At 44.2% G+C, this 71,061-nt stretch overlaps 1 protein-coding gene and 1 long non-coding RNA gene across 8 annotated transcripts; one reads left to right on the top strand and one right to left on the bottom strand.

Annotated features, from left to right (window-relative positions):
- Positions 1-38,465: 38,465 nt before the first annotated feature.
- On the bottom strand, positions 38,466-41,424 carry LOC111934846 (uncharacterized). The gene is made up of 2 exons (XR_002867442.2): positions 41,357-41,424; positions 38,466-39,914 (listed from the first exon to the last, which is right to left on the bottom strand). It is a non-coding gene; the product is annotated as an uncharacterized LOC111934846 (long non-coding RNA).
- LOC111934845 (uncharacterized) lies at positions 39,910-60,849 on the top strand. 7 transcript variants are annotated; one of them, XM_086848284.1, is made up of 5 exons: positions 39,910-41,464; positions 43,249-43,369; positions 51,061-51,182; positions 57,089-57,244; positions 59,769-60,849. In XM_086848284.1, exons 1-2 carry the CDS (start codon positions 40,534-40,536, stop codon positions 43,296-43,298), a joined length of 981 nt encoding a protein of 326 aa, XP_086704410.1. In that variant the 5' UTR covers positions 39,910-40,533; the 3' UTR covers positions 43,299-43,369; positions 51,061-51,182; positions 57,089-57,244; positions 59,769-60,849. The 7 variants fall into 7 exon arrangements, 5 of the variants coding, with proteins under 5 accessions (XP_086704410.1, XP_086704409.1, XP_086704408.1 ...); XM_086848283.1 differs by lacking the exon at positions 57,089-57,244; XM_086848282.1 differs by lacking the exons at positions 57,089-57,244; positions 59,769-60,849 and adding an exon at positions 52,080-54,092.
- Positions 60,850-71,061: the final 10,212 nt, after the last annotated feature.

Raw genomic sequence — 71,061 nt, 5'->3', positions numbered from 1 at the left:
TTGGGACAGAGTTGGTTCTCCTGGCCCATGACTGAGGCAAAATCACTCCTGTATCAGTTTGAAATTCAGAGTTTGAAATCAGTGCTGTAGGATAATGATGGTTTGGGTACCATGCAAAGGCAATGCTCCTCTCTGTGACACCTCCAACATTAAAGCAAAGATATTCCAAATATATTTGAGTTTCCAAGAGTTTCTGTCATTGTTACATGTTTCCAAACTCTGGTTATGATAAGCCAAGCACTTGGCTTTGATTCCTTGCTTCCAGAGAGAGCCATTCAAACTAGGGTGATGTAGCAGAGATGCAGCAGCTTTGTTGCACCACTCCAAAGCATCTGGGAACATTATTAAAACTGATAAAGTCCTTGGCTTGCCTTTTAAGGGAAATTGAGCCTAACTCAGGCATGATTAACCATGGGCCCAGCCCTGACATCACACCTGGCCCAGCACCACAGGATGCCTCGGGGACTGAGCCACAAGTTTCCTCTATGTCCAACAAACAACTCAGTGATTCTGGGAAGAGTCATACCTGACGGATATAAAGAGATTCTTCCAGATCTTTTTGGTGCATGAGAGGAAAGGACCACTTTTCCTTTTCCTTTGGACTGCAGTATAATTTTGTGTCCTGCCAAATGCATTTCACTGCAGTGCAAACGTGAAGGGCTGGGGCAGGTCTGCAAAGGGGCCATGATTGCTGTGTGAAAGGACAAAGGGAGCTCTGTGCACTGCACATCTCCAGCCCTTCAGAGGCTCCTTTCCAGAGGCTTTGTTTAGAACATTTCATAGAAATGCTGTGGGAAAGGTTTTGTTCTCTGTGTTGCAAAGTAATGCTTTTCCGTTAAATATGGGAAATTCAAAATAAAGCTTGTTTTTGATACTGGAAAATGAGGATCCTGGTGGAGATCCTTCATTTCTAATATATATTGCATACAGTAGCAGCCATGCCATTGTTCCATGCAATGCATTTGCATTTAGTCTGTGATTTATCCAGGAGTGAAGGAGCTGGACAATTTCCCACATCATTCCAGGATTTGTTGGTGCCTTATGCACAGCATCCGACAGACGCTGAACGAGCACCAGGGATTTGCCAGCAGAAGTTTAGCCCAAGTGCATAATCAGACATCTCCCTCTGTACAACAACTACAGGGCATACCCTCATTTGTTCTGTAGCTCTGAGAGGCGGAGGAGTTTGTGCACTAGGCTGGATGCTACTCAATAAAATATTCTCTCAGAAGCACATACTCAGAGGCAGTTATTGTGCAAACTGATTTTTATCTGAATGCCAGGGCACTTCATCTGGCCCCTTTCTCTGCCTGTGTGAAAGTATTCTCTTTTATAAAACTTAAGATGAAATTAAGATCAGGATAACCTTTTGGGGGAATGATAACGAGGTCTCTTTTCTGAAAGATGATGTCACAGAAAAATCTGTAAGGGAGCATTTATTTGAGTGAGTAGATTTACAGCTGTCACTGTTTGAGTCCTGTCTGTTCCAGAGTGTTGCCCTCTCTAAAAAAGATATTACAAGGAGACTGGAGAGGGACTTTTCCCAAGAGCATGTAGTGACAGACAAGGGGGAATGGCTCCCACTGCCGTAGGGCAGGGAGGGATGGCATATTGGGTAGGAATTGTTCCCTGGCAGGGTGGGGAAGCCCTGGAACAGAGTGCCCAGAGAAGCTGTAGCTGCCCCTGGATCCCTGGAAATGTCCAAGCCAGGTTGCACAGGGCTTGGAGCAGCCTGGGACAGTGGAACTGGATGAGCTTTAAGGTCCCTCCCAGCTTAAACCATTCCGTGATTCTCTGGTATCTCTGTGCTGCAAGAGTGTGCACACAGGCAACAGACTCGGCTGAATTAAAGCGATTTCTTTGCCCCTGCCATGGTCTGGTAGTTCAGAAATGCAATCACTGCAAGATGTGCCTGCAGCAGTGCTGCAGCTCAGACCAGAAGTCTAATTTTGGAGGAATCCTTTGAGAGTCCTCCCTGAGACACTCTGGCTTACAAAGCAGAGTGGTCTGTGTGTCAGCATTGGGTACTTAGCAGCAAGTGATTTATTTGCTTGAGACATGGTCCTTTTGAGTCATCCTGATCATCCTGTCGCCGTGGATTTCTGGGTGCTTTTGAGTGGCTTCAGCTGCTCATACCTTGAGACTGTAGGAAACTGTAGTAGTTGCCTCACAATTCAATTTCCTACAGCTGTAAACCCATCCAAAGAAAAATAGTCGTGTTCAGAGGAGCACAGGTCAGTTCAAAGACAAGCTTCAACTTTTTCTTACTTATTCAGAGCTTGGAAAGTCTTTGCATTGCTGTCTCTTGCTTGAAGCATCATGTTCCTTGATCTTTATGTTGTCTCATCTTTACCCGCTCTGTTACAATTTCTCTTGCTTTTATAGTGTCTGTATTTTTCCTTATGATAAGTTTTGTAGCATTATAAAATGTTCTCAAGAATTATTTTATTGCTTCAAGCCCTCAAGACATTTGTCTTTACTCCACAGTCTGTTATTACCTTCATTATTATGCTACCTTCTTTCAGGTCTCTGTTGCAATCTCTGCTGGTCTCTTCATGTTTCTGCACTGTGGCTCCTCTCTTGTCCACACTGACAAATTCATTTTCAGTCCTTCCTTGTGTATACTTTTCTCATTCATTACTTTTGCTGTCTGCTTTGTCCTACATTTCTCAGGTTTTAACACAGAAATTCAGTCAGCTTCCCTGGAAAGAAATCAGATTACTCTTCCCACCTCAGACGGACCCTTACTGGTACTTCAAACAGCCTTCTAAGAAATTCCATGAGTTTTTCTCCACTGTCCTGCAGATTTCAATATGATCATCTATCAAATGAGATCCAAATTTTGTGTCTTTTCAAAGGGCTGGACTGGCTGTGAAGGTTTAGCACACAAAGCAATTCAACCCTGGATTAATGAGCACACACTGAAAGCAGCCGGGGTGCTTTGGTGGGGGAAATGCTGCACGTGGCCAGTGTGTGTTTGTCACACAGCATCCTCCCCTGAGCTGGGGAACCCTTCAGAGTGGTTTGTGCCAGGGAATATTTGCTGCTGAGAGGAGTGAAGGCAGTCTGTGCACGGAGGGGTGATGGCAGTGCTGCTGTGTGCCTGGATTTGTATGGAGAGGAGGAGGCTCAGCCTCACCAGACAATTGCAAACAGGCTCTGAAGGAATATTGCTGCACTCAACTAATAAAGGAATGCACTGCTGTTTGTGCTGCTACCAACAGCAATCAGTTTTACTTGTTTGTGGGGAGCAGATTTGTTTCAAGACCTGTCAGTAAGACTCAAAATCTTGGTTAACATATGTGTATTGTGAACTAGAGCCTGGATTTACTATAGGCATGAATTAATAGGCTCCTAGATTTTAAGAGTTCAATGTGATTTTTTTTTTCCTGCCTATCCCCTTTCAAATGCCTGTGACATCAGTATGCTGAGAATGCTCTGAGTGGATTTAAATCTTTATTTAGCTGGATCTTCTGGTTTGTCCAGGGAATTCTACAATGAAATATGTCAAATTTTTCCCATTAGTGTTTTGCAGATTGAAACACAGATGCTGGCTGTATTCTGTGATCTAAATCTCTATCAGATGGTCTAATCTGGCTCTAGACTTCACAGAGACTTTCAAAAAACCCTTTAGCACTTAGGTTCTGATAGGGCAGCTTTAAGACTTGTTAAATAGGTTACCGAGCTCATGTACCCAGCTCTCACTTTTTGCAAATTAGAACAGAGGCAGCACTGGGGGGAAGAAGCCCCAGTTTGTGTGAAGGAGGGGCAGGGAAGGAAGGTTGGTGAGGGTGATAGCCAATGTAGTGGAAAAATCAGAGCTGCATCCTGAACTCAGCAGATAGCACTGCAGTTTTTCTGCAGTGGTATTGCAAGTGTTTCTTGACAAATCTCTTAATGCTCTGTTTTGAAAACAGGCTCATAAATAGAGCTCTCTTATGGGGAATTCAATGTATTTCTTATAATTCACTCTAAGTCATTAAAATATATTTGGGAGGTGTATACCAAGAATATTACTCATGTGGTATAAATCTGCTGCACCTTTTGGTCAAAACTCTGGCATCTTCAGAAGGGAAAATAAAAATAAATGGTAGCAGAGCAAACAAACCGTGGAATATCATTAGAGTTGTAATTGATGCTGTTGCTGTTCCTGCAGATCTGACAGTGTGATCATTTTGGATAAGTGTTTTATTAAGACTGAGAGCCTGAATCTCCTGTTTATTTATATTTAGGAACTGAATTGATGCATTTTAAAAATAGACATGGTTAATATTCTGAAATAACAAAGAATATGTGGAGTTCAAGGTGTTCTGAACTGAAATACAAAGAGGTTGCCTCTCTGAAAATTAGAGAGGATCAATGTGTGCATGTACTTTGTTATGTTAATGGATGTTTCGAGCAGCACCACAAATTATTGGATGTCTAGCAGACTCCTGGGATTGCTTTGAGTATTTTTGATGCTCTTCATCAAACTGTTCAGTTATTCCTCTCAGTTTCTGAGGGCAGCTTTCATTGCTGCAATTTAGATATCCTATTTGAAAGGAATCATGTGTTTAAAAAGATAAAGACAACCCCAAAATCTGGCCCAGATTTAAGATTATTTTTCCCTTTCTTTGCATGCCATCCTTGTCATTATTCCAACCTGCATCTGGGAACAGTGCTGCAGATTTCTGAGCTTGGGGTATTCCTCCTTCTCATTCAGAGAACATATGGATTGTACAGTGCTTTTATCTTTCAGTCATGCCTGCTTTACACTCATTTACACTAAAACCTCAGATTAATTCATCCAGGAAAGTAATCGTGGCATTTAAAGACACCATGCACCTTGATGATGCAGTATGATAAACTGTGGTTTTAATTAAAAGTTAGCCAGAATTTTGCTCTTTGGTATTGTTTAAACAATTTTCCTGTCTGTTGTTATGTCAGTTTAGACAAGAACTACAAAAGATGTTCAGTAATACGTGGCAGTGGTCTTCCCAACTTTGATTTGGGAGGAAAGACTGGGATGGCACCTACTGCTGTCTTGACAGATTGCATTATTAGGTCACCTTGCAGAAAAGTAATTTAACTTGTTAATTAGTTGTGAGATATTTCAATTATCCTGGTGTCTGGGAGCCTGGAGCCTGCCTGTGAACGTCTCCACCTTTGTTATTGCAACTTGATTTACCCAAAAGAAAGACAGACTTTTAGATGGTTTAAGGTATTGCTGTAAAGGATTTATTTCATTTGTAATTGGTCCCTTCCTAATGAAGAGCAGAACAAGAAGGAGCACAATGGTGCATCGCAGACCCCACTGGTGCTCCAGCTCTTGAAGAAATTATTTCCTTGGAGCAACACTTTTCAGACAGAGCAGTGTCAAGGTTACAAGGAAGGGCTCCAGTAGGTTAAGCCAGCAGTCACATAGCAGTTGATCTGAGGCTTCCTTTGCTTATGGATTGTTGTGAACAGCAGTAGTGAAAACAAACATTTAACTAATATCCTATAAGAACAGGAAATTTTCCACAAAAGCACCTTTGCAGAAGGTAAACTTCCCATACAAAGCACTGCAATGGCTCCCAGTGCCAGAGGGCAGGGATAGATGGGATATTGGGCAGGAATTGTTCCCTGGCAGGGTGGGCAGGCCCTGGCACAGGGTGCCCAGAGCAGCTGGGGCTGCCCCTGGATCCCTGGCAGTGCCCAAGGCCAGGCTGGACACTGGGGCTGGAGCAGCCTGGGACAGTGGGAGGTGTCTCTGCTGTGGCAAGAATTAGATTTAAGGTCCCTTCCAGCCCAAACCAATTCCAAGAATTTCAAGCCTGTGGCTGATCTATTTGTAGCAGAAGTTAATTTGCTTCACATGAACACAGAGAGAGCCACTGGAGCCTCCTCCGGAGCACGTGCTGCCTGCAGAGCTGCACTGATACTCTGTCAGGAGAGTTTTTCCAACAGCTCAAGGATTATTTAAGCCAGAGATGCACTGGCTGTCTGGGCTTCATCCTGCTAAAAACTTTAACCTCAGTGCTCTGAGATCAGCCAGGTTCACATCCCATTTATTGCAAATGCTCAGAGCTGTGCTGGCTGTGGGGACAGGCTGCTTTCTACAGCGTCCCTGTGCAAGGCTGGAAACGCCCCATGTGTCACACCAGGCTCAGAAGGAGAGGTGTCCCTGTGCTCCTCTCTGCTCAACAGAGAGCAGTGGAGAACAGTGGGGTCAATAGGAAGGAATGAGGCAATAGGCGTAAAATCAGGGCAGGCCTAGAACTGAATGAGGGCTTTGGAGAAGTTAAAGGGAAAAGGGATGAAGCAGGGTAAAGGCAGCATGGATTTTCAGGAAGGTCAGCAGTGTAGTGTAGTAACCTGTGCCTTTGCCTCTTGAAAAAATTGGATTAAAGAGTTCTGTATGATAACACTGTACAACACTGTGGCTTTAGGCAAGAGGGCCCAAGCCCTTGTGAATTATGAATAAAAAAGTAGAATTGTGTCATTGCTAGTTTCTGAGAGTCTCTGAAGGCACTTATTTTGTGTGTGTGTCCTTGGGGCAATTGGAAGGGGCACAGTTTGTTAGGGGAGTGATGCTGAAATGGGTAAGAAGGCACCCAGGAGCTCACACAGGAAATCAATTCAACCCCAGGAAATAATTCAATAAAGTACTATTTTAGTGGTGCTAGAAGTGCTACTTTTTCTTTTGTCCTTCTGAAATTTGGATGAGAGATTTTCTTTTTCTGATTTAATTATTCAGTTTTATTACCTATTTTGCAGACTATCATTCCCTTCTGACAAATGATATTCAGTATAAGGAAACTCCTGCTTGTTATAAAGATTTAGTTCCTGGGAAAGATGATGTAAAAAGCTGAAGCTGAGTGGAGTGTTTATTTCTGAAAAGCAAGGTGTGAAGGGATGCTTTCAATTACTCAGGATATGGGGAGGGTGCTTTTCAAAATGAATCCATATGAAATGGGGATTTCTAGAACAATCTTGAGAAAGTTATTTAACAGGATGTCTGGGCACTCACTGAACTTTAAAAGGTGCTATATGCTTAATCTTTTAAAAGTAATATTTGAGAAAGGAAGAAATATAAAAGAGCAAATCTAGCATATGTTCGGCTGGTTAGCACTTCTTACTGCAAGGCTGTTTTTGCTGTTATGTTCCTTCCTGCCAGACTGTGAAATCTGAGGAGTGAGGACTTTCTCAGAGCCTTTGAGGGCCCTACTCAGCCTTTTCCATACTAGAGAAGTGGAAAGACAGCAAACTGTCTCGTTTTCAAAGAGGAGTCAGAACTGAGCAGTCTGTGGCAGGTATTCTATTCTATGGACTTTGCCACTCTCCCTTTCTTTGCCTACCTGGGCGTGATCCAGACTCTGCTGAGGTCAAGGACAGAGCTTTTCATCTAGGGGGACTTTCCTCTGAGTCTGCCACAGCCTCAGGCTCACCCTCTCAGTTGCCTCAAACTCTCCTGTGCAGCTGCTGAATATGGGAAAGGTGAGATTTCCATGGTGGAAAATCAGACAGGAGGAATTTTTCCTGCTTTTGATTTTACCTTGTGTCTCAGTTTTGGAAGACAGGTGATTGCTAGGGAGGGCAGGAGCCTCCCTTGGAATGAAAATGTAAAACCCTCCCTCTGAATTATTATAATTTTGAAATCAAGGGGCTCTCAGGCAGAGATCTGGGGATAGGAATAACAGTTCTTTACTAGTGTGTATAACGAGGCACACAAACAACAATAACTACAGCATTAACAACAAAACAGAACCAGGGGCCCCGTGACAGCTTTCTCTGCTGAGATGGGAAGGGATGGAGGAGAGGCTTTGCTTCACAAACCCCCTCGGGAGGGCAGTCCCGGTGCTCCTGCAGGGCTCTGAGGAACACTCAGCTGGAACAGCAGGGATGAGCTGAGATCCTGGGCCGGTGGCTGAGGTGGATCAGCAGGGATGAGCTGAGATCCTGGGCCGGTGGCTGAGGTGGATCAGCAGGGATGAGCTGAGATCCTGGGCTGGTGGCTGAGGTGGATCAGCAGCTCCACGGTGGTGGCTGGCACTGCCACGTCCCAGCAGGACAGGGGGTGCGAGGTCACCAATGAAGAAGGAAGAAGGAGAAGAAGAAGAAGCAGCATCTCTGTCTGGGTGATGGCGAAATTCCCTTCTCTCCACAGCAACAGCTCCCAGCGAGTGTCCTGCTCTGAAGCTGAAGAAAGCAGGCAGGCCCCAGCTGCCCCCACCCTCCCTTTTTCCTGCCTCCCTTCCCCGCTGGGCCCAGCCGAGCTCTTTGTGTTTCTCAAGCACCCAACAAGTACCAGCAGTCAGATTTCCTCACAATTAATGGGTAAAAATTCCACAGGTGAGATGGAACAAAAGGATGGACACCCAGCCCCAACACCTTGGTTCACCCATGGTGCAGAGTGAGGTGAAGGTTCCATAATGTGAGCACATTTCTGACAGTGAGCACAGAGCTGATTGTGTGACCCAGACTGTGGCATTATATCTGACCGAATTAATGCAATTCAGGTCTCTCTCTGGGCTGGTTTATTTTGATTTGTTTTTTTCCTCTCCCTCACTTGTATTAACATGAGGATGTAGTTTATTCTGTAGTTAGGTTTTTCCCTCCGCAATATGCTGAGTAGAGATCATTAGGTACCTTGGGTCTTCCATGGCTGAGAACAGTTATGAAAGGGATAAAAAAAAAAAAAAGAAAAAAAAAAAAAGACAATTTCATGTAAGTACTTCATTAAAGTGGAAGAATCCTGTTGGGCTGGAATCCTGAGTAGTAACACAGTACATGTATGACCTTAGCAGCAGCAAGCGTTGAAGTGATGTCTCATTAAAGCAGCATTTGTTAAATCATCTAACCCACCATTAACATTTTCGAAGTGCAAGGAAGAGAACATAATCCCTCTGTTCTCCTTGTTGAAAATATTCCCAAAGGAGATATTCTGGTCTTGGTGTCTCTTAAATCAATTTGTACCCAGCGCAGCTTGAGCTCCAAAACTTGACCACATTCTTGGCATTAAGTTTTATATTAAACTAGGCATGATTCATTTGAATTTTGTAGTGAGAAGTGTGAGTGCTCATTCCTTTTGCCAGTCTCACAGATGTAGACACATTGTGCTGCAAAAATCAGCTAGAGTTCCTTCTTTTTTCTCTGAAATGTGCTCAGGCAATCTCACACATCCCTGACGTTCTTCAGTCAGTTACGAGGAAAATTAAAACTGTCATTCTGAAAGATTTTTTAAATTTAGAAAGATGCTACTGTGAAGATAAGCCCAGTTTTCTAAGAGGTAAAATGTCCAAGTGCATCCAATCTAGTCAAGTCTTAGGTAAGAAGTGTATTTTTTTTCTTTTTTTCCACCTTTTTAAGGAATTGGGTTATTTAAATGTTCCTCTACTAAATAGCTCATCTATAGATTTTTGATGGCCTAAATGTAAGCATTCAGTTTTATTCTTAGACAGATTGGATAAATACTTTGTCCAAATCCTTTGGCCGCATCTCTTTATAGTCTGATCCCTCTGGATCACTTGGGGTGTAAATTCTGATGCTCCACCATCAGCAGTGCCAGTAGGGGTTTGATGGATACAAACTGTGAACTCCAACACACCACAGTTAAAATAAGGAAATAGTATAAAAAATCATAGAATTGATCCTGGAAAGGCACAAGTGTGTACTCCTGTTGTTATTCTGGAACCGTGACTCAGGGAGCTCCCACTGTGAGTAGAGGAGTGCTGCCTTTAACAATTAGTCACCTTAAATCAGACATCTCCGAGCTCCAGCTCTTCTGCAGTTTTTTAAAATAGCATACTAATTAAAAAAAACCTGTTGCCAACTTGTGGAAGTGCAGAGATCAAATAGTTCTCCAGGTCTTTCAAAGACTGGAACAGAGAACAAAGAAAACCACTAAAACTGTTATTTATTCCATGCAAGTACATCTATTTCACCATTAAAACATACCTCTGTTTCCTACAGCAAAATGTGCTGTCACATGCCAAAAGAAAAAAAAAATTAAAAAGAGGAAAAAAAATAAAATTTCTCATCTTTTGAAAGGAGGGGAAGGCTGTATATCACATTTTTGAGATACCTTTGCAACCAAAACAGCCCTGTTTGGGGATAACAAAAGCAGAAAGATCCATTGTAGTGTGTGAAATAAATACAGCTTGTATTCCTAAATGCCATATAAGTAGCCCAGTATAATTTGTACTAATCACATTATCATGTCTGTCTGGAAGAGATGAATGTCTAAATACAAGGAATTAAACTGGTGATAAATTAATTTTGAATTGTTTCTTTGTGTTGTTGTTCTTGTTCCTGGCTGAGAGCAGCTTTGCTGTCCCTGTTTGTGAGCAGAGGTGATGGGTTTGGTGGGAACTAAAGGGAAGCTCTGAAGCTGGGCTCTTTCCCATTTCTGCAGTTTTAGGTGAGCTGGGGCTGACAGAGGAGGTGCAGGGATGAGATGGATGTTTGGGAGAGCTGATCACAGGATTTCCTCTCCTGAGCAGGCAAGCTGTGGATTCCATCTCTCTGCAGACATTCAAAGGAAACCATTCTGGGTTTTCTATTGGAAAGTCAGAGAATCACTGAATATCCTGAGTGGGAAGGGTCCCACAGGGATCATGGGCACAGCTCCTGTCTCTGCCCAGACCCCCCAACAATCCCCCTGGGCGTCCCTGGCAGTGCTGGCCAAGCGCTCCTGGAGCTCTGGCAGCCTCGGGGCCGTGCCCATTCCCTGGGGAGCCTGGGCAGTGCCAGCACCTCTGGGGGAAGCAGAACCTTTCCCTGCTCTGAGCCTGCCCAGCTCCAGCCTCTCCCTGGGTGCTGTCCCTGGCCCAGAGCAGAGCTCAGAGCTGCCCCTCTTTCCTCCTCTAATTGTTACTGTTCTGTAGGACTCGGATTGTGAAGGGATATTGTCCATCCTGTTTAACAACTCTGAGTGTGCTTTAAAATTATTTTAGTATTTCCAAGACCAGCTGCTGTGCTGCTGCAGGCAGTTAAGAGACCTTTCCTGCAGGAAGGGTTCTTACCTATGTGTGGTATCTCACAAATAGGAATACTCAGGTAAATGATTAGACTTCAAAAAGATAATTATCATTCATCATTATGAAAAGCAAGCTTATTAGGAATTCATAAACTCAGAATAAATCTGTTCTGGTGACAAACCAAATTTTTCAGTCTAACCAGTTGTGTGAGTAATAGTGAGTTGAATTATTTACTGGAGAATTAAACTTGTTTTCACCCAAGATGTTGTATCTGATTTTGTCACTAATTTAACAGTAGGTGTGCTTACTGAAGAACTCATCACCCAGCATTATCTTATCAATGTTATGTCATCTCACAAGGAAGATAAAAATAAATCAAATCCATTTTGGTTTTGTTTACAAAGTTTCAAAAGTGAATACATGAATAAAAAATCTCCTGGCAGGAAAGGAATTATAAAAGCTCCTTTCAAGGCGTGCTGGGATTGTATTTCACTGGAGATATCTCAGAGTAGGGAGCGGCAGTGCCCTGTCCCTGACTGCTGCTGCCCTGGCTCTGGGATGTGGCACAGGTGACACTGCTGCCCTGGCACTGGGACGTGGCACAGGTGGCACTGCTGCTGCCCTGGCACTGGGATGTGGCACAGGTGACACTGCTGCCCTGGCACTGGGATGTGGCACAGGTGACACTGCTGCCCTGGCTCTGGGATGTGGCACAGGTGGCACTGCTGCTGCCTGTTCAGGGCCATGTTCAGCCCCCAGCAGGTCTCTGCCCTCTCTGCCATTCGATGTCTGAGGGTGTTCCCTGTGCTGTGCTTTAATTGATTTGCCTGTTGGAAGCTTGCGAGAGGTGATGGCAGGAGAATCTGACTTCTGGTGTCCTCTTTGTGCTGAGCAGGGAATCCCAGAATCACTGACTCTGGAAAATCCCTCCCAGCCCAAGGAGTCCCAGCTGTGCCCAATCCCCACCCTGTCCCCAGCCCAGAGCTCTGAGTGCCACCTCCAGCCCTTCCTGGGACACCTCCAGGGATGGGCACTGCAAACCTCCCTGGGCAGCCCCCGCCAAGGCCTGAGCTCCCTTTCCATGGAGGAATTCTTCCTGGTGTCCAACTTGAGCCTCCCCTGGTGCAATTTGGTGTTAGGCTTTGGAATAAGGAAAAACATAATACAATTTTCATTCATTAGAAGTCCCTGGCCTCAATCACATTAGATCACAACATGAATGTGTTGTAGCTACTGTTGCTGTCAGGGACTGGATGTCATCTGGAATTAGAAGGAAACAGAAACACTTTTGTTGCTTCAACAAGGAAATTATTTTATTTCTGATGGTCCAAAACCAGCCCAGTTAGGCATTTCCAGTTATAACCCAAACACCATGAACTTTGTACGTGCCTTGAACTGGTTTTGTTTTTATTATTAGAGTGATGTAGATATTTCTGGCACATACATGCTAAATGATTAGCTGGACTTAAAATAACCAAAGCTTTGCATATAGGATCTATAAATCCTGAAAGGTTAAGAAAAAAAGAGAGGAATCTGTAAAAATTACTTCTATGTCTGAACAAGCAGTGGAGACAGCATCTAGAACAACTTTCTCCTTGAAGTCAATGTTTTAAAATAGTTTCAGTCAATGCTAAATCCAGTGTCCTTTTCATAAATATAAAAGTACAACCTACATTTAAATTCAAGTGTGCAACCTGCCAAAAAAAAAAAAAACCTAAACCAACAACTCCCCCACCAAAAAATCCCCAAAAAAAGCAAAACAAAAAAAAAAAAAACCCACCACAAAACAAAGAAAGAAACAAAAACAAAAAAAACCCACAGAAAACCTTTGACCATACATTTGTTACATAGATGACAGACAACTTCTTTCCTTATACTCTTGGTCCCCTAAATCATAGAAGCATAGAATGTTGAGGGTTGGGAAGGACCTCAGAGCCCATCCAGTGCCACCCCAGCCATGGCAGGGACACCTCCCACTGTCCCAGGCTGCTCCAAGCCCCAGTGTCCAACCTGGCCTTGGGCACTGCCAGGGATCCAGGGGCAGCCCCAGCTGCTCTGGGCACCCTGTGCCAGGGCCTGCCCACCCTCACAGTAAAGAATCTTTCCCAATATCTAGCCTTGAATTTCCCCCTCTTTCAATTTTCACCCATTCCCTGTGTCCTGTCACTGCAGTTCCTGAGGAAGTGTCTCTCTCTGGGGTCCCTGCAGACCCTGGGAGGAGCTCTGGGGTCTCCACACAACCTTCTCCTCTCCAGGCTCAGCAGCCCCAGCTCTCCCAGCCTGGCTCCACAGGGGAGGAGCAGTTGGGATCTGAGTTCTCTGTTGTTCAGATCTGTAGTCACACAGTGAATTACAGACTAGTAGAGTTATTTGGACTGTAAAACTTCTCCAAGACATTTTGAGTTTTCTAATTATCATACATTTTATAGTGTGAATTTCACAATCTCATTATCTGCTACTAGCTAAATCTATCCAGACATTAAAATTTGGTGTTGTTTTCTTGCTTTTTCCAATTCATAATTTCAAGCTAGATTTTTTTTCCTTTCCTGAAGTGTATGTATGAAATATGTATCCACTACTTGCTTGCATCCTTCAGATTACTGCACTTCTTCTTTTTCCAGTGCTTGGGAAATGACCTCATAGTCAAAGCCAGGGTTGTATTTCAATGTACAAAACAAAGCTATAACTCCCAAGCCCTTGGAATTCCCACCCTGAGGCCTTGTGTAAGGGCTCTGGCTGTGTGTCTCATTTGCACACACAATGCCTCCCCCTGCCCAACAGCAAGGGGGGCACTGCTTGAGCAGGTGAATGTAATTAGTCCTTTGCCTTCATCATAACCTCATTTGCACTTGCAGTTGGAGCAGCTCTGCATTTTAATTGAAGTGTCTGGTGCAGTGCTGCTCCCTCTCTTGTTGTATGTGAGATTGAAAGCAGCTCTGGGAGCTGCGTGGGGATCCCTGACAGGCCAGGGGGATGCAGGACCCCACGGTCCCCATGGCAGAGGGGGAACCTCTGCTGAGGAGATTCTGCTGCTCCTGTGTCTCCTGAGGGGTGTCCCGTGTGGCAGGGATGTGTTTGCTGACAGTGCCAGCATCATCCACGTGCTCAGCACACCTAGAACCTGCTGCCCTCGGCAGCAAGCCCAAAGGCACGCTCACAGAACACGCTGCTCTTTAGCCCGTGGTGGAGCTGAGCAGGGCTCATATTTGTCAAATATCAAATATAGAATTGGGATTCCTGCTCATTTTCCTGTGCTGACAGTGTCTGAAAGGTTATCAGTTTTTGTTAGAGTGAAATAATCCAAAATCTAGGTCAAGTTCATTCTCCAGAAGTCACTTGAGTATTGTTTTTCTACAGGTTGAAATGATATTCAGGCTCTTCTACATTAGTAAAATAGCATGATTAATGGGAATTTAAAATGCAAAGTAGCATCTTCACTCAACTTTCCAGGTCCTTCTCTGCATATCATTGTCTGGAATCCCAAATCCTGCAGGTAAGTACAATATAGTTTCAGAGATTGTAAATCAGTCAAGGGAAGGTGATCATTAAATACATTAAAATGCATGAAAATTACCTAAATGGAAACCATTAGATTAAATGAAGCAGCTACAGTATAATATCCTGATGACTCCAGAAACTTTATTTAGATCATAACTGTACTGATGTTGTGCAAATCCCATGATTAAAGGGAACGTAACATATCTCTCCCTCTGCTTCCCTTTCTTTAAGAATTTGCAATTTCAATTCCTCCACGGCTTAATAAACAGTTACCTCAATAAAGGCTCTTCCTGACGCTCGGCACCAATCTGCATTCTGATGTGGTACAGCATGAAACCTTATCTCACTGAGGCATGTTTGCAGCAATAACAATATTTAAATAAAGACTGAAATGAAGCATGAAACCTTTTGCCAGCTAAAATGGACATAGTGAGAGATCTTAAGCCTCAGCTCCCATTACCACTTTGGGGTTTCTTCTCTGAGGCTGACACTTGTCCATGCTCCCAGGGGCTGCTCCAGATCCCATGCACAGCTGGAATTAGTTCTCTGTTTTATGGTTCTTTATCACCCCACTGAATGGCAATTTCAAGAAGTTTCATTACAAATATATTTTATTCTATTTCTGTTGGAACCTCCTAGTGAAGTATCATTTTCCTTCTCCTCTCAGTGGCATCATATTTGCTGTACATTTTGTGGTTTGTCAGTGCCCTCATGCTTCTTTATGCAGCCCATATATTGTACATTGTACAGTTTTCTCAGGGAATTAAAATTCCTGATCCTTCTCTCATGATTTTAATGGGTTGCTTCCTTTGGGACTTTTCAGTCATGTACATCCTGGTAACACAGAAAGTAGAATTTCAGTATTTGATGTTCCACACTCCGAGCTGCTGTCCCTAACCATAGGTGCCCATCACTGGATGGTGTTCTGGTGTTCCCTCAGGCTGCTGAGCTACTCTGTATTCCCTGGCTCTACCTGCACTGGATCAGAGCTTCTGGGGAACTGGGATGCAACATCAGCATGAGGGAGCAGCTTCCTAATGTGGTCACTAATGGGTATTATTCCACAGCTCATCCCAATTCAAAGGCTAATTCTGGATGATATAAAAATAATGAAATAACACTGACTGGTCTTTTAGCAATATTTACAATTTGTTGTGATAATGTCACCATTTGCAGTGGGCAGGAGTTTAAAGCCCCAAATTTGCCAATGGACTTTGGGGACATGGGTGGCATCAGCATGTGGAGTTTGTGTGCCCTAAAAGCAGGGTACACTGTGTAATTCCAGAGGGAAGATAGAGAGGGAGGAGGAAGATTAGAGATCTGTGGCCTGGGGGTGCCTACAGTTGCAGTGGACTAAATTGACTGCAAACTTGCAATTGCAGTTGACGTCAGTGGAAGCTGCCAGTGTCTAAGAAGTTCTCATCAGCTTAGCAGTATTCATCTGAAGACAGAATTAGAAATGTATTCCACATGGTGCCACTGCACGATTTGTGCTTTACAGGAAGAGCAAGGGCATGTGAGGAATTCAGGTGGAGTTCAGAGAAAGAAGATATAAACCTTTCACAGAAACTGAAAGAGAATAGCCAAGAGGACTTGCAGCTACTGAGAGCACAAGAATAAAAAGAGACCAGAGGTTTCTCTGTAAAGCAAAGGTTTAGCCAAACTCCCTTCATATCATACACAGAATTGTCTACTTTGATTTTGAATTAATAGATCTTTTATGAAGAAATCAGAGAATGAGGGCCGTTTGCTGAGCTACATGAGAGCTCAGAGAATGCCATTAGCAGAAGACAAAAGCTCTAATATTGTGTGGGTTTTTTCCCCTGCCAGTCTGCAGGCAGAAAAAGTTGGAGCATGTTCAAGTCTTCAGTGGCCTTCAGAAGTATCTGGCAGTTTTTTCTGCCCTCTGTGATCTGGGGGAAGCATCAGGGGCAGAATGACAGATGCCCAGGAATCCCCTGGCTCTGTGTTGCTCCGTTTGCACCAAGCACTGCTGGGCTGCTCTTGCAGCAGCCCCAGCCCAGAGCTGCAGCCCGGAGATGTGATGTCAGCCCTTTGCTTTGGTCATCAGTAGCATCCTGAGAAGCTTTCACTGAGGGACTGATAACAGCAATACTGGCACTGTGGTCCCTGATCCCAGCTGGCTGCAGCAGTGCTCCCAGGGCGAGCTGCTGCAGTCTCTCCTGTGGGCAGCAAACAGGGAGAGGGATTGGAATGGGATGCAGTGCACAACTGATTATTAGAGAATCTGGTTTAAAATCCACTGTTTTGGGCCATGATCCCACCCTTCTTCAGGGTAGTTAGCAGTGCTGGCTGCTGGTGCCAGTGTTTTGGTGAACAATCATACACACTTTCCATTGGCAAAAGCAGCTGTTGAGGAAGTTTGGTATTTTTAATCACAGCTGAACTTCCAGCTGTTTCCACCAGCACATAAAGGCTATGCAGCAGCACTGTGGATTTGCTTATCTTCTTCCAGACCCACTGAGGGAAAAAGAAATTTCTTGTCTGTACAGCAAGCATTCCTAATAATTATTATGTTTGTTTATACTTTAGAATTGCATCCATTAAAAATGCTGATAGAAAATTAAAATCAAGATGAAAGCCTGTTCTTTTTAGGAAATGCTTGTTTTTAGCATTTTTGTCTTTTGCTGCCATGGAGAACACTCCCTGTTGCAGCTTTTGGGGCACTGGCAGTCCTTCCCTGCCCCTGACAGCCCTTGGGCCGAGGTGTCCCTGACCCTGCTCCTCACCTGGATCTTCCTGGCTCACCTGGACTCCAACATGTTCCAGCTCACAGGGCTGTGGGACAGGCCCAGGAGCTGCTGGCTGCACAGAGTGGGGTGGAAGGGCAAGGCTTTGGCATCTGGGGTCTGTGGGAGGGCAGGGGCAGGACAGCTTGTTTCCCAGAAATGGAAGTATTCCACTGCATCCACAGGCGTTATCTGTGTAGAGAAGCAGAAAGTTTCCTCTGAAGAAAGAAACATATAAACCAAAGCTGAAGGCAGAAAATGCTGCTGCATTTGATAGAAGAACCACAGAGATGATGCAAAGGAAGGTAAATTTTACCAACACAGTTTAGGCAGTGTTTTGCTGACAGTGCAGGAGAAAGTCTATGAGTCTAAGAGCAACTTTTAGGGAGCATGTCAAGGAAATCCGAACTTCCATTGGCAGCTTCAATTATGTCTCATCTGATTACTCCAACTAAAGCCTGATGTAAGATTTTAGAAGCTCAATATTTTCTTTGCTGTGGATGGGAGAAATAAGTTGGATGCTGTTAATGCCATTTTTTGCTGCCCAAAGAGCAGTCTCTGCTGTGCTGGATTCTGTTCAATCTTGGGGAAGATGGGGACTGTAAGGGGTTGGAGTCTTTTGTCCCCTTTTTATTTCCTGACAGCTGAAGTTGGAAAACATGATGGCAGTCCCAGTGACATTAATTTCTTATTGCACCATATTTTAGACTTATTCTAGAGGTGTGTAAAGCAGTGTCACCAATTTGATTACTGCTGCAAATGGGAAAAAATGCCAGTACAATCCAGAGAGGCACAAATGCCAGTGTAATCCCAAGGGCAAAACGTTCCAGTACAATCCAGAGGAGCAGAAATGGCAGTACAGTCCAGAGGGGCTGGGCTTGGCCTGGAAGCTCTGCTAGCAGAGCCTCCAGCTCTGGGCCCTTTACAGGGCTGGGAGCATCTCACCTTCCCAGGCAGATCCCAAAGGACTCACTGCTGTAGCCTTATCTCACAGTGCATAAAGAACATTAAAGCTGTATTTGTAGGCAAGAAATGCAAAAGTCATTTGTACATCCTGAAAGGTTTTTAAAATGGTTGTGTTTGGATCCTTCCCACCGTGCCCTGGCTCCTGCTCATTTCCAAGTGCCACAGCAGCAGCTCCTGCTGCTGTATTCCCAACCCTGCACTGCTGAGGGATTTTTATTTCATACATCATTTCTTCGTTACAGCTCTGTAATCATATATCATGTCTGCAGAGTGTGGTGTGGCGTGGAGGATGTTCTCTGAACAGACACTAAAGAGGGAAAAATCAACACAGAGAAATCTGGGGGTTTTACTGCACTTAGGCAGAGCTCATTTCTCAATTCTTTAAAAACCCACGTGATTTTCTAACAACTGCCGGCCATTTGTCAAGCAAAAAATGTACCTGTATGGATTCAGTGGAGAGCTGGTTTTCTTGGGCACTGATGTCGTACTGGGAGTTGATAAATAAATAAATAACCAGGAAAAAAGATTTCTGTCAGGTGTGCAGAGAAACGACATGGGAATGGTCCTGAGTTAGGGGTTGTCACATCTAGAACATCCCCTGTCACAGTAAGCAGTTTCATGCCAACACAAACCCCCTGACATAAATCATTGGGAGGAGGAGAACCTGAGAGAAGTAGGAACAAACCCATCTATCTCAGCTACAAGCACCATTTCTGATATTGAGAGCAGCCCGAGTTTTTATCTTTGTACTGGCTTTTGGAGAGAGGTGGCATTTACCCAGCCTGTCACCAATGCCCTGCTTTAGTGACTGAGCTGTGCAGTAAAGCTTTGCAGCTAATTATCATCTCCAAGTGCCCAAGGAAGCCTCAGTCAGTCCCAGTGCTGCTGGACTCGATGCTTTGCTCAGGTCAGCCCTACAGCACTGGCTCCTTGATGGGAGCTTCCCTCGGGAGCTGCTCCCAGCCAGACCAGCCCTGCTGCTCCTGGGGTCACTCGGTACCACAGAAACAGCCAGAAAACCTCCAGCCCTGCCATGGGCAGTTCCAGAGGACAAGCTGTAGACACGACTGCTAGTTTTCTCTGTAGGATTGCTTGTTGTCTTAGAGCCACAACGTGAGAATTTTGTATTCCAGGTCATTAGCCACCAAGACAGAGATAAGAGATTTGAAGATAAGCAAGCAGCATAGGTCAGAATGTGTTTGGAGAGGGCAGCCCAAACCATCTGCATTACTCACTCCCCACTATTTTAAGCAGCTCTGGCTTTTTGGCATTTGTGTGTATTTTTGAGTTGCAGAGTGCTCCTCAGAAGAAGGGCCAGTCCCTGTCCTGAGGAACTAAATGGGGATTAAAAGGTTTCTATGTTATTGTTCCTGTGGGTGGCAAGAAATTACATTTGGTTACTCAGGAAATCCCTTCCTGCCCTGTATTTCTTTCCATTTTGAAGAAGATAATTCAGGGAAAGATCAAGAGGAAACAGCCCAGTCCAACTGGGCCCAGGAACCTGGCCCCACATTTTGCAGTACCTTTAATCACTAAATACTTTAAGTACTTTAATCACTGAATGATTCAGAATTGCTGGTTTCTCTGGAGCCCTCTTAGTCATTCACAAGGGTTTGGATGTGATTCTTTGGAGACAAACAAGACTAACTGTTAGTGAGAGCTGAAGCAGAGTGCTACTCTTCCCCCATTTTTGGCTGTGCAGTTGGTGAGATGGGATGCGCCACACTGATGGATCTGCTCTGTCAGCACTGGGGAATGCAGGGATGACTTCCATGCAGGGATGGGTTAATGGCTGTCCCATGCAAGGATGGGTTAATGGCTGTCCCATGAACAGATGTGTTAATGGCTGTCCCATGCAGGGATGGGTTAATGGCTGTCCCATGCAGGGATGGGTTAATGGCTGTCCCATGAAGGGATGGGTTAATGGCTGTTCCATGCAGGGATGGGTTAATGGCTGTCCCATGAACAGATGTGTTAATGGCTGTCCCATGCAGGGATGGGTTAATGGCTGTCCCATGAAGGGATGGGTTAATGGCTGTCCCATGAAGGGATGGGTTAATGGCTGTCCCATGCAGGGATGGGTTAATGGCTGTCCCATGCAGGGATGGGTTAATGGCTGTCCCATGCAGGGATGGGTTAATGGCTGTCCCATGAAGGGATGGGTTAATGGCTGTCCCATGAACAGATGTGTTAACGGCTGTTCCATGAAGGGATGGGTTAATGGCTGTCCCATGCAGGGATGGGTTAATGGCTGTTCCATGCAGGGATGGGTTAATGGCTGTCCCATGAACAGATGTGTTAATGGCTGTCCCATGCAGGGATGGGTTAATGGCTGTCCCATGCAGGGATGGGTTAATGGCTGTCCCATGCAGGGATGGGTTAATGGCTGTTCCATGCAGGGATGGGTTAATGGCTGTTCCATGCAGGGATGGGTTAATGGCTGTTCCATGCAGGGATGGGTTAATGGCTGCTCCATGCAGGGATGGGTTAATGGCTGCTCCATGCAGGGATGGGTTTACATGCTGTGCATACGAGGGCAGCCAGCTGGTCCTGCACAACAGACACATTCCATGGGTGTTTGGCATTTGGCTGTCCTGAGGCTGGCCCTGACTGCAGGCTCTCTGTGCATGGACAACATGTCTTTTCCTCTGCAGTGCTCAGATATTCTCATGCTTAGGATAATGTACACCCTCATTTACATATGGTTTGTGCTAACCATGCTTTTCCTTATCTGGTCGCCCCATTCACCTGGCTACTCCAAAATGTCACTGGACTGCACACAGTCTAATGCCATGATCGAAGAAATTCTGTATTCCCAATATCCCCAGCTCTCCAGTGCCCCTGAGTGGGGTGGGAAATCAGTGCCTGTACCCCAGCACCTCCTCCTCTCCTTCCCCACCGTGCCCAGGTTCACACAGCCCTGCCCTGGAGCCAGAGTAGTGCTCTGCCCCAGAGCTCCCATCACAACAAAAGCATCACCACAAAAAAAAAAAGATTAGAGTTTTAATCTTATCAGGCTCCAGTAGTGGCAGAAGTCTGTGCAAACTCAAGTCCCTCCTTTCTGACAGTGTCACAGTTCATCCTCATCCCAGCCATCAGTTGTCATATAGCAAGCTGACAGGACACAAAGAGCTGCAGAGAGCAGTGCCAGTTCTGCAGCTGGAGATGATCCTTAACAGACTTTGTCCCCACAGCCCCCCCCAGGAAAAAGCAACTTGTGCTTCAGAATGGTGAAGAAAAAGCAGCCCAAAACCTTGTTCTTTGCAATACATCTATGAAACCTGCACTGACCATTTAAAAATACTCTGAACATGTTTTGATACTTATTTCTGTTTTGTACCTTTTAAAATTTTGATATATATATGATGTCAGAGAATCACAGAATGGTTTGGGTTGGAAGGGACCTTGAGGCTCATCCAGTGCCACCCCAGCCATGGCAGGGACACCTCCCACTGTCCCAGGCTTCTCCAGCCCCAATGTCCAGCCTGGCCTTGGGCACTGCCAGGGATCCAGGGGCAGCCCCAGCTGCTCTGGGCACCCTGTGCCAGGGCCTGCCCACCCTGCCAGGGAACAATTCCTGCCCAATATCCCATCTATCCCTGCCCTCTGGCACTGGGAGCCATTCCCTGTGTCCTGTCCCTCCAGCCCTTGGCAACTGTCTCTCTCCATCTTTCCTGCAGCTCCTTCAGGCCCTGCAACGCCACCCTGAGCTCAGCCCAAAGCTTCTCCTCTCCAGGCTGAACCATCCCAGTTCCATACTCATTGTGGTATGCATAGCCTCTCTACAAACCTTGGAACAGAGGATTTTTCCTCCATGTTTGCAGATATTTTGATTTCCTTTTGAGTATATCTTCTGTTATCTCTGCTCTTGCCTGACTTGACCACCATTATTTGGAGTAGTCAAAAATGAATAGGAAATAGAGTTTTTCTTAGATCACAGGGATTTCATGAGGCTGTGGAGATTGACACTTGTGTGATGCTACTCAGTTGCAATGACAATGTTTTTATCCCTGTAAAGAACCATTTTAAAAATGCCTTTAAACATCCTTGAAAAAGAATCATTAAAACTTTATACTCAGATGTGCTTTAAGTGATGTGCTCTAAGTGCAGCAGAAGCTAAAGCAGGTTTTCCAGGCAGTGTTGCTCTCCAGTTGCCATGAATGCATGCACAAATTGGGCATTTGGATGTGAAAGTGGACAATCCCTTACCACAGGTGACATTTCCAAACCAGGCATGCAAATGTGATCATGAGTTCTGCATCCATTTGAAACCCTTTGTGATGGGATACCTTGTCCTCTTTTCTTACCAAAGGAGCCCAGAAGCCAAGGTAGTCATAAAGAACCAGAACCATGTTCATTTGCCTGAGCTCTGTCCTGACCTGTGACCTGGGAAAATCAGTTTGGTTTTGGCCCAGAGTCAAAATCAGCCCTGTAATTCCACACCAGATATAAAAAAGGGATGTGACTAACGGGAAGAGTGCAACTGGAAAGGTTACAAATCACTGATAAGAGGTGTTATTTTGAATTTACCAATCTTTTTCCATCAGCAGAGCTACAAATGTCCATATTCCTTGGAAAAGGTTAAAAATACTTTGTACTTCGGACTTTTTAGGGTAAAAAAACCCTTCATGTTAGAAGAAAAAGAAGAGCTGCTTGGATTTATCCTAAAAAAATCCTGAAATAAAAGTAGCACAATGTCCAGTTAGGTCATTTACAGAAGAGCAGCCTTGCCAAGAGCTTTTGATTTATTTTTTTTCTTTTTCTTGTCTAGTATTTTTGAAAATACGAGATGAGAACACAAGGGCTGGAATGAGCCAAGGTGGAACTGAAAGAGGAGCAACAGGGAGCTGTGGGGATTGAGGAAGGGAGTATAAAGGAAACAGCATGGAGATAGGAAAAACAAGAGCCAGGGAGGGGGTGGAGGTACCAGAGTGAGCTGAAGGGAACAGAAGAACAAGAAGAAACTTTCGTCTTTATGATCTATAAAGCTGTCTTTTACATTTGCTGTTAAATATAGATGGCAACACACATGCTGCAAGACAGAAAAATAAAGGAAAGCAGAAAAAAACAAATGCTGAGAATAAGTCTTTGGATTATTCTAAAAAGCATCAGAGGCTTTCAAGTTGCTGGTCTTTTGATTTATGATGATATTGCTGGGATTGAGCAGTGTCTGTGGAGCTCCACATCTCAGACTTATGAAGCCATGCAGTAAACATGATTTCAATTATCTCTGAAGAATGTTTTGATTTTATTCATAGGGAAGCTGCTCTCACAAGGAGGGCAATGCTTGCCCTGCTGTCCCAGTTAGGCTCACCTGATCCCTGCCCCTCTAGGTGGAATTTACTGCTGCTGATGGGGAGGAGCTGCCCTGTGCCACATCCCAGCTGGTTGGAGGGGAAGAGTTTCCTGGGTTGAAATGGCTCAGGGGGGTGTAGGATCTTTAGTGTAGATGTTAATTAAATCTAATGTACCAGCTCTGCTTTTACTGCTATTAATGCCAGGAGTTTTGCCCAGCTCCAATTAATGTTAATGTGAGGAAAAAGGAAGAAAAAGGCATTTTTGACAAGCTTAAAGAAGATTCTGCTTGAATGTCTTTGTGTTTCCTCTACTCATTATGTGTTGATATAAATGTAAATGCCTGTGAGAAGTGGAGAAAGGGAAATGTAAAGCAATCCACGCTTATTTTTGGCTGGGAGCAGCAGCACTTGTGAGTCAATTTAGGCTCTCTAGCCAAGCAGGCTTGGCAACTCTGGCCCTGCCAGCATTTGCATAGGCTTTTATCCACTTGCTGCAAGGGGCTGATCCTGCAGGATCCTGTAGTCTCAATTTATGGTAAAGTAAATTTAATGTAAGATTGAATGGGAGGTAATAAACTCACAAAAAGCAGGCAGCATGACCTGTTGCTTAATAGCTTTCTCCCAGATGCAGACACCTGATTCCAATCCATTCCTGCTCCTCTAGCAGGCATTCTCTTTTTGCTATCAGTTACACAGGCTGCAGCCAGGAATTAATGAAGGGAAAAGAAAAAAAAAAAAAGATCTGAAATTCTATTGTAATTTCTCATTTTCCAATTTCACCTCTTAAAATTGCCTTTCAGATTGATAATTTCAGCCTAGGAGAGGAAGGAAGGTCTGTTACTCCAGAGTCTGCGCCTCAATGGTTGTAAGCAGACTTTGTGTACTCATAATATTCCAAAATGGGTTTGTACTAAAAAACTGGTATTCCTAAAGCAGTAAAGAATGACTGAAAGTGATTCTCTTTTTAAGAAAATGGCCCAAAAGGAAAGCAGCCTAATTAAACTAATTAAATGGTTTTTGTCTTTTCCATGGAACAGGTGGGTTTATATGAAAGTCTTTAAGACTTAGGACTTTAAGGCATTTTTGGACTACAAGAGGGTGTTTAGATGGAAGGGGAATATTTTGGTGGTTGAGGTGGACATCTGTGGTGCTGCACATCAGCAGACCAGCAAAATGCATCATGGTGGTGCTGGTGGAGAGGAAAGATAAGAATGGCTTGAAAATAATTGAATAAAACATAACCTGGTGCTCCAAGTTAGCAAATTTACAGCAAAATCAGCATCAAGCCCTTTTCTTTTCTCAGGACTGGTCCCTCTATTCTCAGAGCAGTCAGTAGCTCTCAGAACACACTTTGGGCTGGATTCCAGCTTCAGGCAATTCTGAATTTGTGATGGCCCAGTAATTCTTCTTTCCTTCTGTGTCCAAACCTGCCCTCTTTTCACTCTTCTCAACCCAATGCCCTCTACTTCTGTTGTTGTGTAAGCCATCAGCCTTCAGACTCAGCCCCTACCTTCCCCCTTTGATTGTTATTAGGAGGGGATAAAACCAGCCCAGTGTTGACACTCCAGTCCCTGTAGACACAGGGAAGGTTTCTGAGAGAACATGGAGATTTTTCAGACAATTCTGAGCCTGGTTCCCCAGCCTTGCTGTTCTGTGTGAATGACACCAGCCTTTGCTCTTGGGCAGATTTAGATCATTCAATGGGAATTCAAAAATTGGTGCTGAGGCTTAAGTGTGTTCTGCACATAGAGATGTGACTTTGGGGACCCAGGGAGGGCTTCCTCAGCACTTCTCCTTGGCACTTGGAGGCATCTCAGTTGCTTTTGGGAGGACTGGGGGGAGCAGTTTGGCCAAGAGCTGTGCACCCCCTGTAAATCAGCAGTGGCTCTGCAGTGTGTGCAGGGACATCCTTTAAGCATCACTTTGTGCAGCCCTGCTCAGGTTCCCAGTGCTGTTCACTCTGACTCCAAGTACTTTGTTGAGACTGTTTTGTCTGTACAAACCCTTGGTAAAGGTCAGATTAATTGAATAAATGAGATGCTTTCTCTTGAGTACTGCAAGGTGAATATGATTCTCAGTGGGAATATATTTACGGTTACAGAACTGTCCTTTGATTTGATTTTTCCCTAAAAGAAAACTCACCCAACTATCATATAACCCCTGGGGGTGAGTATTCATTACATAGAAGTAGAATAGTAAATAAGAAATTGTTATTTTCTTGTATCACTGGCAAAATATTCCTTCCTCCTACCTCTGTTCCCAGTAAATATTCTGTCAATTGGCCTTTGGGTTGGCAGATTTTGAACTCTATTTGCTCATGAAAAGCAAGCACAGAGAGGGGAAGCTCCAAATGAGGGGTCAGCCCACAACCCAAAGAAAAAATACCTAAATGGTGCAGACCACAGAACCCCAGAATGGTTTGGGTTGGATCCTCAAAGCCCATCCAGCCCCACCCCTGCCATGGCAGGGACACCTCCCACTGTCCCAGGCTGCTCCAGCCCCAATGTCCAAGCTGGCCTTGGGCACTGCCAGGGATCCAGGGGCAGCCCCAGCTGGATGGGTACTGAATATCTGGTAAAGTGTCCTGAGAGCTAAAGGGACAGAGCAGGACATTCAGAAATGAAAGCAAGAATGGAAATGGTATAAAATTATGTCAGTTTGTTTTTATAAATGGGAGAAGTGGTGCAGTATCAGGCCAGGCCCTCCAACAAAACCAGCAGAATGCAAATGATAAATGCCAGACTCTCCTGCATTGCCTCACTGCCTTTGTTTCTCTCACTTTATCTGGTTTCTGTTTTCCTATATCTTTGTCATAGTGGCTAAATTTATAATAGCTTGATGCTTCTGGGTACAGTGTGGTGACTGTCAGTGTTTCAAGATGAGTGATTCCTAAATTTGTTCCTGAAGTTGTATTTTTGTAGCTATTGCTATGTCCAGGGTAAATGCATTCCTTTGTAATGCTCATATTACTTACAGCAGGAGGTTCTTTAAGATGAGCATTGGAATTGAGTATTTATAGAGGAAGAAGGGTGAAGAGAAGAAAAATAAGAAACAATTATGGAGAGCAGAGAATTGATACCTTTAAAGGATTTTTAAAAATATTTTTAAGCCTCTTCTTTAGGGAGTTGTTTGGGGGGTTTTTTTGTTAGTTTTGTGAGATTTTAATTGGTTTTGGGTTTTTTTGGGGGGTATTTTATTGTTTTCTCAGGTCTGCATTAGAAATAGATTACATTGGCAGGAAAAAATTATCCCCTGTAGTAGCAGTGCTACTACCTAATGGTGCTGCTTCCAGAAGCAGTTCTGAGTCTGTTTTTAAAGATTTATTTGTAACCTGCACCATAAATTGTGCTGGGTTGCACCTCAAACAATCAGTCTAAGGCAATATTTACAAATTAAATTTTTATTCTGTTAGAATTACGTTTTTTGTATTGCTTAAATTTGGGTTGTTTCTTTTTTTTTAGACACATATCTTGATTAAAGAGAAAAGTGAGTTCTCTAAGGATGGATAAGCATGGTTGGTTTGGTTATGCCTTTCAAAGAGATAAAAGATGGGATGTAAGTCTGACTTGATGATTAGCCTTAGTCTTGGTTCCTCAGCTGAGGTGGAAGACAGGGGTTTGTAGTGTGGAGATAACACAGAAAGAAAAAGCACTGAATGGGCTAAAATAAGTTTGGCAAATTTCAGGTTGATGTTTTAATAAAGTTTTATTGGGAATTGACACAAAGAAATTGGAGATGATACTAGTATTTATGGATAAGACATTACATTTGTAAGGTGGGTGTTTATCTCAATAAAGTTGCACATAGGGATTGGAATTACAGAAAACCTAAGGGTAACACACTTGAACACTTCTCTAAAAATTTTCTTGTATCTGCAAATAACTGTGCTTACCACAGAAATTCAGATTGTTCAGAGTTGAGTTCTGGGGCTGCAGGATCATGTCCAGGGAGGCTGCAGTTCCCAGTGACCAACCTGGGACTCAGTGAGAAGGGCCCTGCTCAGGAAACCATTTATTCAGCACAGGGATAAACTCAGCTTTAGATGCAGAGAGCCCCAAACAGAGGCAGGGTGGTGGATCTTATGGCACAGAACCAGGGTGCAGTTTAAGGTCAGGGTCTAACACAGCAAGGGAGAAAGCCCAGGGACCCAAACCCAATCAGAACTCCTGGGCTGCTCCCCACAAAGGTCTGGGGTTGGGGCAACTCTTCCAGGGCTCACAGGGCCCAGCCCCTGAGGCACAGAGATGGAATCAACTCTTCCTGGGCTTTAAAGCCACTCCACTCATTTTAACACTGCTTATCTGAAACTAAATCTTTGCCTCCCTGGCCGGAGGCACCTCACAGTTCAGAGCATCTTACAGGGGTTTTGTTTGTCACAGTCCCTCTCTTTGCCTTTAATGTCAGTGAAAGTGGGAGTAGAGAAGAAAGACTACAAAAATACATTGACATTACCAGTGAAAGGTAAAATTCAACCAGTTGACAGTAGAAGCCTGGGAGAAAATAGATGGAAGATGTTTGATTGGTCTTCAAGCCATAGTCACTGTGTTATACCCAGGCTATATCTGCCTCACTGCTACAGGAGGAGCTGCAGCTTGAATATAACAGTAGTTACTTGACAAAACAGCCAGAGCTGACCAGTCCTTATTCATACCACTTTCAGGATTATGGAAAGCTCAGAATTTTCTGGTCAAAGAGATCTGTGGAAGGTTGAAAGGCATTTGGATCACAGTATCATGCTCAGACATCACAGATATAATATTTCAGTATTATTCAATTCATATGCAGAATGTTAATAAATAAGTTAAATATATTTTATACATTTATGACAGCAATGAAGTAAGTGATTATTCACCTCCATTCTGCTCTCCTGAGACCTGGAACGCTGTGAACAGTTCTGGTGCCCCAACGCAAAAAGGACATGGAACTGTTGGAGCAGCTCCAGAAGAGGCCACAGAGCACCTCCCCTGTGGAGCCAGGCTGGGAGAGCTGGGGCTGCTGAGCCTGGAGAGGAGAAGGTTGTGTGGAGACCCCAGAGCTCCTCCCAGGGTCTGCAGGGACCCCAGAGAGAGACAATTCCTCAGGAACTGCAGTGACAGGACAATTGGGGTTACAGACTGACAGGGGAGATTTACATTGGAAATTATGAAGGAATTGTTCCCTGGCAGGGTGGGCAGGCCCTGGCACAGGGTGCCCAGAGCAGCTGGGGCTGCCCCTGGATCCCTGGCAGTGCCCAAGGCCAGGCTGGACATTGGGGCTGGAGCAGCCTGGGATAGTAGGTGTCCCTGACTCTATGATTTTTCTGTTGCTGGAAATATGAGATTAATCTTTTGGTGATTGTAAATAGCATTAAATATTGAAAAAATCCAGTTCCCTACATAAAACAAGCAGGGGAAGCAGCTCCTGTTGACTCTGAAGTGTGTTTAAAGTCCGTGTAGAGACCTCAGCAGTTTCATTCCGAGTGTGAGTGTCCCTTTTGGAAATGACAGTATTGAAGCAGGTTTTTCGTGGCCACTTCTCTGAACAATATCCTGTTCCCTGTGACCAACTTGGATGTTTTTCTAATAATATCAAAATTAAATGTGCAGCTAATAACTTAGAGGAAAGCAACCAAGTTTTTTTATGATAGATTTGCATATTTTCAAATGGCTGGACTAGCAAGTGGAAAGTGCTGTTCTGTGTTTAATATAGACAAATGTGAAATAATTGATGTGTAGGCAATGAACCAGAGTAAAAAGTGTGTATACAACAGAAAGCTCTGCAGCATAATGACAGGGAATGGATTTAAAGTTTATTATATAGAAATCCATGAAGATATTAACATGGCTATGTGCATGGGGAAAAATAATCACCATGAAATGGGGATGCACAAATGAGCAGAATACAAAATTAAAACAGGAAATATGAGGTGTTTTACTTCTTTTTTACTACTCTTTAAGTAGTGTCCCAAGTTCCAGTTTTTAAAGTTCAGTATCCTGGTTATAAACCTGCTTTGTATCTGAGCCGTGCTCTGGGCATTTGGATTTCTAAAATAGGATTCTCGTATTTAACCCCTGGGGCAGAATATTTTCCCCTATAATTTCTGTTAACTATCTGTATTTTGGAGGGCTTCTTCAGTGGCCATGTCACAGTAATTTTATGCACAAAAATCCAATTACATGTTTAGCTGGCTTCTTGCAGGCACACTTACATTAAGTGGTGCAACACAACTGAAATAATTGTTTATACAAGTAATGGTTGAACACATTCATGGAAATCTGGCACTCTTTTTCTGAAGTCTGCTGCAGTGCTTCAGATGGGCTTAATATGCAGCCTGTGAGTGGTTTTAATAGCTTTGCTTTTTTATTCAGAATTTGGTACCTTGAATGATTAACTGGTTCACTATTTCCATGGTGCATGACCAGGGAGCTGGGGACACAAATGTGGGAGGGCTGCACAGCCCTTCAGAGGGACCTCAACAGCTTGGGGAGATGGGCAGGGACAAAACATTCAACCAAGGCAAGTGCAGATCCTGTTCCTTGGCAAGAAAAAGTTCAGCACCAGCAGTGGCTGGGGGAACCTGCTGGAGCAGCCCTGCAGTGAAGGACCTGGGGGTGCTGGGGACACGGAGCTGTCCCTGAGCCAGCAGTGTCCTGGGGCCAAGGGGCCATGGGGAAGAGCCTTTGCAGCAGGTCAGGGAGGGATCCTGCCCCTGTGCCCAGCCCTGGAGGCACCTCTGGAGTGCTGTGTCCAGCTCCGGATCCTCAGCAGAGCAGGGACAGGAGCTCCTGGAGCTGAGGAAGGGCCTGGAGCATCTCGGTGCCCAGGGGAGGCTGAGGGAGCTGGGGCTGCTCAGCCTGGAGAGGAGCCCCAGCTGAGAGGGGCCCGCAGCCCTGGCTGTCCCTGGCTGTCCCTGTGTCTGTCCTTGTCGCTCCCTGTGTCTGTCCCTGTGTCTGTCCCTGGCTGTCCCTGGCTGTCCCTGGCTGTCCCTGGCTGTCCCTGTGTCTGTCCCTGGCTGTCCCTGTGTCTGTCCCTGTGTGTCCCTGTGTGTCCCTGTGTCTGTCCCTGGCTGTCCCTGTGTCTGTCCCTGGGTGTCCCTGGCTGTCCCTGGCTGTCCCTGTGTCTGTCCCTGTGTCTGTCCCTGTGTGTCCCTGTGTCTGTCCCTGTCTGTCCCTGTGTGTCCCTGTGTCTGTCCCTGGCTGTCCCTGGCTGTCCCTGTGTCTGTCCCTGGCTGTCCCTGTGTGTTCCTGGCTGTCCCTGGCTGTCCCTGTGTGTCCCTGTGTCTGTCCCTGGCTGTCCCTGGCTGTCCCTGTGTGTGTCCCTGGCTGTCCCTGGCTGTCCCTGGCTGTCCCTGTCTATCCCTGTCCACCCCTGACTGTCCCTGGGTACAGGAGGGGCAGAGCAGGCCCAGGCTCTGCTCCAGGCCCAGCAATGGCAGCAGAGCCACGGGCAGGGGCTGAGCCCAGGCCCTGCCCTGCACAGGAGGCAGAACTTGTGCCCTGGGCAGTGCCCAGCCCCGAGCAGATTGTGCAGAGAGGCTGTGCAGTCTCCTCCCTGGGGATATTGCAGAGCCACATGGACACACTGCTGTGCCCTGGGCTCTGGGATGGCCCTGCTGGAGCAGGGAGGTGGCACCAGAGGAGCCCCTGTGGGCCCCTCCAGCCTGACCCATCCTGGGGTTCTGTGAAATGAAAATGCTGTTTAATCCTTTAAGCCAAACCTTTGCCACTAACAAATCACATCTAATATTCTCACAGCAGGTGTTTTGCCTATTAGGTTGCAATAGGTAGAGGACATTTGTGACATATGTCAGTGTACACACATGGGGAGGAGTTTCATAGGCTGTGATAAAACAATGACTCTTTTCTGGCTCTGATAATGCCCTGCTTGATTTGTGTACAAGGTTCCTTCACTTGGCTTTTCCACTACAGCATCTTACAAAGAGAGAAAGCAACTTTATTTAAGCCTGGGATAACTGTACAGTACATTGGGTCAGGCACTCACATTAAATCTGGGGATGCCCTATGGAATAGTCAAAGGACTGCATCATTTTAACAGCTCTTGGGCTTTTTGCTCGATGATAAAATATAAGCTTTTATTAGCAGGCGGCTTGTTCCTTTGATTACTGCATATGGGTATGTTGTCTTCGATACAAAGATCTTAAAAACAGCAGTTTTATGTTTTTAAACTATTTCTCATAATGGCTAAAGTCACAAAAATATCTCTGCCTGTGCAGAGATATTTTTATATGCTTGATTTTTCATGTGCCTCATATGCAGTCTGGTCAACACATTTAAGTACTTTTTTTTTTTGTTCGGTTTGGTTTTGGTGGGGTTTTTTGTGGGGTTTTTTTCTTTTTTTCTTTTATTTTTTTTCCTTCACCCTCTGTTAAGATGGTATCATGTGATTTCCATATTTTCATAGTACTGCCTTCAGATGGATTTTGGTGTCCCAAGATCAATAGATGTGAACCGTAGCTGATTATCTCAAAATTAATAATGTGTGTTGAACCCAATAATCTGATTGATACTGTGGCCTTATTTTTATCAAATTCCTGAAGTGACACAGAAATCACCTTCTTTGCAGTAAAAACATTGCTACTTAATCCAAATTTAGTTTAACAAGCTGGTGGAAGACGAGAAAGTCTGGATAAACAGGTCTTTCTTTTATTTCAGTTTGTCTGTGTGCTGCACTGATGTTGAAGACACTGTAAGGCTGGGAAGGACAACTGGAGTGCCCAGCACAGCTTGGTATTGGGCAAAAGTCCTGAATTTCAGATCAAGGTCACAATTTGAGACTTGCAAAAGGAGTTTAACTTATAATATTTTTAAATATCTTTCACAGTACTGAATCCCAAATACATCTGCTACGTAAAATAATTTAGTTTCTCTATTATAAAAACTGTAGCTTGCTCTGATATTCAGAATCTAAAAGGGTTTTTAGACTTGCTCAACTGCCAAGCTCTGCATTGATACATGAAAAAAATTGAAGAAAACTTGATGTTTTCCAATATTTTCCTCTCACAAAGTAAAATTTAAGAAAGATTTCTTGCTGGAATGAACTGTACGTTATTTCTAAATTTCTGGAGTTTATGTGTGATTGTGCTTTTGAAACCTTAATGTATCTTTATTAGCTCTGGAAGCCTAAAGTCTTTATTCCTTCTTTATTCTGTCCTGCTGCCTGGAGTGAAGGTAGCAGTTTAGAGATGACCACACCTTGCAAAATTCTCACACAAAGATTAAAAGTGAAGGACCAGTTCTGTAACCTCAGTCATGCCACACCAAAATTAATAAGGTTTTATAAAAAGTGTATTTCTGAGTGTCAATAAGGATGGAAAAGTCAAGTTCTGTGCTCAGGGAGGTCTGTGAGAGGGAGAATAACCAGAAATTTCTGTGGAAAAATGAAGGAGGAGACAGTTTGGACTCATCTTAGGTTGATCCAAACCAGCCTGGTTTTTAATATAATCTTTTTGGGGGTGGTTGGGTTTGTTCAGGGCTTTTTTTTTTGTTTGTTTATCCAGCTTTAGAGCCAGGCAATTGTGTCTGTTGGAAATATGTGCCCTTTTGAGTCTGTTTTCAAAATAGGACGTGAAATTCAGACACAGTAATAAGTTAAGGTAAGAAAGGTTGTGGAGAAATACAGAAAAATAAATGTTGGCTTTTGAGCACAATTGTGAAATAGAAAAACAGTGTAGGAAACTATGGAAAATGCACATGGAGCTCCCAGGTGATGGGCTATATGACCCACTTAATGAGAAAATTGATTAAGGCCTACTGAAATGAAACTGGACATGCTGAGAGCAATAAGTAAATCAGATAAAGTCTAGCTAGAATGGAAACCTGTGCAAAGATCAGAGAAATGGAGACTGGGCTGCTCTCTCAAGCAAAAGAAAAAACCTCTGATCTCATTTGCATAACTTTTATAATGAACAAACAGCTAAACAGGCCCTGTTATTGCTCTGCAGTGAAATTGGGCTAATTGGGTGGAAGTGGCTACATGGAGGAGAGTCCATGTGAGACAGGATTGGAATCCTCACTCTTGGGAATGTCAACCCAAAATGCTTCTGACACTGATGATTTCCCCCTGTCATGTTTATGGGTCTTGGTTAAGTTTCTTTACCTCCAGTCCTGGGGGAACTTCTGGGCTTCTACGGACAAGAGAGGCCCTCAGGGGCTGGAGTGGGTCCTGGGCAGGGAACGGGGCTGGGAAGGGTCTGGAGCCCCAAGAGGGGCTGAGGGAGCTGGGAAGGGGCTCAGAATGGAGAAAAGGAGACTCAGGGGGCCCTTCTGGCTCTGCACAAGTCCCTGGCAGGAGGGGACAGCCGGGGGTGTTGGGCTCTGCTCCCAGGAACAGGGACAGGAGGAGAGGGAACGGCCTCAGGCTGGGCCAGGGGAGGCTCAGGGTGGATAGTGGGAAAATTCCTTCATGGAAAGGACTGTCCAGCCCTGGCACAGCTGCCCAGGGCAGTGCTGGAGTCCCCATCCCTGGAAGGATTTAAGGGTGTGGCAGCTGGAGACACAGGCTAGTGGGATTTGGCAGGGCTGGGGTGCAAGCCGGCCTCAATGACCTTCAGAGTCTTTTTTTTCAACATAATGATCCTGTGATTCTATACAGAATTATGTGTCTTGTGTATCATGAAGGAGGGAAGCTTCTATTCCAGGAAGTGTCCACCCTTTTGTAGATTAGTGAAGGAAGGAGAACATTCTCTGTGGCTGGAAGTCATAATTAATTTGCTATATTTTTAGTAAGAAAATACATATTTTATGTTATCAACATCCTAAACTGTTATCTATATATGTTAAATATAGTGTAGAGTGCTTTGTTACTTTTCACACCAGAAAGATCACGAACAGTAAATCACCCTGCTACCTTTTAGTTGTACATTGAGAAAACCCATATCCTGAGAAGTTCAAGGCAATCTGAGCTTTTGCTCCCTTACAAGCTGAGATAATTTACATGTGTCTTTAAGATCACAGTGATTTGGGCGATTAACATTTTTAAGTCCAATTAACACCAAATGTTATCAAAAACCTTTTGCAAATTGCAATTTGCTGCTGCAAAGAGCAAGGAAGAAACCGAGCATTTGGCTTCCTATTTGCAGCCAAAACTCAGTGCCATAAAAATGTGGGTATTGTGCTTTGCAGGAACTTTATCTCCAAAAGCATATGGGAATGGATAAGCATGTGGGCTTGGGGTGAGCCCACGTTGATTTACAGTAATCACAGGCTTTCTTTCATTTTAACTTCTGACTGCTTCTATGTTTTTCATTCTTCATCAGAGAAAGTGTAGACTCAAGTAAGATCCTGATTCTGCCATCAATTCAGTTTAGTGGTTTGGAGAGTGATTTTCAAGCAGAGAGGGTGAATTGCATGTCTGACAGGTGCTGCTTAGTTGGTTTCATTGCTACCTGAAAGATCTTTGTCATTATTTTCTTCTCATGGACCATTTTACATCAGTGGGGAACTGGAGGAATTTTGCACAACCTGTTTTTTTGGGGGGTTTGTTTTATTACAAATGTAGGTACACATTCCTGAAACACCCACACAGACAACAACTTTCCAAAAACTAAAAACTATTTTGGGATGGCCTTGAGGCTGTCATAGGGCCTTTGTTGCCTGAGATTTTAGGACAGGACTTGATGGCATCCTGGTAGTCCCAATACCTGAGTGTTCATAGCTGCTTTGGAAAAGCAAATTGTCTCACACATGGTGGGGATTTAAGGGCAATATTTAATACCAGTAAACAGAAAAACCAAATAACAAAAGAATCTCTAGGGATAATCCTCTCCTTCCAAAACTGGCAGCTGCAAAGGAGGATGTTATATTTATGACAGGCAGACTAGGAGAAAATCAACAAAATATGGAAAGAAATGTAGCAAAGGTGGAAGGGAAATGACAATAACACAATATTTAGGAGATAACAGACAAGATGACAACAACAGAATATTTAGGAAATCTGTTGTGCTGAGTGACCTGTTGAGAAAGTGGCAGATATCAGTCCAAAGATAATTATAGGGCTGTGATTTGACATCGGGAAGAGAGGGTGGGAAATAACCCAAATTCCACTGATTCTCTGACTGTACTAAAGGAAAAAAAGGTGTCCAACTATCTTAGCCAGAGCTGAAAGCAATACCATAAACTAAGATTCTCAGAATTTCAAGGAGGGAGAAGGAAAGAAAAGAAGAGGCATAGCAGGACACCTTTCAGAAGTTCAGGAATTTCACCAGGAATTTTCATCTGATTAGACATACAGTCTCCTGACACTGTTCACTTTAAATTGTTATTTGTGCTGGTGACAAGCACTATAAACTCAGGGGAACAGAAATCAAAAGCAGTGTATAAATTTCTTAAGATAAAACTTCCAAAACAGAGAAGTTTAAACAAACACTTTCTCAAGCTGTTTTGGGTCTGTGGGACCAAACTTATTTTTTGGCCATCCCCCCACCTTTCACTTTAAGGCACCTTTATACCAGTAAAAATGAATACCTAAGTAGCCATAATCTCCTGAATGACACAATTTCAAACACTGATTTCTCCACATCAGCTACAGTTCAAAATAAATTCCTCATGTGTCAATCTCAAGAGGTTATTTCTAGAGGCTTCTTAGAAAATGAGGAGAGATTGTTTGAAGATGCCATGGGTTGCTGAGCACAGATCAGGCTGCTTATTTCAGGAGGATGCTGTGCTTTGTTCCAAAAGGCAGAGGTCCATGGAGCGACTGAGGAGGGGATCCCACCACACAAGATTTCTCCTGTGGGAGAGCAGCAGGATCACCGGAGTTTTCATTGAGTGCTGGATCTCTTTAAATATTTCACAGACTCACAGAATACCCAGGGCTGGCAGAGACCCACCAGGACCATGGATCCATCTCTTGTCCCTGCAAAGACACTCCAACAATTCCACCCTGTACATTCCTGCTGTGGAATTTTTTCCCTTCCTTCCTTGGTGTCACCTCCTCTTTTGATTTCCCCATGGTCTCTGTCTTGCCTCATCTACATAATCTGGAAGTGACACCATCACTCTCAAATACCAGCCAGTGTTTCTCAGCTCCTTTCAAACCATGTGCAAAACTAAGGGTGCCACTTGAGGAAGGTTTTGTGCTGTATTTCCTGATAACCCTGGTCACTGAATAATTAATTTCTGTGTTATGTTCTCTATTCAGAGCTGTTTATTAAGGTAGGAAATTGAGGAGCAAGTGTCATCCAAAAGAGTGGCTGCTGAGCACCTTGCAGAGCCTGAGCTGAGGAAATGACAGGAAGAGGGGAAATGGGGTTCTTTCAATGTTGAGCAGTCATTTCTGCCTCTCTGCATCATAGAAATTCTCATAGCTCCAGTATCTTCACCTTTACGTGAGGATAAGCTGCAGCTCAGATCCTGTAGAATTTTCTTGGTGACGTCTTTTAGTTTTGAGTGCAAATGCTCTAATTGGAGAGATTTTTCTAATTTTATTCTTTAAAATATTATTCCTGTTGTGTGTCGTTTTACATTACAACTATATGCATAAAATAACCTGAATCTAAGTGTATTTCAGAGCTGTCCCAGACAGCCCTGTCAAATTTCTCCTTTTAAAAGAAGTACCAGTAGATGCTTGTACTCTAGCAATAATTATAGGAATGATCCAGTTAAACTTATGCCGTTCAGTATTTTAATTTTTTTTGTTGGATCTGCATCAAGGTTGTGCTGTTAGGAGCCAAAAGCAAACCCCAGGAGATTAAAATAAATAAATAAATAAATAAATAAAGAAGTCAAAGTCATTTTGGTGTGTGCCAGATTACTGGGTGTGTTACAAATGCCAAGCAGCTCTGACCCAAATCACACAGTCCAAAACCGAGGCAAGCACGTGCTGGGAGCTCAGGGGAATTCAATGTCACTGCCTGGGACATGATAAAGTAACTTCCTGTGCTCAAACATTTTAAGTAAATAACTGCATTATGTCTTTTCTCACTCTGCCTTTCAGTTCAGCTCAGACTCCAATGGTACATGAGGGAAATCTGCTTCCCTGGTCTTAAGCAGTCCCTGGGGTGTGCAGAAATGAGGCCCAGCAGGACTGGGATTCTGAATGTGCACCGGATCGTTCTCTGGCAGAGCACAGAGCTGCTCTGCCTGGGATCCAAGGTCCCCATGAGGTTTGAGGGTGGTAAGGGCTGCTGTGCCCTTGTCACTGTAATTTAGTGGGAGAAAAAGAAGCTGCTTGAACTGCAGGTCAGGGCTTGGACTCGACTGGTCCCTTAGGTGCTGGGCAACATGAATTTCCTCACTCCCAGCTTGCAACAAATCACAAAAGGACCACATTAACTCCTAGATCTTCCCAGGCTAAAATCTACTCTCCAGTGAACCTAAAAGGTGGGGAGACAGCGAAAGCCAGAGGCATTGCCATCCCTTGAGATATCTGGTATTAGCCAGGATCCCATCCAGTGGCACTAAATGGGACTCCTGGGGAGTCTGAAAGCCTGGGCTAAATTGCTGTCATCTGGCTTCCATGTGGACAGCCCCTGATTCTTGCTGAATCCCCCCCAGCTGAAGTTCCTGGGCCTAAAATAACATTCTTTATCTCCCTCATCATATTCAAAACTATTTTGCTGTAAACCACCCCCTCAGCCTGGCCCCAGTGATTGATGGAGTGTTCTGCCAAAATTCCCCCCCACACACCCCCCCATCCTGGCTTCTTTACGCAGCCAGTTCTCCTGAAGGGCTGCAGAAATGGGGAGGGAGAGCCAGGCTGCAGTGGGTAATTCAGTCCTGTGCTGTCAGCAAGAGGGACTGAAAACAGTCTCACCGAGGAATGTAAAATCATCTGCAGTAATGTCTCCTGATACCAGGATAAAAACGTGCTGATAAAATTGTTCTTCATAAAGAAGGATAATATTAATAATTTTAAGGACTTCTATAGCCAGTTTAAACTTAAATGAGCCCTTTATTGCTCTCCTGCAAAGCACAATCAAAGAGCTCATGCTCTTTCAATAAACTCCAGGGTTCTTAAAGAGAGAGTTTAGTCATGGATTGTTCCTGCAGTGAAAGTATGGAGGTAAACAAAAGGGATTTTTTTAAATTTACTTACTTTTATTTAGAACAACCCATTCAGATGAAAAGTGTAGCTTTGGAAGCATCACCTCCGTCTACTGAAAGCATCGTGCTCTGAATTGTAAAAATCCAGAGGCCAGAAGCCTGCTCTGTGTTATGGAATTAGTGTGTGCAGTAAAACACAACTGCTTCCTGATGAACATTTTATCAGCCTTCCCTGGGCCTCACCAGGCTGGGCTGGGGCTATTTACTGCTCCTGTCTCCCTCCAAGCATTTGCCTTTGGAAGCAGCTCTGGTCTGCATCAAAGTGCAGGAACTTTGGAATGTGACGATAAATAAATCAATCAGTGCTAATGAACCTGGTGGTGGCTGCCTGGTGGCCCCAGCTGCCCCCAGACTGGCTTGTGCCATGGCCCTGGGGCTGGGCAGGAGGGGCTCAGGTGACAATAGGGAGGGGCAGAAAGACTTGGAGCAGCCTCACTTTTCTGTCCCCTCTAAGTTTAGAAACCAAATATTTCATTTTCCTCTCCTCTCCCTGTCCTTTTCCTAACTGGCCCATTTTTGTTATCAATAATGACATCTATACTTTATTTTCATGGAGAAAAAACATTCCTTCTTTCTTGTAGAACTTATGATTGATGGTCATTAGTCTCATATTAAAAGGCAATTTTGTTTTGGGATTGTTTTTGGTTGGTTGGTTTTGTTTGCTTATTTTGAAAAAGGATTTTCCCTTTCTTTAAAAAGGCAAATTTTGCATTTTGATCAAAGTATTTTCTTGGGGTAATCCAAAGCTGTGTCCATCTGGTGGTTTGTGGGTTGGATGGATGATTCCTGAGGAAAGAGTCTCTCAAGCTGCTAAACTATTTTGGAGATTTTCTTTGTAGACAGTATGTACCCAATAACCAAAGGGCATAAGGTGCTGTTGTGTCCAAGACGTCCTAGAAACTGAATTGACTTGGGATTGTAGCTCTATAATAGGTCAAAAATAAAATCCTAACATCATGGATATAAATGTAAAACTTATATTAATTTAAAATGGGCTGTGATTTCACTTTCTACTGTTTCATCCTGGCTATACTGATCTTTTCCCCATCAAACCTGAAGAAAAAAGAATCATCTTCTCAGACATAACTCTATGGTAAATCTTTGTAATATTTGTTGTGTGGACTAAGGGAATTTTTTACTAGCAGTAATAAAAAATGCTGATTTTTTTCTAAAAGTGTTCATCTTTGAAAGCATTGAAGAACACTGCAAGCAGTAAATTTAGCACTACTAGCCTCTGTTTAAAGGTAGGAAAATTGAAGAACAAATTTTAGTAAATAAGTTGCCAAAGAGCCATGGAAAATTGGTGGCAACTTTTCATGTCTGAGCCATGAATGTACTGTTTGTTCCATAGAATAAAGCCCCTGTAGCTCTTCCTTGCCCAGAAAAAAACATCAGCCTGGCCTCTAGATCTCCAACAGCACTCTGGAAGGAAAAGAAATAAAAATGAGAAAAAAAAGTCACTTTTTTTTTTTTTTAAATAAATGCCTCTAGCTCCTTATTCCTTCTATCAATATTCTAGCAAAGAGACCGAGAGTTCCAACTTTAAAAAGGAATTGCAATAAACAAAGTCTCCCCTAATGTCAGCTCAGCGTTCCGTACAGCAAGTCATGTGGGCAGGAAGATTGGTGGTTCTGATATCTGGATGTTTGTAAGGTCTTTAATCAAGACATTCTTCCAACTCATAATTCAACACCGCAGAGTGAAATACAGAAGGTAATTGAAGCTGATTGATAAAATACGGATTTCCCCTCCTTGGAAGAAAGTTAAAGAGTACTTAAGGGGGAGAAACCCCAGAGCATTCGCAGTTCAAATGAAAAATATGCTGACATATTTCTTCCAGGAAAAAAATAAATAAAGATAAAAGTTACAGAAAAAAGTAGGTGACAATAATTAGTTTGTTGTTTTAAATTAGGAGGTCTCCTGGGCCAGATGTTAGTTGTCAGGGAGCGATGCCCCCTCCTGAGACATGTAATGAAACTAGATAGCCAGGGGCCTCGGGGAAAAAAATGGGCTCTGTGTTTGGAGATGTCATTTGATTACAATGCTCTCGCCTTTTGCCGGGAGCAGCCTGTGGCTGGGCATGGCAGGGAGCAAGGAGAGCAGGAGAGCGTGCGGGGATGGATGGAGGGATGCAGGCAGGGAGCTGCGGTGCCCCAGCCCGGCCCGGCCGGGGACACCGAGCCGGCCGAGCCCGTTGTCCTGCAGGGGCCACCGGCCGGGCACGAAGCACAGAACTGTCCGGACTGTCCCCGGCACTCGGCGGACTGCGGGGCTCTCCCGTTCCCCGGCCCCGGGCACGGTTCTCCGGGCGCCGGGAAGCTGCACGGGGCCCTCAGGGCCGGCCCGGGCCGGGTCACCCTCCCAGGGGTGTCACCCTCCCAGCGGATCACCCTCCCAGAGGCTCACCCTCCCAGGGGTGTCACCTTCCCAGAGGTGTCACCCTCCCAGGGGTGTCACCTTCCCAGCGTGTCACCCTCCCAGGGGTGTCACCCTCCCAGGGGTGTCACCCTCCCAGCGGGTCACCCTCCCAGGGGTGTCACCCTCCCATGGGTGTCACCCTCCCAGCGGGTCACCCTCCCAGGGGTGTCACCTTCCCAGCGTGTCACCCTCCCAGGGTTGTCACCCTCCCAGGGTTGTCACCTTCCCAGGGGTGTCACCCTCCCAGGGGTGTCACCTTCCCAGCGTGTCACCCTCCCAGGCCCAGCCCTGCCTCCGAGCCAGCCGAGCCCCGGGCACGCCATTCCAGCGCGGGGCCCTCAGGCCGGGTCACCCTCCCGGGGCCGGCCCAGGCCTCGGTGGCACCCGCGAGTCCTGGGGAACCGAGCGGGCTCATCCCGGGACAAGGATGCTCCCACCAGCAGCACCTGCTCCGAAGCACTGCCGGGATATTCCACATTCCACACGTTCTGGATCACGTTCAGCACTAGTCGGGCTGGATGGGAACAAAAAGCGCTCCAAACTCTGCTTCAGAGGTGCATATCGGCCGGTGCTTTGCCAGCGTGCAGGATGGCCCGCTGCAGCCACTGCAGCAGATCAGAGCCCTCGTCTGTGTCTCCAGCCACACTTACATCGCTTACCTTTCACTTTCAGTCCTGCCTCTGTCTTATTTCACTGCTAGAATAAGGACAAATATTAACCTGATTTCGCATCAGGGATAATACATTTTCCAGCGTTTGCATGGAGCTGTGTTAACTTATTAAAATATTTCTATGCTTCAGGAGCTGCAAATGCTAAGATGATGAATATAGAAAAATATATGTTTTGCAAAAGTTCTGCCACTCAAAACTATTTTCCAAGACTTAAGTGTTTCAGAGCCAATTAACTTTGAAAACAGCATTTGCATTTACTTTATCTCAGTGGGGTGAAGGCCTGAGTTGTTTTTGATTTATTATTGTTTAGGGAATGATTGAAAAATAAATCTTTTTAAAAGTGACTCATTTAAGGTGCCCACATGATGCACATTTTAGTATCTGCTCTAAAAGGTGTGCCAGCAGCATTCTGCAGTTTAACAGCTTCTAACTGGTTTAATAAAGTGCAGTTTGCATTTTTACTTCCCAGCATGAGCACTGTATTGTTTCAGATGATACAGCTGCTGACTTTTAATCAAATGGCAATTTAAGAGACATAAAGACATACCTCCATCTCATTCCCTGGCTGGAATTTCAGCACACAGGAATTCCGGAAGGAATGTTACTGCAGATTGTGGCACTTTTAAGCTCTCAATTGGCTTCTGGGTGATGATGAGATCTTTTTCATAAACACACCTGCTATCCAAAAGTTACAGGATTTTTCCATTAATTATATAAGATTACTTCAAGTTTATCTAATGGCTCTCTGGGACTCTGTCCTGGCTGCACTGGGAGTAGAAGATGCCTGGGACTTTGCAGGTTTAATCCTGGTGTCTGCAGTTTTCAAAGAACCAGAAGTTAATTAACTATAGCTGAAGGAATACTTTTGTACAGGAGTCAGGGTGAACCATCCACACATATCCCATGGAGTCAAAGCTCCCAGCTGGTTGTTTGTTAGGAGTATTTTATAATGTTGATAACTGCTTTAATTTCTCAAACATGCCACTAATTGGATAAACTAGGGGTGAGTTCTGTGGGCATTTTGGGGTTTTATTCAAATTGCAGTTAAAGAATTCTTTTTAGCTAGTGTTACAGTCAGAGTAACGTTTTAGGAAGTGCTCTCATGACTGAGAAGTCTGTATTTCATTCTAAAAATTGACTTTGACACTCCTAGGACCACTTGAAAATCCAGACCATTTTGAAAACATTTATATATATAAATAGGAATTGTATGTGGAAAATAAACACCATGGAATCCCTTTCAGTTGAAAGTTGTCAAGCAGGATGCAGTCCATTAGAAAAGAGTGGAAAGCCCAGTGACAAGCAGGACTGGGTATTTTATTATTTCTCTGCCTCAGCACACATTTTTTGGCACAATGTGTCACAAAGGTTTAGGCAGGAGATGCAGGCTCAGAGCTGACTCTGTGGTGTGTTATCCTCCTCACATGGCAGGAGAACCCCCTGATCCACTGCCAGCACTGCAGCAAAGCTTTGCTGAAGGCACTGATGCTTTCACTCTTTTTTGACTGTTTAATTTACTTAAGGGAATGAGGAGTTTCTTCAGACATTCACCACTTTTGGTGGCAGTGCTGGGAGTGTGAGGAGGCTTTGATCTGCTCAGACACTGTGATAAGATGGGTGCACTCCCTTAGATAAACGGACTGATTTGCTTTTGCCTTTCTTAACAGGAAATGTGTTCATTGCCCTGAAGAATGTGGGAAAACATGCAGCCCTCTGAAGATTCCCTTGTGCAGCTCTGGGACTGGTCTGGCTGGATTTTCTGTTGCTTACTTTATAAATACATGAAAGGTGATTGTTGCTTTTACACTTTTGTACAGGAATGCCCCAGCTCAGTCATTATCTAACTGTTGCCTTCCCTTTCTTTCAAAATCCTTTCCTCTTTTTATTTTTCCCCTCTTTTCCCCCCATTTCTTTTCTCAGTGTTTAAATCCAGACTAAAATCCACTCCCATTATTCTTCTGCAGCTTGATTTCATGCCCACCCCACATCCATCTCTTGCAATGCTCAGGCTGCAGGCTCGGGACAGCTTCTTCCTCATTTTGACTTCTGATTTCTTCCTTTTGTTCCTCTGATGATGTGGCAGAGCAGAAGACAGCTTGGAAGTTCTATTTTACAGTTAAAAGCAATATCCCACCATAAATTTAATGTTTGTTATTTTTGTTGTACTCTTCTGGATCTTGTGAACATGCTGAAAATTTTTGATGAAACAGAAACTTTTACAATCCTCTCAAGAGATTTGGAATTTTAGCTGATCTTCTTCCATTGTCTGTTTCTGTTGACTGAACTGCAGTTGTTCTCAGTTTTTTCTTTTTTTGCTTTTTTCCTCTCTTTTTGATGTATTTCAAAACACACTTAGGCTGAAATATCCCACCCCACCCACACAGACAGCAAAAGTCTCTGCAAATTCTTGAATGGCTTTCACATGTCCTGCCTATTCAGGCCTGATCTTATATTTTTATATACATCATATTAAAGGGAGGAACAATGTTTATGTTTGAAGGAGCAGGATTATCTTTTCCCAAAATCTCCAGTTATCAAAGGATGTTGAATAATGGCAATTTAGACACTGGTTTAGCTACAGTGCTGTAGATAAGCTACTTCTACGAGATGTTTTCCTTTATACAGCTGAAAATAACGGTTGGAGGTCTTTCGAAAGAGCCTGGATTCCTTATTCTCATTTTCTTTTAGTGCAACTGAAGTTCTTAGACCTCTTAAAGAGCTGTTGCTTTCCTTGCTGCTTCACACCCTCATTTTCAGAGGGAATGTGCTGATAACCCATCTCAGCATTGTTATGCCATTTCTCATGATGAATTCTCTGTGCTTCTGCTGGTACTGGAAGTGATGGAAGATTTATGAGATAAAGAAGAGGGACTGTGGGCCAGCAGGAATAAAATCAGACAGAGAGAGAGAACAGCCACCTCAGTGGGCCTGTTGCACCTCATGCCACCAGAGAACACCTGCTGGGAGATCTCATCCAGCCTCAAGCTAAACCCTGATGTTTGTGGGGTGCCCTGTGTCTCCCAGTTCCCCCTGCTTTTCTCCCCATCCTCACAAGTTCTTGGTGCAGGGGGGCCTCTCTCTGGATGATCCTTTACTCCTCAGTTTGGTGTCTGTGGGAAAGTTTGTGCTGAGTTGTGCCCATACCCAGGCCAGGCAGAAATAATGCTGGTGCCTCAGGGACTGGCAGAAATCCCAGTGCCCTGTAAAAATGACCCTTCAGATGGTGGTACGTTGATTAATTTGTAGCTTTCTGTAAGTTTTAGAACTTTGTGAAAATGCCTAGGAGCTGTCATATCATTTACAAATGTAGTCACATTAAGACCTGGAACGATGGAGCTGCAGCCTGTTCCAGGTAGAGGGAAGGGACCTCTGCATTCCTGTAAAGGTGCCTCAAAGAAAGATGGAGAGAGGGTATTTACGGGAGCCTGGAGTGCCAGGACAAGGGGGAATGGCTTCACACTGACAGAGAACAGGTTTAGGTTGGATATTAGGAGGAAACTGTTCCCTGGGAGGGTGAGGAGGCCCTGGCACAGGGTGCCCAGAGCAGCTGTGGCTGCCCCTGGATCCTTGGAAGTGTTCAATATATCATGGGTCTAAAATTCCTTGGCCAGGAGTATAAAAATGTTAGCTAATTTTATTTTATATTTGACTCCCCAAAAGAACTTTTAGTTCTCTGGAGCTTGGGTGAGACCCATTTTTCCACATGGATCTTATCTCCAGATGCAGTCCCCAGTTCAGGACATATACATCCCAGCATACAATATATTTTTTAAAGAGAAGTACCTTATTAAGATGTTTCCTGAAGAGGGAGGCAGTTAGGAATGTTTTTAATTGCTTTCCTGAACCAGTGCCATGGAGCTTGGCTGCTGTACTACATTCCATAGTAAACCCTCTGATTTCTCAGCATCTCTTACAGCTTCATCCCCATCCAGTCTCCTCAGCTTCTCCTGTCAGCTTTTTCTGACACAGCATTTGGAGGCCTGTGAAGAAAGGAAGCTGATTTTTTTCATCTTCTGATTTTTGGGAGCTGAAGGTCCTCAGTTCCCTGCAGCTCTTATTTCAGTGTGGACTCAAGAGCACTGCAGGTGGGAAATTGTAGCAAAGTATAAAAATATGAAAATGATACTGAAAATGCTGCCCAGCTCCTTTCTTCCCCATGTGTTTCAGTGACCATCTTGATTGTTTCTGGGTTTCACAAGTCTGAATCCTGATTTTGACTTTGGGGTCAAGCCATATTCAGCAAGATGGAGCAGAGATGTGGCCACAGTCTGACCTGCAGAGAGGAGGAAAAAAGTTGAAAAGGCTCTCATGTGCTTTGCCTTGGCAGAGCGGGCACCAAGTTCAGGACTGGGGCCACCAGAACCATCCTCTGTAACATTCAGTTGGCAGGAGGGTGATCTCTGCAGCAAGAGGAAAGGATTTCACACAGTGAAATATGAAAAAAACAAAAACCCCAACAACCAAACCTTTTTACGAAGTAGCTTGCCAAGAATTCAGAGAGGATAAAAGCAACAGGTCCGACTGGAAATTCCTTTGTTCTGTGAGCAGCCCCTTTGGAAATTGCCCTGCAGATGGGCTCCAATGCTGTGAAGCGTTTTCCTGCTGTTGGAATATCATGTAAATGGATGGAACAAACCATTGCAGGCTTTACATCAGCATGTGCATGTGTTCTGGAGAGGAAGGAAAAAAGTTGAAATAAAGAGTTGGTTTATTTCCCTGTCTTCTCTCTTAACTCTGTGATTCAGACTGTCCTTCCCTCTTGTGGCAGAATGGGAGACAAGGAAATGCTCCAGTAACCTGGAACATCAGTAATTAGCATTAGTGAGAAGTCCCGGGAGAAGTGGAGTGTGGAGAGACACTGTAGAATTAAGGAGGGAGAGTTTCCACTTTAGCTCCAACTTAAAAGCTTACTTTTCTTTTAAAACAATGTTTGCTTTCAGCTTATGATGCCAGATGTCTGTTTAGCACCAAAGTTGTATTTTTAGGAATGTCAGCCCCTTAGCTCTCAATGAAATGATGCCGCAGTCATTCATTCTGAAAGTGCAATGCTATTTTCGTGTGCTGCTCAGGGACCAAAGGCACCTCCCAAGTTGCAAGTACCAGGAGAGAAGTGGAGAAGTGAGAATCCATAAGTGATGTGTTTCATGTTTTACAGCTGCACAAATTCCAGGACACTGCATTGGTCATATGTCATTGTATCATGGGATGTGAAGAGGTATTCCCACTTTTCCAGTGCTGTGAGTGGTACAGCAGAGGGAAGGAAACACTTGGATCTCAGAGATGAGCAAACCCCAGAGCATAAGGGGCAGCTCCTCTGTTGCTCTGCAGGCAGCCCAGCAGCTTTTCACACAGCCCATCTCTGTGGCCTGTAACACCATGTGCGTTCTGTGGTCAGGAGAGCAGCTGCTGCCTGACAGAGCAGGGTGTGAACTCTGCATTTCTTCAAACAGAGAACTTTCCAGAAGGTTTTTCTTATGGAGTTAAGGATCACAGAAGGGTTTGGAAAGGACCCTAAAATCACATCCACCCCTGTGCCACCCCTGCCATGGCAGGGACACCTCCCACTGTCCCAGGCAGCTCCAGCCCCAATGTCCAAGCTGGCCTTGGGCACTGCCAGGGATCCAGGGGCAGCCCCAGCTGCTCTGGGCACCCTGTGCCAGGGCCTGCCCACCCTGCCAGGGAACAATTCCTGCCCAATATCTGACCTGAATTTAGTTTGAACCCATTCCCTGTGTCCTGTCACTGCAGTTCCTGAGGAATTGTCTCTCTCTGGGGTCCCTGCAGACCCTGGGAGGAGCTCTGGGGTCTCCACACAACCTTCTCCTCTCCAGGCTCAGCAGCCCCAGCTCTCCCAGCCTGGCTCCACAGGGGAGGTGCTCCAATCCACTCAGCACCTCCATGGCCTCCTCTGGACTTGCTCCAACAGTTCCATGTCCTTTTTGCGTTGTTTCCACAGATCAGGGTTGTTTTACAGAACTCTCCAGCATTTTGTACCTCTTGTACCATGTGGAGCAAAGGAACATAGAGCACATGGGAGAAAGCACATGCATTTTGGACTGGGCTCTTGCTGTGACTTGTGATGAACATCAATGGAAAATGCTTTTAATTAGGATAAAGTGTATAGGGAAGGATCAAGTTTAGACAGAGTCAGAAGCAAAACATTCTGTATCAATTCATGGGTTAACCCACCATAAATCTTGTAATCCCCAATCCTCACCAGACCCTCATGAGTACCATGCCAGGGGCTGATTGCAACAATCTTCAGAAAAAGGGCAGAAGTGAGTGTGTGGTGAGAGGGAAGACTTGATAAAGGGATATTGCACATCAGAGTTGGGCTGGACTGGAAATCCTCTGCAATATTTATTTCCAAAGCATAAAGATTATCTCGGTGAAAATCATAGTTTTCCAGGTTGACAATTTCATTTTAGTTCTACTTGATCTACTTTTCAGACACTTGGGAAATCAGTGTAACATCTTACCTCCCCATGCCAAAATGGGAGCTTTTAGATGGCTAATTTGCTCTGCATGCTTTCCAGGATGGGATACACTTAGGGCTTGTTGTGAGGAGAGTTTTTGCATTGCTGCGTGGCCAAGCCCTGTTTAATGCTGGTGTGATGCAAAGGAGATCCTAGAGGAAGTTCTGAGGGGTCGCCTGAAGTGTCTTTTTTACTGTTTTCATATCAGTGAGTCTGTATTGTACCAGATGAATATCAAGGAATTGTTGAGGTTGGAAGGGGCCTCTGGTGAGCATCTGGTCCAGCCCCTGCCCAGGTAGGGTCACCCCCAGGCAGGTGACACAGGTGGGTTTTGAGTGTTTGTGAGAAGGGGCTCCACAATCTCTCTGGGCAATCTGCTCCAGTCTCTGTCACCCTCAAAGAAGCTTTTCCTCACATTCAGATGGAACATCCTGTGTTCCCCTTTGTGCCCCTTGCTCCTTATCCTGTAGCTGGGTACCACTGAGAAGTGTCTGGCCCCATCATCTTCAGATATTTGTGTGCATTGATTGGGTCTCCTCTCAACCTTCTCCAGTTTAACAGGCCCAGCCCCCTCAGTGTCTCCTCACTAGAGATGCTCCAGCCATACCTCCATCTTTGCAGCCTTCAATATCTGTGATTTCCCCTTGAAAGAAGTAGAAGAGTGAACCTTTAAGACTTGTTTTCCAAGAATCAATATTCAGAAAGGCTACAATGCTGCTTATGACATTTTCACCTAAACAGAACCAAATGTGTTCTCCTGGGGCAGAGCGGTGTCAGCGCAGCCCCGTGCTGAAAGCACAGAGAGCAGCTAAAACCCTGCACCTGGAAAACCCTTTTGTAATGTTCTCTGGGCTCATGACCTGATAATTGATTAATTAATGTCTCTAGAGAACATTAAAGGAAATAAAGTTTTGCAGGTGTGCCCTGAAGAGCTGTATGAAAACACTGCTTGGGTTTTCTTTGGGGGAAAAGGGTGGTTTCTAGAGTCCCTATAGTTTGCACAGCAGCCTAACCTGTAGCACACAAGGAAGCAGGAAGGCACTGAAAGCTGAATTACAATGAAATTACCTCTGGAGTTAGGATATTTAGGAGTATGCCAGTGCAAAACACTGCTTAAGGTTCTGCTGCAGTGATGTCTATGAAGGGTCAAACACATTTGGTCTGAGGGTGATGCTTTCAAGCTCAATAAATATGTTGGTTGGAGACCTCCTGATTATTGTTAAGCCCCAAAATGCAGCTTTTTAAAGGGTTTACATCTAAACTGACACCTCAGCATTGATCAGAACTGATCGACCAACGCTGTGATGGACTTGGAGAAAAATGTGAATAAACAAAGGAAATTCATTGCTGCTTCTCTCTCCAGTGGGAGTGCTGAGCTCCAGGCAGCCAGGTGAGAACTCACTGGGCTGGGGCCACAAATCTGAGTTTGGCTGAGGGTCACATCTCTGCTGATACACAGAGGCAAATTGGAAGGCAATACAGCAGTAGCTGGAGCCCAAAGGGTTTATTTTTGCTGCTGAGAAGGAGATTGCCAAAGCTTGCTCTGCTGGGAAATTAAAAATAAAAAAAAAAAAGTTTTGTAAACAGAGTTGGGTTACAAAGAAATAAATAGAAGTTGTGGGTGATTTGATCTTCAGCAGGAGCACAGCTATACCTGGTTAATTGTATGGGGTAAATAGGTAATTTCACAGATATTTGCACTGATGGCCACTTGTGAAGGAAAGATGGGAAAACTGAAAGCTGCAGCATGGAGCGGATAGAGGGGTCAAATCAGAGGTGAGAGTAGAAAATGCTTAGTATTTATCAAGTCACCTTGTATTGGCTGCTGGTTGGAATGACTTCATCTGAAATGTAACAGAACTCTTAATTCTCTCTAAAGATGTAGAAAGTTAAATACTTTAAATGAAATTATACATGTGCTATTAATTTGGCCTCATTAAGTATTGAGAACTACAATTTCAAACATTTGACTTCTGATTTGTTCGTTTAAAAAAAAAAAATATCCAGGCATTGGTTTACAATTGTTAATTAGAAGCCAAGCAATGAACTGCTTCTACCAGACCTTCGTAAGGAAATCAGAGAATGCAGGTTATGAATGGGATCAGAAGTCTTGCAACACTATGCACAAATTGAAACCTGATTTTTGAAATGCAGAACTATGGATCAGGAATTATCTCTTTCCTCTAAAATAAATGTCAGTGTCACTGGATGAGATGAGGACCAGGCTCATGTCCTGTTGATTTATTTCAGTGGAGAAGAAACCACATTACTGATCTTTGTTTGCAGAAGAACTTCTTGTAGCTCTTGGACACTTTCTCAGAGCATTTTTCAGCTGTTTCTAGCCCTGCCTATGCCTGTGTTGTTCCAGCCCTGACCTTCCCTGGTTGCTTGCCCTTTTCTCCTGCCCCTGTCCTTCCCTGGAACCAATTTCTTTCAAACACCTTTTCTCAGTAACCTCTGAACTCCTGACTTTGCCTCAGCCTTGTTTATCTTTCCTTTGGCAGATAATGCATATTTCCTTGTGGTTTCTAAAATAATTCATTCAGTTACAGCAGTAATTTACAGCTGTTTAAGAGCTGGTACCAGTTGCACTGTTACTGTCCCACTTGCCACAGAGTTTTTTCCTCTTTTTGGTTCTGGAAGCTGGGTTTGGGTTGCGCTTGTTTTAAAATTGGGTTTGCTTTTTAACTGAAGTTAGGCCTTATGTAAAAGCTCATTCATATGCATAAATGTTTCACAATCAAATCATTAGTGTTGCTGCTTAACAAATAAGGGGAGAAAATTAGATTTTAAGGTTTACTTTTAGGTGCTTCCATAAGGATCATGCTTGACAATGTAGCCATGGGAAGTTCTGGGCTCATTTAGGGGCTTTGTGCTTCTGCTTGGTTTCAAAGTTTAGAAGTTTAAAGTGTGGATGGTAAAGGAAGGTCATAAATAATTTTATTATAATAAAATTTCAGAGGGAATAATTTTTAAAAACTAACATGGAAACTCTGTGTTTAGAGGTGTAAACTAATCCAGCATCCCAGACTTGTTTTGTGCTGCTGTGCCCACAACCTCTGCTCAGGGCCGGTGCAGAGCTGTAGAGAAAGGCAGCACCTGGAAGAAAACACCATCACAGCCAGGTAGGGACACAATTTGATTTTCTCCTTGTGTTCAGTAGGCAGCAGAGCAGTGATGATGGGAACAGGGAGGGTTCAACCCACACACCAGAAGAGTTTTGCCATTCTTTGACCTGAGCTCTGAGCTCTCCCATAAAAGCACTCAGCTCCTTTTCCATTGAATGTTTATTCACTGCTGCTGTCAGAACACCGAGTGATTTTTGGGTAAGTTCTGTGGCCTGTTTGGAATGCAAATCTTAGGGAAATACCTAAGCTGTGGAAGCAGCCCTCCCTCCCCATGGCACTGCCATATTTGCTCTGTTCCTTCCAGGATAGCTGGAACTCAATCCCAAACAGCAACACATGGTGGCACTTCATAAACTCCACGGGTACTGGGAACCTCCTGGGTTTCTCCTGCTGCTCTGGGAGGCAGAAGTGGGCAGGCAGCAGAGATGGAGGGCACACACAGGGAGTGCAAGGAGCTGGGTGCAGCTGGAATTGCATCAGCATTTGTCCCATCGCTGAGTTCAGAACCTTCACACCTTGTGTTGTGGCTTCTGACAAGGAAAGTGCCACCATCCTGGTTCACCCTGCAGCAGAGCCCACTTCTACACCCTCCACTAACTGCACTTCAGTAGAGATTTTACTGCTGCCTTTCAGCTTTTTTCTCCTCTGGAAGTAGACTGCTCTCTCTTCCTCCCAGATATGGTGGGTGTTTTAAGGGGCTTTCCTTTTCTGACAGAATTTGGCATGTGGAACTCCCAGTGAGTGTGATGAGGATTCCACAGGGGCTGGCTGTGATGGGCACAGCAGAAGGCAACTCATGCCACCCCCACTGAAAGGGAATTCGGGTTTGTTTGTAGGATGAGAACTATGTTGCTCTCAGAAACTGAGGAAACGTCACTCTTGTTCTCCTCACAGGTACATGTTCTGAGGGATGGGAGAACTTTTTAAGTGCCAGATGTGCAGCCTTCATCCCTGATAGCTGAGAGTCTGGTTCATTTTCCACATACTTCTTCCTGTAATACCCCTGAGACTGAATAGGACTTTTACTCCCATTTTTTCAGTGCAGAGGTAGGAAATGCTGAGCCAAATTCATTGAGGATGCCTGTGGACAGAGGATAAAGTGAAGGTCTGGTCTCCCAAGTGTTTTTTGACTCCCTGAAAGCAACTATATCAGTTAGGACTGACAGCCCTCTTAAAAATGTATCAGGTTCATCTTGGAAATCGTTGTCAGTCTTAATTTGACCATAATTATTCATGAAAACTCAGATTTTGTGTCCTATATGTCCACCAGAATGCATTTTCATGATAAATTGAAAAAAAGCCCATTTCTTGAGATGGAAAAAAGATTCCAATTGACTTGTGGTTAAGTTTGTCAGAGAAAGAGTTTACTTAACTCTGTTTGTTCAGGATACAAACACTGTTAACCAGAGCTCACTTTCATTATTCCTTGTGAGACCACTGAAGAACAAAAAGTCTTTTCATTGTGCTGAATACATGAAATATTCAGTTAAATCTGGGAAATTTCACTGGCTTTCAATCATCTTCCTGACTTGTCAGAGCAGAAGGTGTGCCAAGGATAGAGGACTTGGTATTTTACCCTGTGTTCTTTCTGTCTCCTTATTTTTTTGGCTTGGAAAACAATGGAAGAAAGATAAGGTTGAAGGACTATAAAGCAATTAAGAACTTTATGTGTCATTTTGATGGAGTCAGTGGTTAGGCTTCACTCACAGACTAGGCTTTGATGAAATCAGTGAAAGGCTTTGCTCCTGACACTGAAACCCTACACGAGTTCTTTTAAATCCATGGAATTCTGTATCTGTTGCATGTGAAAACTGTGTTACACAGCAGATGCCTGGTTAAAGCAAAATTAGGGACAGAAAGTGAAAAAAAAAAAATCATAATTACTTTTTCCCTCCTATTCTTCCTGCCTTTCAAGCTATGCACGTCCAGCTGCTGCTTTCCTCCTTGCTAGTGCACCAGAGCACATTTTACATTTGAAGGTGCAGTTCTGGGGTTGATGTTTCTGAATGGTTACCTGAACAATGGTTAATCCCTGGGGCCAGGATAACCCATCTGTCCCTTTCATTCCAGGCAGAAATCCCTGGTGCTTCCCAGAGCCTTCTGCCCATGCTGTCCTCTGCATCCCTCACGTGTGTCCCACTCCTGTGGCACCAGCCACCTCCCAGCTCTATGTTCCACTCCTCCCAGAGATCACTGTGTTCTTTTCTGCTCAGCCTATGGCAGAAGTCTCAGATAAAATCACCTGTATGAATTACAGGTCAGTGAAGCAGATTTGAGATGACCAGACCCCTTTGGATAATTTAATTTTTAGGGGCCAAACTTGCAAAAATCAGACCTGCCTGATGCTTCCATCTGTAACTGAGGCCTTGACTTAGAATCAACTGTGTTTAGTGGAACAGCAGATGACAAATTTAGAGCATTTTAAGCAAGTGTTGAGATGTGAACATGATGGATTCACCTACAGAAAATGGAAGCTAGACACTCTGTTTCTGTGGTGACATTTCTAAAGAGGCAATTCCATGCCACAGAATGAAATGGTGCCTGATTTTAGTGATGAGCTATGTCAGGGTGTACAACCACACAGTTCCCTCCTCTGTTCAGGTCCCACACTTGGAAGTTGTGAAGTTTTGAAGAAAAACATTGATTTGATCCCCCTATTTTTTCCTTTGCACCTGTAGCTGCTACAGCTGTTTAATATTTTTTTTTGTTATGCACTTGAAAAAAGAGGAAACATCATCACTTTTCTTGTCATATTCTTTTTTTGGGGTTTTTTTTTGTTTTGTTTTTTTGTTGTTGCTTTATACAAAGCCTTTTTTGATTTAGCAGTACTTGTCTGTGCACTTTCATGTTGTTTCTCTGGAATCACTCCCTGTAGTGTGAATAAATGATATTTGTGTCAGCAGCTAATCTCACTCCAAAGCCCGTATTGTTATTAATATGTTTATTCAATACTGTTTGTTCCAGCCCCAACTTACGCATTTCCACGTTCTTTATTCCTGAGTGCCTGGTGCCCATCAATCCTCACCCTCTGCTGGGATTAGGGGGATGAGGGATTACCCGTGCAGAACATCTGTCACTGCTGCTGCTGAAGGAGCTGCAGGGCTGGGGAGGGATGGGGCAGAGCTCAGCCTGGTCACACAGCCAGGGCTGCTGGGCTCGGTCTCACCCCCTCTCCTCTGTGTGGGAACTCTTCACAAGTGTCTGTGTCCAGCACTGCTGCACTCAGGGCTAACCCTTCCCTGTTTAAACAGGTAAAAATGCACAAAAAAGGCTGTTCATTTCAGTGTAAATGCTGGTAGTTTAGTGAAAAAGTAGCTTTGAATAATTATGTCAATTTATTTCCAATATCATCTAGGTTTAGAAAAGCATTTAATCTCTGGAGAATCTTTGCTTCGTGTCCCAGGGTGGGATTTTGCAACATTAGGATGCAGCTGCAAGGAACACCGGTGGCATTCCTGAGAGCTCCTGTGGAGTGCTGGAGCCCCAGGACCTGCACGGACCTGGCTGTACCAGCACTGCTCATATCCTGCTGTAGGCTCACAGGCTGGGGGTGAAAAATCCCCTAATTCCAAACCTCCAACTAGGCTTCAGCTGGAGAAACCTCAGCCTGAACTCTCACTAGCAGTTCCACACAGAAGGAAAACAGGATGAGGGGTTTTTCCCTGATCTTTCTCAGGCCGTGGAGCACTGACCTAGGGGATGGACTCATGATGTCAGAACTATCACCACATTACAGCATTTACTGCTTCTGTGGTAAAAATAACTTTTCTTCTAGAGATTTCTGCAATTTGTCTAAAAGCCTCTTTAAGAACATTTGTTTGAAACTGTAATGTTACTTCCAAATTCCATGTATGAATCAACACAAACTTAATTTGGAATTAGACACAGAAATTCCAGATCATACCATTGGTATTACTTTATAAATTTATTCTCTTGGCTTTGGCCTTGCTGTCACTGAGGCCAAAGCAATTTACACAGGTCACATGTGCTATATTTTAGCTCATTAAATATTCCATGCCTGAACCTGGCTAGTTAGGTATTGCTAAAGTAATAAACTGCTTTATTTCTAAAGTCACTTACTCCTAATGCTCGAGCTCCAGGTGCCTCAGCGTGGACACTTGAAGTTGAAGAGTTTTCCAAATGTCTGTTTTGAGTGTTTGTTTGGTTTATGAGCACCATGAAGACTACTTAAGGCAGTAAATTATCACATATACACCCTCTAAATAAGAATATAAATCTGACAAAAATACAATCTTAGATAGAACGTTTTTCCCTTGGGAGCCTTTAGTCCCTTTCCTGTGCCAAGCCATCCTTGTGCCTACGCAGGTTCCTGTTTTACAGCAAAAGAGCTGAAGCAGTCATTCCTTAGGTTTCTTCTCTTTCCATTGCTCCTGCTTGTCTCAGGCAAAGCTGTTCTTTCAAGCTTTTTGATTGGTGCATAATTAAGGAGGTATATGGGACAATAGCTTCTTATTTTAAAAAGCCATAAAGATTTAATGAGAACATGGCTTCAGGGCCTTCCTCAGTGAGAAAGGGAAAAAAAAGAGAAGAAAAAAGAGGAAAGCACATGTGTTGCTGGTTCCTAGAGAACCCTGCTGCAGCACAATGGAATATCTCCAGACAGACATGGCAATGAAATGCTGAGAGCTTTTGAAGAGGCAGCTAACAACAGGAAGAGAAAAGTACTTAAACCATCAGATGAAATGAGTGCTTTGCAAGGAAAATGATCCAGGCAAAGGGAGGCTGGCACTGACGGATGGTGAACCCTGACATACGTGATCTGCCTTTGCTGTGGTTTGTATCATCACAGCTTCATGCTAGAAACACATCTCTGCTTTCTTGGGCCTTTTGTTTTCTGTGTAATTATTTCCAATTTGTCCCTTGCAATGTCATTTCTCTTCTAATTTTCACTCTGGAGGTGTTTTCCTTTCTTTGCTGCTTTGTTCCAGAAGCACTGTTCTCACATCCCTGCTCTGCAGCTCTTTTAATCTCTCTGAGAGCAAACTGATGCATCATCTGAGACTTCTGTCTGTGATCTTCATCAGAAAGACTGCAAGATTAATTCAGAGGAACAGAGGGATGTGCACCATGTAAAAGCAAAAGCTTTCACAAAATTTCACTGAAGACAAAGGGTTTCAAGTTTGAGCAACGCTGTCTTTTGAGATTCACTGGTCAAGGGAATGCAAATCTGGAGGTCTATTCTTTAGCTGGCCCTTTGCAGCATAAAGTAGCCTTTGTATAATGCTGTGCTGTAATGTAGAAAATTCCTTTCTTACAACGTTGCCTGCAGTAGAATTCATCACCACATGGAAACAGTGGTGTGTGCTAGGAAGATGTGGAAAGAGGAAGCAATATTTATAGATGATATTTATAAACAAACTGCATGTATTAACCAAAAGACAGGATATGCTTCAAACAACATCACATGCTACTGTTATATTCATGTATGTTTAACCACTGTAAAGTATATCCTGAAAGGTGCTGTGAATAGTCAGTCCAGAGTGGTGCTGAACTGCCCAACTTTCGGGAAATCAAATGGGAAATCAAGGCTTTAGCCACCCTCAAACAGAACAAAGGTAGCACACAACTGCTGTGTGAATCACAGAATGGTTTGGGCTGGAATTGACTTGAAAGCCCATCCAGTGCCACCCCTGCCATGGCAGGGACACCTCCCACTGTCCCAGGCTGCTCCAGCCCCAATGTCCAAGCTGGCCTTGGGCACTGCCAGGGATCCAGGGGCAGCCCCAGCTGCTCTGGGCACCCTGTGCCAGGGCCTGCCCACCCTGCCAGGGAACAATTCCTGCCCAATATCCCATCTCTCCCTGTCCTCTGGCACTGGGAGCCATTCCTTGTGTCCTGTCCCTCCAGCCCTTGGCAATTGTCTCTCTCCATCTTTCCTGCAGCTCCTTCAGGCCCTGCAAGGCCACCCTGAGCTCAGCCCAAAGCTTCTCCTCTCCAGGCTGAACCATCCCAGCTGTGGCAGCCTTTCCTCCCAGCAGAGCTGCTCCATCCCTTTGCTCATCCTGGAGCCTCCTCTGGACTCTCTCCAGCAGCTCCAGGTCCAGAAAAATGAACAGAAGGGAACCAAAAGCTCAGAATAAGTGTGGAGCCTTAAGAGAAACAAATGGTGTGACCTTTAGCCCCAAGGCAGACAGCAAGAAAAAAAAACTCGCAACAGCTCTGCCCCTTCCCAGCAGGTCAGGGACACAAACTGCAGAGCAGGGCTGCACCTTGGGCTCTGTCTCCTGCTGTTCTTTGTGTTTGCACAGGACTGGGTGAAGCTGTCTAAACAGAGATGCCTCAATCTAGGTTTGTCTGATAAAGCCCATTTCTGGCCCTCTGAATGCTGTGAATTTTGCGAAGTTGATCCAGAGCAGCTGTAATCAGTGCAAGATTTCTGTCCATTATCCTTGCTGCTTATGGAATTCAGTTTTAAGGTCCTTCCTTTGCAGCATAGAAAACAATTAACTCTCTGTTCCCAATATTTATTGTAAAAACATCCTCTCTGTATGCTCTCCCAGCTATCATATGAAGTAGCTGACTGGATGCATTTCCACACCTTCTACTACAAAGATTGTTCCCAAAATGGATTAATATCCTTTCCAAAAAGAGGATCAAATTAGTCCTGTTGGAATATGTGTAACCACAGGAGTCTCCAAAGCTTTTTAGAGACTTTTTCTAGAGCTTTTAACATTTTATGCTGAAGTACAGAGAAGTCTCTTCTGTTTGATACATATACAAATGATCTGTATTTTCAGAAGCCTTTCTTTTGCTTCAAAAACTTCTTTTGTGTGCCCCTATTCAGCAAATTTCCTGTTCGTGGCCAGAGCAGTTAAAACAAGATATTAACATTTTCAATACATTTTTTCTGTTGTTCTTTAAAGATCCTGACAGTTGTGTTAATGATAGGTTAGCAGCTCAGTTTTATTTGGTACCTTGACCATGCAGATGAACAGATGGATTCACTCACATCCATGCTCTGATGGAAGAGACATCCAATTATTTATCCTTGGTTTCCTGCAGCAGATTGTGCAATGAAAAGTCATTGTAAAAGTCATCTTGTAGTGCCTGGCCTCAGTTTTAGGGTTATCCTCAGCCTCTAGAAACCCAAACACAATGAGTGTTTTGACATGCCAAGCTCTAAAGCTCTCTAAGAGCCTGGGAGCAGACTGTGACTGTGGAAGGTTGGAATGTAACTTAGGATAAAGCAGAAGGGATTTAACCTGTGTAGGGAAAAAAAAAAAAAAAAAAGGCAGTTAAGCAGTTTTCCAGCCAAGGAAACTGTGCTGAGAGAGAGCTGAATTTGACCATTTTATTTTATTCTGCTTTTTCAGTAGGCCTGCTGTTTGGGCATTTGCTGTTGGGGTGTTTGCTAAGACCCTGGGAGTGCTCTGGGAGCTGCTTTGTTCTCTGCTGTCGTGTTCAGTTTGCAGAGGACATTTTAGCAGTCTAAAACTAAAAGATGGAGAAGAGCAGAGGAGGTTCCTGGGCTGCTGGGCCCTTCCCAGCCAGGCACGCAGGGCTGCTCTGCAGGAGAAACCTGTGGCTTACAGCATGTGCAGGCCCTCTGTGTCCCCCCTACCCTCCTCCTCCTCTGGTCCCACCTTTTGTTCTGCTCTCTCACATTCCTCCATGTGCACAGACACTTGTGTGGCAGTTTCTGGTTCTCTTTGAAGCCTAAAAGCATGGTCATGGGTTCTTGTAGGAGAGATGAGTGTTTCATTTGTCCTGATCTGTGCGGTGTTGAATCAGTGCAGAACTACAGTAGGAATTGGTTGTCTTTAAAGTGTAGGTATCCCTTGAGATATTGAGGTCCCTGAGTGTGAAAAAGTGCAAACTTGTGATTCAAGAGTTCACTGCCTGCTATTAAAGTCACGGGATGCTTTCCATTAATGACAGGGGTTTCTGGCTGACAGATTTCCCCCAAAATTTTAGCAACACAGACTCAAAGTTTCGATGGTGGGTGCTAAATACTGTCCTCACAGGCACAGTGGAAGGCTCCAGAATAATTCTCTGCAGAATAAGGTTAAAATAGAGAGAAATAAATGAGATATTTGCCATGCATTGAGCAGTGATGAGAAAACAAAATATCGAGTGAGCATTGCCTGCTGCACTAGGGCAGGGAAAATATGGTGAAGTAGCACAATTGTGAAGTTTATGATTTATCTGTGTAGAGATGCAATGGACAGTTCAAGTTACAGGGTGATGTTGATGGCACTTCCTAACTTCTCAATTTTGCTGTTCCAGCCTTGCTGCTGAGCTCTGTGTGCTTGCAAATGCTTTTCAGTTAATACCAGTGTTTATGAATACCTTTGAATTGGAGGGAAATAGCCAACTTGCTGGGTTCCTAGTGTAAGCCTTTTATGTGACAGTTCTAGCAAGAAATGTATGCAAAGCCATTAGAATGAATGGCATGATTGCAAACTGATTATTGCATGAGAGAGGACAGAATTGGTATTTAGCATAATATTGCTTCCCTTTATGTTTTGAAAACCTTAGTTCTAGGGAATACACTAGAACTTTAATTTAAGCTTAATTGTTGGAATTTAGTGTTGTGCTGAAATGTCAATTTTCATTTCACAGTAGAACTGAAGCTTTACTAACACCATGAGAGTTCTTGCCAGCTTCAGAGGAGAAACTGCTGGAACCCGTACAAACCAGCTAAGAAGTGAAAACCTCTGTTCAGCCTAACATACAGATCATACTCAGACACAAAGTGGGTGTTAGTGTTCAGCAAGTGACCAGCAAAGGTCAGTGTTTGGGATGCCTGCTGCTAGAACAGGAAAGGCCATGCACCTCATTGGAGGCAACTGAAGAGAACCAAGCTTCCCTGAAGGAATCACCCCTCAGGTGGATGTGGGATGTGGAGGACACTCAGGGAAAGTTTTAGTGGTTTTGCATGTGTTTAAAGTTGTCATAATCACTGCTGTCAAGAGCTGCTGCATCAACCATCAAAAATAGTAGTAATAACAAAAGTTTCCATGGGATGGATGGGGTTCACATCAAGAGCTTGTATTGCTGGAGTTGTATCACTCCTGTGTCATGAATGTAATCCTGTTAAGAAAAGTGGCCTCAGACCCCAGAGGCAGCTGTGTGGTGGCCCTTGGCACAAAGCACGTGGTACCAACTCCAGCTCAGTCTCTGGTGTGTCACTGAACTGCTGCCAGCACAAGGCTCTGGCCCACAGCCAGCTCTGGTGCTTTCCTCATTCTCTCAGGGACTTTGGCTCCTTGCAGTGGATGGTGTGCTCTTTAAAACCCCATCCAGGAGATGAGGTGTGACCTTGAACCCCCAGGTCCTGTTGGTACAGACAGGGAGCAGGAAAGAGCAGATGTGTGGAGAGGGCCCACAGCGGGCTGAGGGTCAGACGGAAGAGTTGACAGAAAGAAGAAGCCAGCAGGATTCCTGTGTGTCTGTGAGAAGAAGAGAAAGAAGATAAAGGTAGAGGAAAACAAAGAACATCTGTGCTGTGAAAAACACCATGGAAAAACAAGATCTATCTGTATTTTGGATTTTTGGGGATAGTTTCTCAAAACAGTGCTTCCACCAATGGACTTGAGGGGTGGTGTGGTGGTGGCCGATGAGATGGGGTGCACTATGGGGTCGGAAGGGGATAAAAATGCTGTGTACAGGCACAATAAAGGCTTGGACAAAGTTTCTTATGGATCTGCTTTGTGTCGTGTCGGCTCTAACAGCGACACAGATGCTGCTGAAACCCCTGAGCCTGTGTAGCAGAATTGGGAATGAATCCACAGTAAAAGCAAGGGATGAGGTTTTCTTCTCCAAAAATGCATCCTGTACCTGTTGCACAAGTCCAGCCCTGCATTGACTCTCCTTAGCACCCACAGCAGCTCATTTTGGGCTGTTCTGCTTCCTGCTCCCCTCTGGCTCCAGGGGCTGACTGAGCCAGCTGCATTTTCTCCATTCCCTCTTCCAACAGTTCCAGACTCTTCCTATGGGATCCACCTCTTGGTAGCAGAAGCTTGCACTCGTGCCTCTATCTCTCCTTTATTTTACATCCTTTCTTCTCTTTTAACTTCTGCATCTCCAGGTACTGCATCCTGCATGTGCAGCCTTCTCAGGGTTGTAAATCCCTTCCATCCACAAAATTCATGTCTGGCACAGGCAGATTGTCACATCCCAAGTGCAGTCCTCACTGCTGCCTCTGTCCTGAGGCCTGGTTAGGAAGAGTAGTCCCTGGCTGGAATGGGTCCTGCACTTCGGGCAGCACCAGCCTTTTGGAGTAGGGCTCCTCCTTGCCCTGCTGTGCTCCTGCTGGGCTGTTTGACATGAGGGCTGACTGACACCAGAGAGATGCAAAAGCCAGGGCAGAGGGTGGTGAAAACACAGTGGAAGATCTGTGTGAAATGTGGGAGAGGCACAAAGGCAGGATGGCACTGAGCAAGGCAGAGGAGCAGTGAGGCTGTAGAATATCTGTGTGTGCATGAGGTGCTGTGAGCTGGAGAGGATGTCTGCCTCCAAAGGTAAACAAACAAAGAGGGTTGGGGAAAAATTAACTGTACATGGCCTGTTGAGCAGAAGTGAGTGAGATTGTCATGCCTTTGCAATTAGGAGGAAAGATGGAAAGGCAGTAAGATTTGAACGTGGGAATGAAAATGGCAAAAAAAAATATGGGCAGTCAGGATAGTGTGTGTTGGAGAAAACAGGGTTAAAGAAATGTAAAGAAAGTAGGAAACAGTCCAGAAATTCATAGTTGACATTGCCCCATTTTTTCAATGTATAATTGGAACACTCTTCAGAGAGAGGGAGGAGAAATGGAGTGGGAAAATGCTGTGTATCATGACGCCTCCTATTCTGATTTTAATTATCCTATTGAGGGGCAAGTCATCTCTGCACAGATGGGCCTCCTGCCTCACTCCCTAAAGTGGCTTAACCCTAACCTGTCTGAGGGGCCTAATTATAAAATTATAAGTTTTACAGGTTGAAATGTGGCTGGAAATTACCAGCATGTTTAGATGTGGAAGGATGTAGATATTTTAATAAGCTAATTTTTGTATTCCATTTCCTTTGTTCTGAGCCTGAAGTCTCCATGTGGCTTAGTGGGAATGAAAATCATGGTGAAGATCTTGCTGGGGCTCTGCATATCTAATTTAAAACAAGATCAGTGTGAAAATGGGGCCATCATCTTCCAGATTACAACAAGTGGGGTTCAACCTTATAATGTAAGACTATTCCATCTTACATTTAGAGAAAGAGGAATTAAAAATGCATCCAGGTCTAAGGCAGAAAAATAAAACTAACAGGAGTTTTAGAATGAACACAACAATTAAAAAAATCATAGAACACTTGAAAAATCTGATAGTCAAGTGCCCTTGTTTCTTAGAGAAAATATTCCTCTGGCCCTGCAGGGTTTCAGCAATGCTCAAAGATTAGGCAAATTTATTAAAATATTGATTGGATTTGAATATTATGATGTTAGAGTGACTATCTTGCACTGGTTCTCTTTGGGAAGAGATTTGTTTCTGCGATAGAGAGGGACTGTGCCAGGAGTTATCATGCTGGCATTCAGCTCAGAGCAGCACAAAACTGACTTTGAAGGCCTCTTGTTTTAGCCCTGATGAATTTTTTTTTATTATTCCTTTTTTTTCCTCCCGAGTACTCTTAATGTTTTGCTTTTAAAGAATTATACCCTCTGCTCCTCTGAGTGTTCCCACACAAAGGTCTCCCCTCATAGTTGCTTATTGCTGGGTTTCAGCTGAACAAAGCAGTCAGTTCTTGCTAATTTTAAACCCAAGGGGCTCCTCTTTCTGTACATTTCTTAATTACATGGGTTATTAAATAGGGGGCAGAAACTCAGCAAATTATATGAAAGGGCTGTATACAGTGAAATCAAGCCCTGCTCCAGCCTGACCCACATCCACATCACACACCCAGGCTGCTGAAGGTGAGGAGGAACAAACGCACACTACCAAGGGCTTGGTACCTTCTTATTAAAATTACTGTCAGCTTTCTTAACAGACTCCCTGGCACAGGAATTCCAAGACAGCTGCATGCCTGGAGACTGCAGGATCGATGTATGGAGTCTTCTAGATCTCACAGGCTCTGCAGATCCTGGAGAATGAGTCCCTAACAAACACACACAAACCCCACCTTCTCCCCAAAGCACAGTCCTGCCCCTTACTTGGCATTTCAAAAACTCCTATTTTCTCAACACAGGAAAAACCCACAAAAGGAATCACCAGTGTCCCTGTTGATAAATTCTTTTTTAATGCTTGGTTCAGGTTTTTTCTGCTAAGTTTTATTCTGAGTGTTTTGGGAGGTCTGATGAGTGCTTGGTCTGTTTGTGCTGTGGAATTTTCTGCCATCCCCCCATGTTTGGAGAAATACAAAATTCAACAGCAGCAGAATTTTTGCTGAATCAAGTTTCTTTCTGCCTGTCCCCAAACACGTTCTCTCAGCACACAAGCAGGTGGCATCAGTATTTCCTGTCAGTGTCCCCCTGGATTGTGCTGTCCTGGAGATTCACAGTGCTCACATTTATTAAAGGTGCTGCAGCGAGGAAAAGAGGGATCTGCACTGTTCTTGATTAATAAAAGAACAATAGACATTTATGAATTGCAGCCCAGAACCAGATTAGATGTTAACAAAGACACCCAGATGTCAAAGAGGGGAAGGACAGGAAGAGATTGCCTTGGGCTTGGGGAATATCCAGCACCAGGGATTTTCAGTGGGAATGAGGCAAATCTTTCCCATGGACTATGTGGGTATTGTTGGTCCTGCTCTGGACAGGAGAATAGTGTAGCTGACTTCTGAGACCTTTCCAGCCCTAGCTGTGTTAGGATTTTATGCTGCAGAAAAGAAACTGTGTCCAGAGTTTTCCCATGTACAGGGTCTCTGCCACTGAGGCTTGCAAGGACTGAAAGGGCAGTAAAGCTTTAGTCTTAAAATTTCCCATGAAAGTGCTCAGAAAAATTCTGTTTTACAGAAATTTGTTACTGTGCTTTATTAACATATTTAGTTTGAGATGTGTGTGTATATCTAGTATGGGTGAGCAAGCAAGGCTATAAAACTTAATAATCCAATTGGTCTGGTGTTTGGCTGCTGTGTTTGCATCAAAAAGAATGCCTTATTCATAACCTCTAGTCCTGGTTCTTGACTTGATCACGGATTCTCTCTGCTCTTTCCCCAGACCCAGGAAATTCATGACTTTGTCCTACAAGGCTCTTTTCAGCGTGTAGTTCACAGTTATCTAAATTGTTGTTTCCCTGCCCTTCTTTCCCTTTAACTTTTTGACTCCACTGTCTCTGTGTGGGTTTTGTGTCATTCCAGAGGCCACAGGCAGCTCTGCAAGGTCAGCTCAGTGTTTTCCTTGCCTGCTTCTGTGTTTTGTAGCTTAATGGATGTGAGAACAATCTGCAAAAATCTCAAGGCTGTAAACACTGAAGAGGAGCAGGAATGGTTCCAAGGATATGTGGGAAGCAGTTGACCAAAGGAACATGTATAGTGTGTACTGTGATAAGTATCTTCACAGCTGGAGCTCTGAGAATGGAATATGCTTTCAAAAGACTTTTCAGACCACTTTAAATAAATGATGGAAGCGTTCTGCAGCGTCAGCTCTTGATGGTGCTGCGGCTCTCTCAGCACACTACCAGAGCACATATGCTCATTCCTTCCCCCAGAAAACCAGTTAAAGGGCATGAGAAACCTCCACTGCAGCTGCTATAAATCATAGGGAAAAAATCCTTGGAGTTTTGTTGCTGATTTGAAAATTCGAAGTTGACTCGAGATCTTTATGACTGTTGAATGTCTAAAAAATTCGGCTGTCCTGCTCACCCTATTTGAAGTGTCTGTGGGTGTAAGGCAGCAAATCTTGCTCCCTTCCTTGTAGGATCCATTAGTATTTCCACTTCCCAATATTCCAAACCCAGAAGGTTGTAATGAATTCCATGTAGTTTTCTGCTCCTTGCAACACTGTTTGCTAATGCAATGTGAAAATGCTAATGGCAGTAATAAATTTGGTACATTTCCTATCTTCTGACACAAAGCCTCACTGGTTAAGGTGATAAGGATGTCTTTCCTCTGTGCATCTTTATGGAGCTCTGAGAAGCTGGGCAGATACGGAGCACACCAAGGCATGCAAGAAACAGCCCCTTCTGGAATTCCAGGATTAAAGTCTTGGAGCCCACATGGATCTGTGAACCAGCAGATCTCTTTACCCTGCCTTCCTTCCATTTGAAACTTTCACAGCCACAATTCCCCTACTGCCAGCTCCCTCCTCCAGGCTCGGAGCAGGGCAGGACATCCCCCTGGGCTATTTCCTATCAGGCTGTCATCAGAAACACTGATTTTCCTTGTCTTCCTGTTGGGATTTACTCCAGGTGAACCCATGGGAAATAATATTTGTGCATTCCCAGTGGCTTTTTTACTCCACTCCTGTCCAGACCCTGGGTGCAAATGTATTCCCAATGCTCCAGCAGAGAATCTGAGGCTTTCAGCTTTTCCCTCCTCACTTTAAAACTTCACTATTGGCTTCCTGTCACTTGCCTTCAGGCCTGATTAATACTATATAAAACTGAAGACTTCACAGCTATTCTTCAGAAGGATTTAAAGTCCCCTGATTTCCCATAGTGAAGTAAGCAATTGCATTATTTCAGTGTGAAGGAGAGAAAATTGAGATCAATATCCCCTCGTAAATACAACGCTGCAATTCGTAGCAACAACCATGATTTAATTTTTTTGAAGGCTGGGGGACCAAATATGTGGCAGTTCCTGTGTTATTCCACAGCCAAATATCTATGTGTTAAACTTCTCCAGGTGGTTGATTTACAGGAATCAAGGAATGTGTCTTCAGGATATGTTCTGAAGAAAATAAATAGCTTTGTCTTACAAAATTTGGGGAAATCACTGTGTTTTCCCAGCAGTTTTGCCTTTTCCACACTCAATGGCGATTCAGGATTCAATTCACCCCCAGACTACAAAGACTGAAGGGGATTAGGCACTCAATCAGGCTGGAAATTCCTAATCCAGGTCTTGACTGGCCTACAGGTGAGGATTTAAATGGATGAGTGGTAAAGGTGAGTGAGGAGTGCTTTGAAGGAAGATTTTTTTCTTGCAGAGAACTGGGAGTTCCTTGTGTGATGTTCTGCCACAATTCTTCACCTCAGAGGCAGGAGCAGCTTGCAGACAGCCAGGCAGAAAAATGGCTGAAAAATTGGTTCTTTTTTAGAAGTGAAAAAGTTGGGGTGCTTTTGGTTAAATCATTAGTGAGAGGAACTGAAACAGCAGAAGTGCTCCTGAAGCTGATGAAGAAGACTTTTATGTGTGAGGATGTTACTCCAAAGAGAATCTTCAAGTCTGAGCTCTGAATCCTAGCAGGGAGGCTGACTGTTAATACTGATAGGGCGTGACAAGTGGAGAGTGTGAGATGCAGAGTAAATGCATCCAGAGCAAGGAAAGAAGCAGAGGAGGTTCACTGATTGTCTCTTCAGATTAAATGTATGGATGGATTAAATGTATGCCATGTATTAAACCACGGTCACTCTCTGCTTTGCCGTTATTCCTGATGACCTCGGAAGGGATTGCATACATACATGGATGCAGCTTCTCAAAAGGAATGGATACCCAGATCCTTCTCTGAATGACAAAAACATATTCCTGTCATCCAGAAGGACTGTGGTTTCCAGGCTTCCTTATGGTGCTGAGAAATCACTGAAAACTTTTTTAATTTCAGACAAATCACTTTGGTTTGTGCTTCCAAAGCCAGATGGGGAGGGCAATAAACTCTTTTGGGGGTGGAGAGATTGAAGTGTTGGGTAGGAGTTGGAATTAATTTCAGATGAAGAGATGTTTGCATGCTAAAGTCTGTTCTGACTCTAGTCATTGGACTAAATTTATTTGGAGAAAAGCGGTGCTAAAGGAGTGAAAAAAAGGTTACACGCCTCTCCCATGGAGTCTGGGGAACAGGAACAGTGGGATTTATGTATCTGGCCTGTGGCTAAGATTAGATAGCCAGCAGCTGCAGCCTGGGGGGAATGTGCCATCATTTGCATGCAGCAAGGTAATTACACGTTCCTCCACTAAATCTCCCCCTCTGCATGTGGATCTATGGCTTCGCTAGGACAAGTCCAATTACCTTGCTGCTCTCGACATGGAAATGTACTTGAAGTTCACTCAATGCAAAATAAGGCTGCCAGTGTGCTTGGTGGGGCTGGTTTGATGTGGATACACTGCACCAGCTGGAGGACTGGGATGTGTTTCCATTTGCTTCCATGTATAATTCAGGATGTTCATCGAGTGCTGAGCATCCCAGTATTTGAAAGATACTTTGGGGCCATCCTGGGAGTTCCATTGATTAGTTATCAGGGGAAGAGTGCACAAAGCTTCACTCCAGCGAGTGAAATAATTTCATGCTCCCAGCCAGTAGAATATTCAGGCTGTTTTTGTAGCAGAGCAGGAGCAATAGGTGCAGGTAATAGGAATCTGGATTTTTTATTGGAATCTTAGGCCTTTAATAGAGCTTTGAATATTAATAGTGAGGTGTCATCGGCTCTACACTCCTTTCCTGTCTGTTACTTCTTCTCTGACCTGCTTCTTCTTCCAGGAGAGGAAGTTTCCAAACTAAACCAATTTTGCTTATTGTTTCACAAGGTCTTTGTTAAGACAAGGTAAAAACAAGATTGATTTTCTGCCTAACAAGTCATTCAAAGTTTTGTTTTGTCCACACTGTCTCTACAGTGGGCCTGGGCTGTGCCCCACAACTCATGCTCCTCTGAGAAGGCACTAATTCATTTTTCATGTGCCTCCAGTAAGGTAATCCTCAGAGGGAAAAGGAGTTTCTTGTCACCCTGCTGTCCAGGGAGGGCTGACCACATTTCAGTCACTCATTTCAGCTTCTTTTCAGCTCCCATATATGAGAGATTAAGACTGCATTAAACTGCAGGATTTTGCTTTGTCTCCATTTCTTCTTCAGTCTCTTCTTGCTGATAAATAATAGATACAGGAGAATGAATAAAGCACTAAACTTGTGTCATGGGACTGAAGTTTCTATCTAATTGGTGGTCCATCCCAGTGTGAAATCTATTTGGTGGTTTCAGCTTGGTACTTCTGGAACAGTATTCCTCCTGTGATGATATTAACTGTAAAAAAAATTTAGACTGGCAAAGCAATCCTAGTATCTGCTTGAGAAAGGCCAAAGATGAAGTTAATATAGAAGCAGGATTACCTGCACTCCTACAGAATCTACAGAAAGTGTCTCCAGGGCAGCCTTCACTGGGCTGCTGCAGAACAGCCAGTCCTGTGCCTGCTCACACTCCTGCAGGGCTCTTTTCATTACACAAAGTGTGGCTTTCAGTGCTTGGGCTTTCGAGTGACATCACAGTATCACAGAATGGTTTGGGTTTGAAGAGACCTTGAGGATCACCCAGTGCCACCCTGCCATGGCAGGGACACCTCCCACTGTCCCAGGCTGCTCCAGCCCCAATGTCCAAGCTGGCCTTGGGCACTGCCAGGGATCCAGGGGCAGCCCCAGCTGCTCTGGGCACCCTGTGCCAGGGCCTGCCCACCCTGCCAGGGAACAATTCCTGCCCAATATCCCATCTATCCCTGTCCTCTGGCACTGGGAGCCATTCCCTGTGTCCTGTCCCTCCAGCCCTTGGCAATTGTCTCTCTCCATCTTTCCTGCAGCTCCTTCAGGCCCTGCAAGGCCACCCTGAGCTCAGCCCAAAGCTTCTCCTCTCCAGGCTGAACCATCCCAGCTGTGGCAGCCTTTCCTCCCAGCAGAGCTGCTCCATCCCTCTGCTCATCCTGGAGCCTCCTCTGGGCTCTCTGCAGCAGCTCCAGCTCCTTGCTGTGCTGGGCCCAGGCTGGGGCAGCTCTGCAGGTGGGGTCTCACCTGAGGGCCAGAGGGGCACAATCCCCTCCCCAGGGCAGGGGGGTTTGGGCTCCCAGTGCCCATGGCCAGGGCAGGGCCAGCTCTGCCCCACAGCTCCCCCAGGGCCTTCTCCCAGGGCTGCTGCAGCTGCTCAGCCCCAGCCTGGATGGATCCCAGGCTCTGCCCTGACCCAGGTGCAGCTTTGCTGTGTGATGTTACATTAATTTTTATGTATATATTCATAAGTACAATTACGTATGCATATATTATATATGCATTCATATATATGCCTGTATATGTGTTTGTGTATATACATATACATATGCATAGATATATATACACACATATAAAAGTAAAATACTCCTCCCACAATTGCCTCATATTGGGGAAAACACCACCTGGCTGTGACTCAGAAAGTAAATGCCTAATGTCACTTACATCACTACAAGAGCTGTCTTTTAATAAAAAAAATAATCTGCACCTGATATTAATGTGCTGTTTGAAAATCTTCACAGCCAGAAAGTCCACTGGGTTTGACTTTTTTGTCTAATATATAATATAAAAATATATAATATAATATAGTATAATAATATAATATAATATAGTATAATAATATAATATAATATAATATAATATAATATAATATAATATAATATAATGTAATGTAATATAATACAATACAATACAATACAATACAATACAATATAATATCATATCATATCATATCATATCATATCATATACATATACATATACATATACATATACATATACATATTATGTTATATATATAATATAATATATAATTAGAATCTTGAAAATTGAATAGAATCATGAATGAGTCATTCATTTCAGCCCATATTCTGTGTCCTTTGGATTTCTTTGGAAAGCACAGTCCTGTACAATCACTTGTTTTCCTTCAAAGGAGTTATGATCATTTTATCTGAATTGTTTTTGCATGTCAGAGTGACCTCAGAGTCCTGGCTGAGCTTCATTGCCAGAAAAGTGCTGAGAGAGGGAACGTTTCAGCACCTGCACATAAGCACAAAGTCAGTTCAGTGCTTTCTCCTGTATTGAAAGCGAAGGTGTGAGAACTTTCTGAACTTGGTGCTTGGTCTGAAATCAGCCCTGGATTTTGTACGGTGGGATTGGTCATTGGGGAACTGACAAAAAGATATTCAGGGTAGGACTGATCCCTAAAATTATCCCCTTGTGTCTAAACATTCCTTTAGTTTTGCTTCTCCTCTCTAGAATACTGGAACACATTTCCCAAAGAAGCTGCATCCCTGGAAGTATTGAAGGCCATGCTGGAATGAGATGAGCTTTAAGGTGCCTTCCAACCCAAACTATTCTAGGATCCTGTGATAAACCCAAGAGCAGTTGCTGGAATCTAGCAGTGAAAAAGTTCTTTTTGCATTGGGAGTGTTAGGAGTGTTTTGAGTGGACTGGTCCTCTCCCCCAGGCTTCCACTGACCAAGCTTGGGACAGGAAATTCCTGAGGTTCATCTACTTGTTTGAGCTCCTGAAGTCATTTGCATGGAGCCAGTTAAAGTTAGTGGCAGGTGACAGACAAAGTTTTGCAGTACTGCTCTTGTGTGTGGATAAGAGACTGCACAAGAGATTGCAGAATATATCAGACTTAGATTCCTAAGTGGTTACAGATTCCTAATGGTTATACCTCAGTCTTTGCTGTGTCTTTAAAAAGACTGATAACAAAAGTGAATCTTCCACCATTCCCTGTAAAACTGTTGTGCTGTAGAATAAATTAAAAACCCAACAAATTGTGCCAGGCTCAATTGAAACTTTCTGTTGGCTTCAGAGAGCATTGAGACAGCTGCTAAATGAAATCTCACCATGAGCCCACAGTGTTTGTGCTTTCTTCTCATGGGGAGAAGATGAGGAAAGGCAAGATGAGGACTAAAGCTCAGCTTTGCTGCTCGTGGAGAAGCAAAGCCAAGTGAGGAGCTGTTAGGAGAAAGGAGGCAGCAACAGGACCTGATGAAAGAGCTTCAAAACAAGAGAGACCATCGGCGATGCTTTGCACCTC

Source organism: Cyanistes caeruleus, chromosome 12, assembly GCF_971803275.1.
Source record: "Cyanistes caeruleus chromosome 12, bCyaCae1.hap1.1, whole genome shotgun sequence".
Lineage (NCBI taxonomy): Eukaryota > Metazoa > Chordata > Aves > Passeriformes > Paridae > Cyanistes > Cyanistes caeruleus.
Note: the sequence above shows the minus strand (reverse complement) of the source record. Positions and strands in the feature narration are given on the sequence as shown.

Excerpts from the sequence above, each read along its gene's own strand:
- LOC111934845 (XM_086848281.1), top strand. The coding sequence starts at position 40,422 with ATGTTAGTTGTCAGGGAGCGATGCCCCCTCCTGAGACATGTAATGAAA. Across the intron at positions 40,959-41,090 it reads AGGGGTGTCACCTTCCCAGC|CGTGTCACCCTCCCAGGGTT; the intron begins GTGTCACCCTCC and ends TCACCTTCCCAG. Across the intron at positions 41,465-43,248 it reads CTCCAAACTCTGCTTCAGAG|GAAATGTGTTCATTGCCCTG; the intron begins GTGCATATCGGC and ends CTTTCTTAACAG.